Genomic DNA, 71,003 nt, shown 5'->3' with positions numbered 1-71,003 from the left:
GCTAGAAAAAATAATTAATTAAAAATAAACACCTAAATCATAACACCTGCACGCTCTCAGCAAAACACTAATCTATTCCAGTAGATTTTGGTTGTCTTTATAAACAAGTTTGCAAACAGAAAAACATTTGTCATTTGTCTACACCAGAAGTCAGTGAGGGTGCTTAGTTTGTAACACCACGCATGAAAACCAGCTGGAGGCGCTTCCTTCTACCTTTGTGTACAGAATGTTTCTTTCTTCATTTTTATCCCTAATTCCTCACTTATGGCAAAAGGCATGCAGATCTAAGAATCTGCCCTGCCACTATAGCCAGACCCCAGGGCAGTGCCAGTGTTCACAAGGAAGAACTTGCACAACTTTGTTTAAACAAGGTCACACTTCACCGATTTAATACTACAGAACCACGTAACTGTACTGGGCTCCACGTAGAAGGCTGAATGAAAACTCTGCATGAGTAATATGAGGTTAAATCTGTCATCTTCTGCACCAACAAATGTTCAGAGTGCAAAATAGGGATTGCATTTATGCCCATGAGAAAACGTGGGTTAAAAGTGGCATCCTCCCCACTTTCGCTACCTCCAGTGATATATTACCAGGCAAAACTACATTGCTTTCACAAGTGCTTTGTAAAAACCCTGGCCTTCTCCTTTCTGCCTGCTAACACGTTTTCCTCTGCCTGTGCAAACTTCCAACTGCAGTTCGCACAGGGCCAGGCACTGACTGCTGAAAATGCTCATCCACTAGGAAAGTACTTAATTTTTCTCTGTCTGCAGCTTTTGCATTACAGCAAAGTTACAGCAGTTAAAAATACATGATTAACCTTCTGAAGAAAGCCTCTAGACTATGGCATAGCAGCATATACAGAAACCAGAGCAACAAAGGAACTTGTATCCAACTTCTCAATTTAAATCATGTTACTTTGGTTACTTTAACTCATATTAGTACAACAGTCCAGTTATTAAAATTGATCTATTATCGTATAGAAGCCAATAAATAGCAAGACTTCTAACTTCCTCTGTCCAAAAATGTGAAGAAGATAAATCCGAGAAGTATACAAACAGCAATGTTTTTATTCAAAGTGAGTATTAACAGTATCTAACCAAGCATTCATTAGAAATCAAACTGGAAGATGCTACTGGCAGAAATCTGTTAGTAAAAATTAGCATGTCTGTCATAAGCAATGACCTATGGATGCATTTAAAAAATGTGTCTTAGGCTTGTTTTGATGAGATTTCATTGTGCTCTTAAAATGTTACCACTAGAATATATCTTTTTAATACGGATAATAGTTACCTTACTGAAGAGGCTCAGGGAACCAGAGGCCAGTAGCGCAGTGCTGGGGACAAGCCATAGATGTTGCCAAGGGAAGGAAAAGGACTCAGTGGCAACAGGAGCATTTCCCATTATTGTGCTTTAAATATGCTCAGCATTCACTCCCCTGCTATTGTTTTTCACATTCACCTTTGGAAGCAAGGTCAGCCAGGGCTACTTAAAAAAAAGTAAAAAAAAAAATCATTGTAGGTTTGAGCTATCTGCACGGAAAACTGTAATAATGGTCATGTCTGACACAGAAAAATGTAAGAGTTCTCCCTCTTTGTCTTTTGCATGATAATTTCCCTTAAATCTAGATTTGTTTAGACAAGATCAAGAATGGAATACTACCCTCAGTTAAAAATTCTTTCAAAAGGAAAGGGTGAATGCAATCAGGTATTCAGGAAGTAAATCTTAACCACAATATTCACAGCAATACTTCAATCGTATGTTAGACCTCTGTTAATATATATCTATTTTGCTTCATATACGTATGGGGATATGTTCTGTTCACGAACATGTTATAGATCTGAAGCCTACAAAACAGAAGATTATAGTGTCAGACTCTTAAACTGGCAGCAAATCATATAATCTCAGAGGCTGAAACAAATACTGCAGCATGTTGTAATAATGCCTAATAACACTGGTATCAGGTAAAATAAAACTTCACAAAGTTGGATGTATTTTTTCTTAAAAAAAAATTTAAAAAAAATTAGCAAAACCATCCTAAACATACTTTCATGTTGTAACCCAAACTGCAGATCTCACACTGTGTTACGCACACAGTGTTAACTGCTTCAGTACAGACAGCCTGACATTAAAAAACAACTCCCCCCAAAAAGGAAAATGGCAGTTTTGTTTTCCAACAGAAAATGTCAATTTTGCATCTGTAAAATATAAAATATTAATCCAGTTTCTGCCATAAATTGCATTTTCTTAAAGTCTTGGGAGGGTATCAAGCCCAAATCCCTGACATTTCATTTTGATTTAGTGAATAATTTCCCAGATCACATTGTATTCCTGGGCAGAAGCAGCTTAGCTAATGAGATGTATTTTGCTGGTGATAACAGTGCAGGAAAGGTGGTCACCAGCTGAAAAATAATGTCTTCTACAAATTATGGGAGAAAGGTGGTGACTGCTGAATGCCATTATGTCTGGATCTAGATATGCAAAAAGAAAAGCAAACTCAAAAACCAGATCCCTGGTTTGTGCTGCAGCTGGGCATAAACATCTCCTGATCTATACTAATATGTCAATCATTTCTAGGGAAGAGTTTAGTATCACATTCCCCATCAGTATAATATCAGTAAAAAGCTATAAAATTCTTAGGTCTTGACCTACCAATCTGCTGATGTCCAAAATTAGAGACCATGGTGCAGTTTTTTTAAAAAATTGAAGATTTGAATATACCAAAGGCTTCTTTTCCCAGATCAGAGCTACTGTTTAAGACTATACATGACATTAAAAATTTCTGGTTTTCATTTGCTCTATTTTATCATAGAAACGTGTAATATAAAAGACAAATGCTAAACATTAATGTCCATTACAGTGTTTTCACCCAAACACAAACCCCCCATTTTTACCACAGCATGTAGTGAGAGGTGACGGCACAAACGGTCAGGTCACTCTCTGCTGTAGCATGGTGCAGTTGTGCAGCGTTTAGCTCATGGCAGTGGAGCTTTGCCAGATTACACAAACTCACATTTAACAGCAATGAAAGTTGAAGAACTTTCTCTTTGTAGTCTCTCCAACTGGAATTAATGTCACTGAAAATTACTGTTTAGGGCTCCTCTACTGTTCTTTACAAACTCTTTTTTTCCTTGAGCTTTAAACGGCTGAAAGTCTTTTAGTCAGTCTTATTACAGGATCAAAGCTGCCGCCAAGCTCATAGCTTTCGGTTGTCACATAGATTTTTTTTCCAGTATATACAGTGTTTCGGTGACTGTAATGGTCATGAAAAGTACCACATTGGCCACACTGAAGTCTGTGCTTTGTGGGCAAGGCCGTTTCTCCATATTTTCTTTAATCCTTAAACCTCACAGAGAGATTTGCATTTTGACTCCACAATCACGCTGCTGATTAAGCCCAACTACGCAATGTGAAGAAATAACCACAATAGTTCTTATACGTTTACATGAGGAAACAAGTAGGTATTTGTTAAAACAGTATGACTAATCGAGAAAGAAAAGATCATTTTCTCTGAAGTTCTGGGAACATACAGTGATGCAGAAAAGGACAAAGGAGGATTTATTCCTAATCAGAACGAAAAAAAAGAGATTATCATGAGATAGAGCAATGATAAGAAAACTGCCATTGACTAATGAAAGTCATGTTGAGAAATCAAACTGTTCATTAGGATGTAAAGGAGATAATACCTAGATATGTGAATTAAAGAACAGGAGTCGGTTGTTCTGGTGATTTTATTTTGTTTTTATTTAATGCTCAGAGTAAAAATCTAGTTCCAGTTTATTTTTAAGACACATATGTAGTATCTACAATAGCCAAATATGAACCTCACAATCAAAAAACCCCACCATAGTATGGATTTTGGTTGGTTCTGTGACATGGTTTTAGAAGCTACTGAAGAGTAACCTGCCTTTATTGCTACCAGGGTGATCAATCTCCTTCAGGACTGTGTTTCCTGGGTGTAGAGTAAACCCTGCAGAACAGTAAAATTAGTGTCCTGCAAATTGTCATCACACCATTTTATAGGTGTGAGCTGGAAACTGGGTAATATATCTACTAACACAAATACAGATGACAGTATTTAACTTGAAGCAAATTGTCAAGGACAGTGAGTACAAAATTCAGTATTTGAAGAGAAAATGCCACATATAAATCAGTTAATTTCCAAAATGCCTCCTTGCAACAAAACTTCTTACTAGAGAATTAACAATACTTATTTTCCAGCCTAAATAACATCCCTAGATAATCAAGGGAACCCTCCTCCAATGGCGAATATGTTTTTGTCTGTGTTTCATCTTTTGTCTGAGAGACATCAGAAATTATGAAAAAAAAAACCAAACCAAACCAAAAACTCAGGATCACCTTATAGGTCTGTCTGCCCAGAAGGTTTTGTTCAGGAGTGACAGGGCAGAGCTGTCTCCAGCTGTGCTTCCACCAGTGTTTCTCCCATTTTGGCTTTCAGTTATACAAGCCAGGGACCTTAGAGCTCAGCATCCACAGCTGCTAGGGAGAGCAGACCCTGGAAACAACCACTGCAAAGGGCAGAGAGAACAGCATTTCATAAAGGAGAGGACAAATGGGAGGAGATAGCGAGCAAAACGTAAAAAATGTGTTTTCTTTCAGTTGTTACTTCCGCTGGATCCTTTAAAACACGTCACCTTGCAAGAAAGACGGTTTGTGATACAGAGTTGTGGAATTTAGTGTAAGAATTCACTCGTTTGTCCTTACCTTATTTAAAACACTGAGCCATCATTCCCTAGTTATTGTGCAAATATTTAATGCCTTGTTTAAACATTGTGCAACTAAACACTTCAAAAATTATTGTTCTGTTGCAATAGTCATTCAGCAGCGACATACATTGAATCTTTATAAAACCAGTGTCAAAAAAGCCAGTATTTCAGGGGGATTTTTGTTGCTATCAGCTATAAGTAAACGTTAGGCTCAAATGAATTAAAATAGTTATTGTGTGGGGCGAAGGGTTGTGACTTAGCATCCATCTGTATGTGCTGGGAGATTTAACTTAATCCAAACAGTGCATTAGGGGCTTTATTTTAGACCCCATTGTTTGTTGATCTGAAACACTGCCCAAACATCTCTGGAGAAGCAGTACAACTGAAAGAGCAGTATGAAGGAATGAGAGACTCTAACCAAACATCACAGCTCTACCTGACCTTACAGCTGTGACAGCCTTTGTGACAACCACCAGTGGTATAAAACACTCAAATAGGCATGTAAACCTATCAGCATTTCATCTTTAATGGCTACTTTAATTTCTATCAATTTTTAAACAGGCCTGAGCATGTGTCCAAGATCTATTTGTTACAGTTTTACAAGGCAGATTTGTGATTTCAGTTTATTAATAGGTAGTTTTTATTGCTTGTGTTTATTCTTGGCTCTGTGTGACTTTCTCTCACTGGGCATGTATGGGATTTGTTTGCTGGGGCCAGTCTATAAACTAAGATGTCTTTGTTCCATACCTGCTCCATAATCAAGAGAAAATTATCCAAATAGGTTACCAAAATGTTCTGCATCTCCTTTTAATGTTAGAATAACAGTGATAACAATCTGTAATGACTTACTCCCACTGGTTATAAAATATGGCTTTTCACTTTTCTTGGCTTTAGGTAATTTTGCATATATTTTTATTTTCTAGCAAAATATCATTTCTGATTTCATTATTTAGCTCTTAAATTTTGCCATCTGCTATAAGCCCATCTCATTTTTCCAGCCCAGCAACTCCCAAGCAAAGTCTGTCCCAAGAAATACCCTCCAAACTTGTCATACTGACACGCTGAGCAGCTTTTCTGACACACAGACTCCAGAAATGCAGCACCCATCTTGTATCCTTAATAAAGGTTAAGAAACTAAAAATAGCTGTGAACGTGGTAAATCTGAGCTTTGTGACTATTCCCCAATGTAGGTGACTTTAAATGTGGTCCTATTATGAAAAAACAGCCTCAAGAAAACCCTGAGGAATCAGTGATGTGTATTACATTAGTGGCTTGAAACAGCTGAAGATTCAGCACAGTGACACACTGTTTCGTGCTGACTTCTCCAGGGGCACACAATACCATCAGTAAAGAGAGATCCACACTGTGTGTACTTTGTGCTACTAAAATTGCTGCTAGCACATCTATACTGCAACCACTGTTGATTTTTGGGGAAGTACTATAAAAGAGGACCCTGTAAATGCTTACGTGCTTGAGAATTTCTGTGCTTCTCTGTTTCACTGGGTTCACAGAGGTTTTCCCTGCACATAAATAGTTGATGCTGTAAAATATATTGATTTGACACACTAAGGCTATGATAGATTGAATCCCATCAGGCTTCAAACACCTTAGCAAAGAGAGTGCAATTGGAGATTAACGGTGATCATCAAACATTCCTTTCGAACCTGAGGAGCCTCCAAGCAGCAAAACCAAAAGTCCTAACAGACAGTTCACGGGAAAAGTCTGCTAACAGCACAGGGGCAGTCAAAAGAGATCTCAGAAGCTTACTCGTGACTGAATTTTATAGGATGTCAGTATGCATTAGAAAAGCAATATAAAAACATACAAAATAATGGAAACAGGTAGCATCAATAATTCTGCAGGGTTTTGGCTGGAAGGGGTTACTAGACCTTCTGGACTTACATAGGTAACACAGTCCCTTATATGCCAAGTGTTATTCCTGTATTGACCCAACCAAGTTGCACTTAAGTGATGGCTTTCACATCCTTTCACTTTTCTTCATTTCCTGGCTCTAACAATTCTGGTCAAAAACAATCCTGTAAGTTTAATAACAGACCAAGTCAAAGGCCTTGAAGGTAATTCATGTCATAGTGAGTATTTACTGGCTTCAACTGCTTTCTCCCTTCTTGTTTATTTTAATGTCAGCTCCCGATGGAACTATTGCAGCTACACAGCAAACCTCCCTAGAGGCCAATTGACACACAACACACAGGTTTTTATATAACTTGTCTACTGTACACTCACTTGGACCATAAGAGACTTCATTTTGGCTTTAGCATAACCTGCCCGTTTGTCAAAACACAGCACATCATTTTGGGCGATAGCACCTGCAGGAAACAGTCTATGTTGAGTCACATATACAAAACCCACTGGGAAAATTCTGATACCTGGGTGTGCAAGAATGGCATCTGCCACTGCTAACACCAAACATACATGTCTATCTTTATTAAAAAAAAAAATTCATTCATAACCAGAAAGATTTAAAAATAGCCAGAAGCTTTCAAAACCAAGTTTCTCTGAAAAAATGAGCCACACTAAAATAACATGTATTTTTATGCCTATGCTTAACCATAGGCAAAGTCAGCCCAGCAATATATGAGATGATCACTTATTCAAAGCTTGATTTATCCAGCAAAAAATCTGGATACTAATTAGACAGAAAATAAGCTCCTGTGATTAATTATTGGAAATAAAATAAAACCATATATATTGGGGGATAGGAGGAAGCCATAAACAATTCACTTAAAATCAAGTAAGAGAACTTACTTTTAACTACAGCATGATGCTGAAGCTAGAACTGGAAAAGTTGCAAAACAAAATAAACTGAAGTTTGTCCAAATTCATTGTATTCATATGTATTACAGTCATCTGTCAGTGATTACAAGCCAGCGGAGTCTGTTGTATGCAAAGGATGTAGAAACAGTCTTCAAATGTGAAACAAATTAGGAAGAAACAGCCACTAAGTAAGCATTTGATGTATGAAAAAAGATAGTAGGAAAACTAAAACCTCAGAATGCTTTTTAGACCAGCTGCCTGAAACAACCCTCCTTTCCATTTCCAAAGGGTCTGAGTCAAATGTGAGTTAAGCATGATGCAAACTGCCATACAGTGTTAATACTAGGACATTTGCTATCATGCAGTTAGCTAAAGAACAGAAAAAGGAGTGAGAGAGGCTTATTGATGGGTAACTTAGAACACTGCCATCCTTTGAATCTGGATCAAGTTAACAGGGATGAGAGGTAAAAAGATTTTTCTAGAAGCACAAAACCTACACGCCCTACTTACTAACTTAACTAGAATATGTACGTCACTTCGAGTTAGATCTTTCGCCCCGGTTTCTTTTGTTCAGCTGTTACATGCTGTAGAGCTCCTTTTTTAGTCACCAAAGAGTCTGAAGCAAATGAGCAGGGCCTAGCTTGAGGTCTGGCTGGTAGAGGATGCACTTTCAGCTTTTAAACGCCCCATAAAATCAGGGCTTAAAATAAATAAATATTCTAAACATTATGAAAGCATAAAATGTCTGTGTTTGCACATACTTAGGAATATCCCTCTAGCCCTGACCTGGCCATGCTCAGCATTTGAACTTTTATTTCCCAAGTTGAAATGTTTTGCAAATTCAGACTTACATTTTATCAACAGCAAATTAAAGCAACATAATCTCTGCAGTATTTTAGGTAACTGTCATGGAATTGTCCCTGCTTTGTGATAGAGGTTCTCTCTCCTTGTCAAACTGACCCTCAGGTCTTGGTTACTCACAACCTCTTTGTTGCACTCAGGAGGAAGGAAACAACTGTATTACTGACAGCAATGCTGACTGAGACAGCAGGAAAAGGAGAACATAAGAGGGAAAAGGAAGCACACAGAAAGTCATAGGTGGGTTGGAGCCTCACAGCTCAGCACTGAGACACCAGAGGTTTGCAGGCTTTTACAGCAAAAGTGGCGGAAAGCCGGATTTACAAGCTTTTACCTTTTTAAGCTCTTACCTCTTATTTAAGACCCTGAACTTCCACAAAACCCAAGGCATCAAAAACATGAGCATGAAACATCTGTGCAGGGTGGGTTTAACTTCTTTCCTTGACCAGGGACAGCTGCAGTGTGCAACTATATTATTGTCATGAGCTGGAGAACTGGCCCCTTGCGGTCCTCACCTCCTCCCTGCCCACCCTGTTTCACATCCTGCACCAAAGTTTTTCTTACCAGTCACCCCTACTTGACCTTGCTGCTTGCCCTTCATGGCCTCTGCTTCCTCTGCTCCCATGATGTCCTCAGCCACTTGTCCTACCTTTGGAGAGCCACTGTGAGAAATGTAGTGCACAAAGTGAACTGGTAGCATCAGGAGACCATTGACACTGATCAAACCCCTCCAGTGTCAGCTAAGGAGAATCATACTTTAATTTTAAAAGTAACATCAGAGCTGTCATCACAGCAGGGATAAATGAGAAAAGACTAGATCACAGCTTCTTCCAGCTAAACAGAAAACACTGGAGAAAAACATGGCATGTATCCCAATAAGGAAAAAGTTAACCTGCTCCCTTTGCAAAATTTTAAAAACACTTTCCCCCTAAAATATATAAAAATGCCATTATCCTCTCATAAGCAGCTGTGTGATGTCAAGACAAGCAGTGCAAGTGCATTGTAAAGCTGGGAGAGGTGCCAAATTAATCTAAAGTTAACCTTTCTATATGGGATATAACTCAGATGCAGATGAGAGAGTTGGCTCCTAATTGGATAAAAGAAACTTAATTTGCTGCTTAAGTTAGTGGCGGTGTCAGTTAAGACTGAAGGCAAAAGAAATTTCCCAAACTGCAGTTGCACACTTTCTCTTGGATGCCAAACTTACTGAAATAGAATTTACCAAAACTTCACCGTCTTCTAGGATGATTCGTATCAGAAAACAATTCTTTTCTTTTTCTGTAGTAGAAGTCCTGGGGGAAACTGCTACACAGATTCTGAGGATGAAGACAGAAAGCTAAATAATATCAAAGAAAGAGATGGGAAAAGCTAAACAATGTCAAAGAGAGAAATGGTTCCATACTTTTGTCTGGAAGCAAGCATAGTGTATGACAGAAAAAGCAACCATTAGGGTAGGAGTACAGTCAGATTAAAAAAAAAAGATGGAGTAGTGTTCAGAGCCTTGCCTGCACCTGACACAGGCTCAAGGGGCAACTGGACTACTCTGCAGAAGAGAAATCTACTGAAGGTTACTAACCACCCAGAAAATACCCCTACCACCTCAGGAAAGCAAAGAGCTGTAAGTGGCAGGAAACCGGGAGTATTCCTGGGAAGCATGAATTATTCTTGCTTTGTTCTTCTGGTCCTTGCAAAGAAAAAGCTCTGTCCAAGGGTACTGGGTGAGATGAGCTCTTGGCTGGAGTCCATATGGTTGTGTTCATCCTACATTTTCACTCAAAACACGACCCATTTTTCTTAGGGTGCTTCAGAAATTGTAATAAAGAATTTTCTAACAAGCAACAAGCAGAAATAAAGCAAGCTATAGAACAGACAACATAGAAACAGCACAGGTTTCTAGGAAGGAAAGTTAAAAAAGAGAGGAACTACATTTGCATCTGTTACCCCAGTGGAAAGAAACCAAGCAGCATGCCAGAGGATGTGAAGATACACAATATTATTTATTGACAATATCTCAGGAAGCAAAATCATAATCACTAACAAAGTGAGGGCAGTTAAATGTGTGAGGTGGCGCACAAAACAGTGTAATGAGGATTTTTCTTGTGCCTCTATTCTACTAATTATTTCCCTCACATAGGAAAGCCTCAAAAATACTGAATTTTAAGTTCTATGAAAAAGCATTACAGTAATAAGAGCAACTTAATGCTCTATGAGAGACAGTTTGAGTCTTTAACCAGTGCTCTGATTTACTACTTTGATGCCCCAATGCAGAAGCATGCCACATATGCAGAAGCGTAAAAACAAGTTCCCAGCTGCACTCAATACAACCATCCATCTGCTCAAATGGTAATGGAGCAGACCATTAAATCCTCAGCATTTTTAACTCAGGAAAAAAAAACGTATATAAAATATGTTATACCCTATTCAGTCTCTCCAGAAGAGATGCTTCCAGAAGCAATGCTTCTAGCAGTAGCACACAGCAAGCTCATTTGTGTCCTAAAAATCATCTTAAGGGAATCTGGCTGCCAGTCTGCTGTCTCAGTTCATTTTCTTCACACAACAAGAGAGATGACCATTCTGGTTCCAAAAAAAACTTAACTTACTGAGAGCTATTTCAGGGAGGAATGCTTCATCTGCATCTTGTGCAGTTTTTGGAATATTTAGCTGCATCTCAGGGAAAATCTGTCTATGTGTAAGTGAGCCTCTTTAGTTTTGGGTAGTGTTGAGTTCTCATAACTCTGAGGAGGAGATAACTTTTTCTCCTAATAATTACCTGTATTTGTTCATATACGCATTATATGATTGCTCATCTGTCTCCAAGTGGCAGTTTCTCACTTCAACACTGGCACCTCTTCCAGCTGAGGGGACAGCGGTTTGTCTCGAGGGAGCCGAGGCACTCAGACTCTCCCCCATCCCCCTGAAGCCCCCATTCGGGCTGCAGCAGGTGGGAGGGCTGAGGGGAGTAGCCGAAGAGACAGGAGTTTCCCCAGGCACTGACAGCAGGCGGAGGGCAGGGCGGGAGGTAGCGGGCCGGGCCCCCGCTATTAGTACCGGCCCTCGGCGGAGCCCGCCTCAGTGCGGAGCCGTCCCGGCCTCTCAGCACCATGCAGGGGCTCAGCGCAGCGCCGCCCGCCGCCTTCCTCCTCCTCGTCTGCCTCAGCGAGCTGCTGCCGCTGCCGGCGGCCGCTGCTCCGGACGCCGAGCGGGAGCTGAGCCCCAGCAGCCGGCTGGCAGCGGGAGCGGCGCGGGTGGCCCTGCACTACCTCAACTTCCAAACGGCGTCCCCGGGGAAGCTGCAGGCACTGGGGCAGGTCCGCAAGGCTACGCTGAAGGTAGGGTGGAAGCCAGCGGCGCAGGGCGGGGGGTAGCTGGGCGGCTGCCGGTCCGGAGGAGCGCGGGGCGGGCGGGCGTGGTCTTTAAAGCAACTCTGGGAAAGATCTAATTAACAATAATTACTGTCATAAAAGAGAGCGGCCCTCAGCGCGCCCCTTTCCTCAGGGCGTTCGAGCCACCGGGTGCCCTCAGGAGGCGGCAGTCCCACTGCCTCCTTCCCTCAGTGGGCACCTCAGAGGGGATCCACCGCTAAAGGTCACGATTTAAATAACCCCCAAATCCAAGCCGAGCGCCCCATATGGTGGTTGAAGGTGCCCCAGGTGTCCTGTCCTGGAATCAAAAGCAGCATAGCATGGAAACGGAGGAACAGCGCAGGCACGTGAAAGAAAGAGAACAGGTTGATAAGGAGATCTTTCCAGCAGAATCACTTCTGGAGTGACCATCTGTTGTGTGAGAGCAGGGACAGAAAGGACTTGGCTTTCTACCTCTGGAGACTGAGAGCTGCAACTAAAGGCAGCACAGGTCCCATCAGAAAACATGTCTTTAGTTTCACATGACAGAAGGGGATGAGAGGCCAGGATAGAAGCAGCTACAGGGGCAGAGCTTTGTCATGGAGAGCTAGTCAGGGATGCTTGAGGCACCCTTGTCATGCTCCATTCTCATCTTCTGGCCACAGGTTTTTGGGGTTTTTGCATCCTTCTCAGTTTCTGAAAGTAAGAGAACAGCCAAAAACACCTGGGAAACACTTAAAAAAAGGAGATCTCACAACATTTGTCCTTCAGCATCTGCACGGCATGTTCAGTTCAGGCCCTCACTCCTCAAATTGAGAATAAGATGGTGTGTGAAATCTTCCCTTTCAAGAAAGATGTTCCAAGCCAGCCTAAAACATTTAGGATGAGCCTCAGTCATTCACATGTATCCCAGCTGGAAGCTGCACTAAACCAATTTGAAGCCTGTTTGAGTTGCACACAGTATTTAAGACCAGAATAATTTCCAACTAAATTTGACAAAACACAAACTAACTCATGAAAATTCAGAATGTGTGTGTTCTTTTAGCCTTGCACTATATAAAGTAAGTATAGTGCTAGCCATGCTACCTGTCAGGAATGTAAAGACCACGTCCTGCTATGGATTTATCTGAGACACCACCCTTTAGGTAACCCTGTTCTTGCCACCATTCCCAAACATGTCATTAAGCATATAGTTTAAAAGGTGCTGAGCATGGATGTGCTGGAATGACATTTCATTCTTAGGAAATTGCTGCAGACACCTATGACAGAAATTTACTGTGATACTTGACACTTCTCTGTCGAAACTTACAAGTGCTCCTTCTGTATTTACTGAGCACTTTACTGGGTAGTGTGCATAGGTATATATGTATATATTTACATATACAAATGCTTGTGCCTCTTTTAAGAACAACAGTATGTGCTTCTGGAAACAGTACACTTGCCTAGTAAAGAGACATATCAGAAGTAAATGCCTCAGAAATGCCTCATTACTTCCTTACAGTACTGGATGTTGTAGGAGCTTTCTATAACCACTTTCTATAACGCTTTCTATAGTTTATTTCCCCTCTTTCTTTGCACACTGTGAAAACAAAAGGAGAAATGTACTAGACATGGTCACTTCCTTCTTTTCTGTCCTCCACTGTAAACAATGAAAAGCATTTCCTGGAAGGAATGTGCTATATTATGTAAATAGAAGAGACAGAAATGCTGGGGTTTGGGGGTTTTTTTTGTTTTTAAAGAAGGTTAGCTTTATATTGGTTGGTATATTACTGTATCTAGTAAAATTAGGATAATTTTATAATGGGATAATAGGATAATTATATCATGGGATTTAATAATGAGCATCATATTTTAAAACTAAAATTACTAGCCCACTAGTCAGTGAAACTGTGGTAATTGGAAACAGGACTGGAGACAAGTCACCAGTACGATAACTCTCTTAGATGTAAAGACATTTTCAAGTTCAGGTGAAATGAGACATCAGTAATTTTTTTGTCCTAGCAACAAATAGTAGAGATATGCCAAATACATAACAAATCCTACCTTGCCATTGGCTGCAGTTTTCTTTTTGTTGTCCCTTCTCATTCATGTGGGTTTTTAATTGAGTATCTTCCAGGAAACAGCAGCATGCACCACATGGAATAGTTGATAGAGGGGCTTTAAAATACATGTTTTTAAAAGAGAAGCATTAGTGTGTGCCAGCTGAAGATCCTACAATTCAAGAGAGAAACTTTCAGAACACTGATGTAGTAGCAGCCTCCTATACCAAGCTAACCTGGAAATAAATCACAGCTGAGCATGAGGTAGGTGGACTAGGAGGTGAGGTGCAGAGGTAAAGCTAGGTTATCTCTTGGCTGAACTGCTACACTTGCTTAAATTGGACTACAAAATATAATTTTACAGAAGAATATTTCTCTTCACAAGCTCACCTTGACACAAAACAGCATAACACCATAACCATGATCCTAATATTAGAAGTCAATTAAAAGATTTCTACTTATTTTGAACAGTCAGTAGAATCCGTGGCAGGGCAGGTAAATTGTCTAGGGAAAGCTACGTACAGAGAGGTTGAGAAATTATCCATCTCTGCTGGGTTTTGCTGCTTGCTTGGGGTGACCTGGCTGCTTGTGGATCCATCTCCAGAACATCCTGAAGCTGCAAGCCACCAGAGTGGACTTGCAGGGGCAGTGCCAGGGCTGCGAGGTAGGAATCTCCATGGGTGACACTTCTCTCACTCCTCTCTGCAGTGCTAGCTCCTCTACACTTGATAAGCAGGTCAGCCCTCTGATCTGGCAACTCAAAACTGGTCCCATGGGAGAAATGCTAGTGGGGAAATACACAGAAGAAGAGATGGAAACATACAGCAAGGGGTGAGAGATGGATCACCTCTTTTTGTGCCAGTGGGGAGTTACAGCAGTGTACACCAATTGTGAAACCATCTTCTTTGGGACTCGGAATGAAACTGCTCTTAAATTGCTATGTTGGCCTTTGCAGTACTAAAAATCTGTCATGAAAATTGCATTAATTTTGAGCCCGGAAATAAAAGAATCCCGTGACCCAGATATTCAGTGGAAAATTGTATTACTCACTTGTTTTCTTCTCTTTTGGACACATTGGCTTCTTTCAGCCAGAAATCATTGCATGATGTCGAATATTCCTGAGCTCAGATTTAACTCACACTATGTGATGATTTAGAGCAATGCATTTTGAAATTATAGGGGAAATACTTTTATAAAAGTTAAAATTGTTTCATGCCACATATACCTTCTACCTCTCTCTGGTAGGATCAAAGTCCTGTGGGATGCATACCCAGACTGAACATGTATTTTTGCTCTGTAGCACAACTTTAAAGCTTGAATCTAATTACTATTTTCAAAGTTATCACAGCTATAAAAATAATACTCTCTTCAGCAGAGAGACCAGGTAACACCAGTGTGAGAACAAGTAATATGGGAAGAGCTGAACATATTTGAAATGACTGAATATACTGGACAGAAAAGATCCAGTTTACAAAAGTTTTGTTGCAGACTTTAAGACCCTGATGTTGTAACTGTGTTTAGGCAGCCTGTGGCACTATGCCCTTCAGGAAAAGTTTCAGCAGGAACCATCCTATCCCATCCATTATCATCAATTAAATCAGAGCTAAGTTTATCCTCCTGCTTCAGAGGTGTTGTAGTCCACCTGTTTCAGGTTCTCTCATCTGTGGTACTGATGTCAAGAAAAGGAGTAAGCCTAGGTCACTGTTTTTAAAAACATACCCATGCTTCATCAAATGAACATTAGAAACAACAGCGGTAACACAGCTCTTGGGTAGCTTTACAATAAACAGAAACTTAGGACTTAACTGTAGTGATTAGTGAGAGATTAGACCTTTCTTTCAGCTCCACAAATTCCTGATTCTTTTGTCAGCCTGCATTTCAGAAAGATAGCTTTTACTATTTTGCTGTATCTCTTCATGTCACATTCTCTGTCATTTCAAGGACAGCATTTTAGCTGACACACAAAACAAGGGCAGAAGGAAAAAATGGAGAGGCAGGGAAGAAAGAGATAATCTGAATTCATCCATTTCCTTCATTCCCTTCATGGTGTGATCAGGGTCCAGCTACAGGCTTGCCTCATTTTAAAGTTCAAGAGGGTGTTTTACAGAAGTAGAGTAAGCAACTGAATTGATTTGTCCTCTTACCCGCAGCACGTAACTCCATGTGTGTACTAAAGGCAAGTGCTGGGCTGATGGCCTTGCCCTGGGAATGAAATTTTGCTAATGTTATGCTATTAATGGCTTCCAGGAAGAAAGTATGATGGTAACACAGAGGCCCAAGTTTAGATAAATAAACCATGTCCATTTGCTTTGGGTTCTAAGCTTCAAAATTATGCAAAAAGCCAGAATTCCCTTCCTGTTTATCTGAGGAGTATTGTATTTAAAAACCAAGTAAGACTAACAAATCAGCGCTGTTGCTGGAATAGTCACTTGATTTAAACATATGCTTGAGAAGGCAGCTTGCTGCTCTGTTAAGATGCATTTTTCTACATTTTGCCTCATGTGCCACACAAAGAAAAGCCTGTGTAAAGATATATTCCCCACCAGCAGCAAACAGAACCAAGAAGAGGTTTATGACAAGGGAGAATGCCTCTTATTAAGCCAAGCAATATATGCAAAAGCAATAAACTTTCACACACAAAAGTTACCTTGTATATCAGAAAGCTTGTCTAAGAAATCACAGTATAGCACACAAAAAGACTTGCTTTCATTTACTTCTAGCTGATTTAATCAAAAGAAAGGATTGGGAATCTGCCAAAATGTTAGATAACACATCATGTTATTTTATAAGGAAGTAGTTGAAGAAATAAACTTTCCCACACTATTTGTTACTCAGACTCCCCACTCAAAAATACAGGAATTTCTAAAGTTAATATAAAAGTTGGTAGGAAAACAAGAGACTGACTAATGAATTATAGAGCAGATAATGCAGATACTTTTTATAAGCTCTGCTCTTTCATTATGGAATGAGACACTGATCCTGTTTTAGCATAATTAATATTTTTTATTGCCAACATTAAAAGCTAGTTTCTGTTTCAGCATGTTTTGGCTCGGGAGAGTCTCATATCCCACACCAAAAATATAATTTGTTAACTGAACCATTTCTGTCAGCAACAGCAAAGAAAAACCCCACCCAAATAAACAAACAGAAAAACCCAATATCCAAGAAAATGGCATATCTCAAAGTTTACTCTTTTAAGGCTTTTCTGATGAATTATGCTATAAGAGGTACTACTGGCTGCTTTCCATAAGCAAGGAGTATTCTTTTATTTCTTCCTTAACAAGCAGAATCTTGGATAGTTGATTGAGCAAGTTAGTGACTGGTATTTCCAGGGCAAAAAGAGCAGACCAGACTCATGCTCTGCCAAGCTGTGTAACGAAATCAGTCTCTTTTGTGAGGTGGGCTGATGCCAACCTCATGAAGTTTAACCATGCCAAGTGCAAGGTCCTACACCTGGGTCGGAGCAATCCCAGGCACAGCTACAGGTTGGGCAAAAAGGAAATTCATGGTAGTCCTGCAGAGAAGGACTTGGGGGTGTTAGTCAATGAGAAAATGAACATGAGCCAGCAGTGTGCACTTACAGCCCAGAAAGCCAACCGTATCCTGGGCTGCATCAAGAGGAGCGTGACCAGCAGGTCAAAGGAGGTGATCCTGCCCCTCTACTCTGCTCTTGTGAGACCTCACCTGGAGTATTGTGTGCAGTTCTGGTGCCCTCAACATAAAAAGGACATGGAACTGTTAGAACATGTCCAGAGGAGGACCACGAGGATGATCAGGGGACTGGAGCACCTCCCATACGAAGACAGGCTGAGAAAGTTGGGGCTGTTCAGCCTGGAGAAGAGAAGGCTGCGTGGAGACCTCATGGCAGCCTTCCAGTATCTGAAGGGGGCCTACAGGGATGCTGGGGAGGGACTATTCATTAGGGACTGTAGTGACAGGACAAGGGGTAAAGGGTTAAAACTTAAACAAGAGAGGTTCAGATTGGATATAAGGAAGAAATTCTTTACTGTTAGGGTGGTGAGGCACTGGAATGGGTTGCCCAGGGAGGTTGTGAATGCTCCATCCCTGGCAGTGTTCAAGACCAGGTGGGATGAAGCCTTGGGTGGCATGGTTTAGTGTGAGGTGTCCCTGCCCATGGCAGGGGGGTTGGAACTAGATGATCTTGAGGTCCTTTCCAATCCTAACTATTCTATGATTCTATGATTCTTTCCAGTTGCTGTAGAAAAAAAAAAAAAAACTAGAAAGGTCAGCATCCCTAAGGCTAAATTAGTGTAAAGCCTTAATGTAATTCCTGTTCAGCTGTGAATCAGTCAGCAAGATTTGATTCATTTATATATTCATGGGCACTCTGATGGCCTGTGCAAAAAAGAAACATCCTTGGAGGCTAAACACGGAGTATCAATCCATCCCATGAAGGACTAAAAGCTGCATTTTTCTACTTGTGTATCTCTCTGAGGAAAGGGTTTAAACCATCCCTTAATGTAAGGGCTATTTAATGGCAGTATTGATATCCTTTGCAGTTTGCTGCTTAGGACCGTCTCAGTGCATCTCATCTGACCCATTTCCTTGAGGTAGCCATGATGCCCTTGTTTCCATTATTCAGTGCTTATGACAAGTTACAGTACATAAGGCTATAGTTATGCCAATTGCTGAATCCTTCTCTCTTCCAGACCATCCCAGATTCTGGTCACAAGTACTACCTGCAGTTCACTACTGAAGACTACAAAAGTGGGGTGAGTTTATAGTCCTCCATGCTTCTTCTGATAGTGTGTTAAATGAGCTTCAGTATCTTCATAATAGGTTATGTTTAAGTGCTGTCATAAATGGGTCTTTCACAATGGAAAGACTTACCATTATGATTCTACCTGTCTGCCCAGCATGGGTTATGGCTTGTGCTTGGGATCACTCGAATATTTCATCTCCTCAGCCCTCAGTCTCTCCCTGGGCCCAAGTTGTCAGAGCACTGTAGTCACCCACTTTGCTCAGTGTCTGAAGAGCCTGTTGTGTTTCAAATCGCATTAGTCACATGTAAGCACCTGAGTGAAGTCCTGCAATGGCCCAAACTCAGCATGACAGTATGGTCCTCATTATCCAGCTGTAGCTCCTGTTGTGCACACCAAAATTAGAATAAAGAGTTGACAAGCTGTGTGGGTTTTTTTTTTTTCCATTAGAACCCCCCCTCCATTCATTCTGTCAGACAGTTGTCATTAGCAACTTTACTGTAAGCATCTGCTTTTCCATTGCACACACATTTTATGAAATTCTAATTATTTTCAGAACTTACTATGAAGCATTATTTTTGTTTCAAGGCTAAAGTATACAAGAAGAGTCCCTGTTATCAATTGAGGTTATTTTTTGAGAACTCAAATGCATTTCCAAGATGACGTAGTGCTTTTCTGACACACTTTGATCAAAAAGTTCTGTTAAATCACTTTAGCCTTGTGGGTTTAACATACTTACTTTTCTGGGAAACAAAAACAAACAACAAAACAAAATCCCTACCAAGAAAGAAAATTATAGCCTTCTGAAGACTTACTTGACCCTGCAGAGTTTTATACAAAATATCTCACAAAGACATACGCATATTCCATATGTATACTTCACATCATGTACCATTTTTAAGAATGTGTTGCTGGTAAATAGAACTTTGATTAAAGACAACACATTTAAATTCTGTCTTTCCAGGAAAATGCTGGGAGCTGCCTTGCTACTGTGTTGTATCCAAACACAAAGTCTCCACCTGTTGTCAGTATCAAGTGCATGCAGAGCAAAGACCAGGAGCAAATCCAGGAAGAGGACAACAGACTTTACCAAAAACTCAGGCACCAAAAAAAACCAATAACTGGAAACAATATTCCAGGTATAGTCCTCCAAATAATTATCTGTATTTCATTTTATCTTAAAGAGCCTGGGTGCTTTTAAGAACAGAAGCAATTGTACATGCATTTTAAAAAGGAGACACATGCATTTGCAGTAGCACCCTAATACCATAGAACTATCAGAACAAGTCTACCTTGCCAACAGTTCTTGGGGAGAAAAAAAAAACAACCCAACACCTGTTGTGAAGATGGTTTGGATTTAAAAACAAAGCCTGTGCAGTAAATGCAAAATGTCCTCATGTGTTAACAGCTGCCTTAACCCACACTCCTTCCCCTGCTGAGGGGGGAATTCACAAGGGATGACTAACAGAATTTTTCCATCCTCGAAACAGAGCACCCTGGTCCCTCTTTTCCTCCCTGCTGGGTAGGGGCTTCCACTGTCATGGATACTGGGCTTCTCCCCTCCCTGCAGGGACCCAATGAGTAGAGCCTCTTGGCAATTTCAGTTCTCTCACGCTTTCATACTCTGACTGCAGGCTCAGCATCACTTTCCTCCCTGTTCAAGACTAAAACATCAAAAGTAAATGTTGCTTCCCAGGAGTACTGCTGCACCAGACAGAAGTGCTACAGGTTTATAATTTTCCCACTGGACAGTATCAGTCATTTTATATTACTCTTTCTCTCCCTTGCAGACAGCCATGGCAATATTGAACCTGCTCTGGAATCAGTGTGGGCTTTGGCTGTTGCTGGCAGCAGCTACATAATGTGGGAAAAGTCGAGAGAAAATATGGGCTACTTCATGGCACAAGTGAAGTCTGTGAAACAGTGGGTAAGTGTAGTAAGTGAAACAGGTTAAGTGAAGTGAAGCCTAGCCAGGCTGAAAGACAGCATCAGCCAGTGCCCAACCTGCATTCTCAGGGAACACACCTTACACCTGCAGCATAATGAACAGGAGTTCCCAAAGCTTTGTTTCCCCCCCATCGCCTCTGATCAATAGACAGCTTTCAATTTTTAATCCCTAGTTATTTAGAATGAGATCTGAGTTATTTTGAATGAGAATCTCTCTGAAGGAAAAATTAAAAAGCAGGGAGGATTCTCAAAGTTATTTGAAGATTAGTCAATTAATTAGGACCAGAGTCAGCTGAGTTTCTGGTCAGAAAACAGACTGCACAGCCACACCACAGTTAGTGCCTTCAACTTTTTATAGGCAGGATATGCTCCTAATTCCCTGTCTCTCCACACGCAAAACCTGCCTCACTGACCACAGCCATCTCAAGGCCTGTTCACCTCACCTCGCTTTCTAAGCAAGCTAAATACAGTCAAATCTGAGTAGCCTCTAAACTTCAACAGTGTAAGTTGTGTCTTTGGTAATTCTTTTCTTTTTGAAACATGCCCAGATAAGGAAAGATGATTTTACTGAGTTTGACTACACCATCCTGCTTCATGAAATTCCAACACAGGTAAGAAAGTGCAGCCACATGCTACCTCCTTTCATTAACTGAGGGACAGCATCAGAATTATATGAGATGTGTATTTTTAATTCTCTTCTCCAGGACATTATCTCATGTCACATGCGCCTCACTTGGCTTCCTGGTCATCCTCTGAAAGTAAAATACTTCTGTGCTTCAGTAAACCATGGGCTGGAAGATGGATCTGGAATGGAATCTGGATCAGCTGCTGGCGTTCTACATGAAAAGGGACCCAATTTTTAAAAGCAATTGTCAGTTTTACATACCTATAGTAAATGAGAAATCCTTGTATTAATAGACCCAGAGCTGCAATTTTTCTATACAAGTTGAACTGTGAATGAGTGCTTTCGCTAGTCTGTCTTGTTCCAAAATTAATTCCCATAGTTTCTTAAACTGCTGCAACTCGTAGAGTTCTACATAAGAAACTTTGCTACTACATATATACACAGAGAAACATACACAAGTTCATTTTATGTCACTGACTTACTGTAGCTTTGAATATCATAGTTTGTAAACAAAGTTAATATATTGGGATAAAACACTTGAGAAATGTATTAATCTGTTGCTGAGAAATATTTGTCTACGGATTTTTATTCTTTTTTTTTTGGGGGGGGGGGGAAGGGAGGGTGGAGGGCTGTGCTAGATCCATGCTGATTTTTAACTTACAATTCCAATAAACCCAATACTGTTCCACAGAATGGAGGTTGGGTTTCCTTCTGCCACTGCTGTCTGACCCCAGCTGTCCATCTCCTCCTGCTGTCCAGCCTCTAGAAGGACTTGGATGAGCACATGCAGCAATACATCTCCCCAGGAGGCCCCGGTAACCACCTTTGCACAGCCTCATCCTGCTGAGGCACTGCTGTGCCCTGCAGCACCAGTGACAGAGTTTCTTCTCTCCTACTTGTGAAGGCAACTCAGAAAATACTGATATTAGGAAAACATGTTTTGGGGGCTGCCTGTGCTTGTCCCCATCCCAGAGCCCTGCATGGCAGTGCTGCTCAGGCAGAAACCGAGGGCACTAGCATTGTGTGTTTGCAGTTCTTTCTATTGCCCTGAACAAAAAGAGAACTGCCAACAGGACAGTTCTTATGGATGAATTTCCACACTGGGGTTTGGGGTGCAGAACACCCCATCAAATAGCTCGTGGATTAAAACCTGCTACATCTTGTGCCTATCCTAAACACAGCAAAGTCCTCTGATAATGATGTGGTTTTATCCTGTCATGCCCGAATCTCCATTTGCATTTAAGCTGCTGCTGCCTTGGCTCAGATAGTGCCAAACTGTCTCCAGTTTGCTTTTTCTTCCCCCCATGAGCAAGATTTCTCCCAGGTTAAATTAACTCATTATCAGTAAGTACCTCTTCCTTCAGGAAACACGGCCTCTATTTCTGGGATGATTTTGTTCTCTATAATTTGTGCTAAATTGCGCTATCATTGATCTGTAACTGGAAACCATGATTTAAGATACTTAACATGACAGTTTTAACTATTTTGGCAGGTGATCTGTTAACCCCCACAAATTCAGGCATTTTACACAAGTGTATTACAGTCCAATGTAGTTTTACTGACTGAAGCTTTTTATAGCAGCATGTAACAGGCATTACAATAAATTCCATGAAGCAGCATTTCACATACTCCTGGTGCTTTCCTTCATGCTGTTAAAACATTCTCCATCATCTAAAGCATGAAATCAGAGCTTGTAATGGCAACATTTCTTAAACTGGTGATGAAAATATTTTTTAGAATTAAAAGAACAGCACAGATTTTACACTTTTGGGCTCTACTTTAGCACGCACCTAACTGCAAGTTCAGTTCCCTTACCTTGTGAGGCTCTCCAGACACAAAGGAGAGGACTGGGCACTTCCAACTTGCCAGACTGGTGTAACTGATTACTAATAAGCAACACAAACTCATGTCAGATGAGAAGCTGCACCATAACTTCTGGACAAGTAGCAAACCTGTTGGAACGCAAAGGCAAAATTTCCACCAGCTTCTTTAGGTCCAAGATTTCAGTTAGTGGGCCAGAACCCAGTATCATACAGCAAAATTCTTGGTTACATCAATTCAGATGTGGTCTGAGGTAAGGCCTGGGCAGGTTCACAGTGAATTCTCTATGCTACAAAACCTAATCAGAGCCTGTTTGAAACAGGTGGAGACAAGAGAAGAGGAATCACTTTTTTCCCTCTTTGCTGCTAGGAAGAGTTCACCTAACTCAGATATAATGTGAGCACTACCTAAAATTTGACTAAATAGAAGTCCCATCCTGCTCAAAGAAACAAAGGCCAGGGTGTCCCAAGGCTCTTGCTCTCCACCCTACCTCCAGTGGCCCCTGTTTCCCGTGAGCCTTCCCTCACCCACAGATTCCCTTCCCGGTGTTTGAGCTGGGCCAACCACACCGTGCAAGGTCTGTAGAGAACCAGCACTCCCCTGGTTTCACCCATGAGCAAGAAATTCACTGCACAACTGGCCTCAACCAAGCACAACATAAAAGCCATACATATAAATAAAATAATAACTACCTCATTTCTTCCTTGCATTGATTCTGCTTTTATAGGCCATCTTTGACTTTTGGTAAACGTGCTGTATTTGCTTTAAAAAAATCTCCAAATGTCACGAGAACCTGCAGGGCTTTTTGTGAAACAAGTCCCAGCTGAGTATTCTCACAAAACCAAAGCTATGAGTGTAAGGGTATCAAGGAGGTTTTGGCCCAAAGCAGTATCATACTCATACACATTTTGCCTGTGTTTAGACAGCGTTTAACCACTTATGACCAATCTCTCACTGTCCTTGAGGTTAAAGTAATTTTCACTATCTGCCTGCAAAGGCTGAAAAGATGCCCAGCTGCTACAGTTCTGTCTGTGTCTGGTGACCATCAACCCTGATCCTGTGCCAGGAATGTGGCTGGTTTTGAACTGGAAATTCATTCTCTGTTTACTGGAAGTCTGCACAAATACTGTTAAGCTGAGCAGGACAAGAAGAGAAATCACGTAAAGAAATACAAGTGTGGATCCTCTGGTAGCAATTAACAAAAAAGTAAATAATGATAACTACTCTTTCTCACCTAACTATAGTACCCTTGTCTCAGCTCTCTTCTCAGTGACAAAGAACCATTCAAGTGATTCCCAAGCTAGCATCAGCAGTAACATGTCCTCTTGATTGTAAGTTTCTGAGAAAAGTAAACTTTGGTTTAGTTTTCTAACAAGAAAACAAAGCCATAAAATAAATCCATGTCACTCACAGTGTCAGAAAGAGTTAACTTCTACATACATTCTCCTACTGTCATCAACAGGCAGATTTGGTGACAAGAAAGATTCTGGAGGCTTCTGGCACGGTTTCTGAAGGATGTGGAGGGAAAAGTGGCATTCTCTGGAAGGGATGCTGGAAATGCCAAAGGATCTGTGCTTGGAGGACGTGTGAGAACGCTGAGCATGGGATTGTGGCTCATCCCCCCATGCCTGCCCAGCAGGGTCAGCGTTTGCCAAGTCTCCTGAATAAAAACTTTTATACTTTCAAAACCAGGGAAACAGGAACTGGCCTAATTACAAAATAATGATGTATCAAGTAAAAAACTAAAATTATTTTACTACAAATGGATTAAGACAAATTAACATCTGTGTTTGAACATTTATATATTTTGTTAATGAGTAGCATTTACATGTGAACAATTCTGTAATCTCCTGGTGGCTTCTAAGAACACCACAAAGGAAGGATACTACGATGAAATGACAAGTCCAAGTCCTTCTGCAGCTTGCACTTATCCAGCCAGCCTTGACTGCTGCCATGGCTTGGGCAATGGAGCTTTGGGAGAATATTGTGAAAAAACATTCAATGTATACGAGAGGAAAAGAGTCAGTTTTTGACTTTGCCCTTTTTTGCAGGGAGTCGCCCTGTTGCTTCAAGGTATTTATTAATTACTTCTTCTTGAGTGCTGGGCGAACACTGTTGGTATTTACAGTATTCCATTGTATATTCACCCTTTCCCTGTAGAGTTGGAGAAAGAACAGTCAAAGTAAGGACACAAACAGTGTAAACTTATTTAGCAGGCCACACCCTCATCTGTGAAATATATGCAGTAAGTGTGCATGATGAACCATACATCATGTACTGAGGCACACACATATGTGATACAAACCCACACAGAAGCTGGACATGGTTCCTGTGAACAAGACTTTAAGACCACTTGTGGTTCCTACCACATGAGTGTGATAATTCTGCTTCAAACCTAAAAGTGACTGCAGTATTCATACCAACCCATTTGAGTGCCTACAGAAAACCAACACTTTTGTGTCCTCAGATGTGGAACAGTGGATTTTATGTCACACACACAGACTCACCCAATTCAAATGCATTCAAGAGCATATAACCACAGGCATATAGATATAACTTTCTGGCACTGCTGCAAAAAAATCTCTTCTACCTGCAGACATCCATAATTCAAGGCATATGCCTAAACTTTTACAGCCTGTGAATTTAATACCTGTACTGATACCGACCACTTAGTATCGCTTACAACTCTGAATCTCTTCTATCCTCAAGCACAAAAGAATTTTCTGGTCAGAAATGACACAGCTAACAATAGCTATGCTACTTAGAAAGCTACAGTTAATGTAATAGCAAAACCTCTAAGCTTATTTTCTGATTCTGCATTTGATTCTTATTGCTTTTACTGTTGCATACATTGTGTACAATGATGCAAATCAGCATACTTGATTTACAGAAATTAACATGTTTTAGCAAAAAGTCCAGTGAGTACATACCTCTGTGCAAGACCTCAACTCAGTAGCATATCCAAACATATCATTCAGTGGCACCTAAAATCCAAAAACACTCTTCTTGTAAAAACATGTTTTTACATCAACCTTGGTTATCATCCAATTAATCTCAATTACAATTGCAGAGTCAGCAAAATCTGGTGCTCTTTTTAAACAGTAGTGATCTAATTATCTATTTTTGTAAAATACCTCTTGTTTCAACTAATTTGCATTCACAACATTTTTCTAGCAGGAAACCCCCAAAATTCCACCAGAGTCTGAATGCCCCACATATTGAAATACCCCAGACTCAGTAATCTGTGACACCGAGCATGAGATTAAGCTTGATATAACTCAAGACTGCAGCTCTAAACAATTTATGAAGCAGAAGCAATGCAGTGTGTAGCCTGCCCTTAGCTAAGGCAAACAATGATTTATCTCACCAGCCCCTGAGAACACACCTTTTTTGGGGAAAAAAAAAGGAGGATTGAAGACAAGTAATTTGCATTTATCTGCAATTATTACATTAATGCAGGCAACAGCTAAAGGAAGACAGCAGACAAAAAGATCTTCTCCTGAGCTCTATGTGCCTGTGTTGCTGCCTAGATTTGTTTTGGGTAGCACAGCCGGCCCATCTCAAGCTGGAGAGTGCTATTTCTTTCTCTGCCATCATCTGACTTTAGGTCATTAAGCTGGCTTCTCTGGAGCAAGATAAATCTACAATAGGTTTACTAAGACTGCACAGTACATTGTTGTGCTTAGCTGCTGAAAAACTAATGTCATGTTTATCCACTGAAAAACACAGCTACAAGTTTACATACATTAGACAGGAAGTAAAACAGTAAAGGGAGTTGAAAGGCAGCACAAGAAAAGGAAAGGTCAGGAACCAGTAAACAACACAAACCTCAGCATAAAGAGTAAAGTAATCCTCTGCACCATCTTGTCCTGTGATCACGCCATGGCGGCGATTAATTCCAGCTATCACTGCTCCTTGGAATTCCGTGGGTGCCATCACCTCCACCGCCATAACAGGTTCAAGTATACGCACAGTGGCATTCTCCATAGCTGGAGTGGGAAAAAAATAATTAAATAATCAAACATTAGACAACAAGCCTGATGTAATTCGAGGTACCCCTGTGTATACCAAAGAGGTGTTTTATGGTTAATGCTAAGTGCTTTTCACATCAGTGGGGGAAAACAATTATCAACTATGTGGAATTCCAGCTCCCCTGCCTTTCATTCCTGAGACTGCAATGCCAGAGGGCACACGGTTTGATAAAATGTTCTTTTTGTAAACTGCCTAAAAATGAAGCTGTTGGTATTTCTGTACTATAAACAGGATTTATCCAAATAACCAAAAGAACTATTGTGCCTCCTTTAAAATGTCTATAAACTCTTGCAGATATTCTGCTCTACACAACTGGTCAAACTTTGAGTGTATCCATAGGGTACACCAGACAAACAATGAACCTATAGAAATGAGTACATTAGATTCAGCTCCAACAATCAGGAAGCGAGCAGGACCACAGATCCAAATGACCAGATTTATACCTTGCTTCATGGCTCCTTCTCCTGCTCTGATGAAAGCGATTTCATTGGAGTCCACCATGTGATGTGCACCATCTTCTAGGACAAACCGCACTCCAGAGATCCTGTGTCCTGACACTAGACCTTTTTCACATGCTTCTCGGAATCCCTGTGAAATAACATCTCCCAAGTTAGCAGCCTGTAAACCAAAACAAAGCCTAAAAAACCAAGCAGCATTAACAACAGCCTGCAAAAAACATTAAACTTAAAAACGAAAGCAGTAGTAACAAAAAAACCGCCACCAAACCACACCAAAATCTTCCATGTCTAACAGCAATCCTGCATCTACCCAATGGACCTTCTTTCTTGGTAAGATAATAGTAGAAAAAACAGCAGGAAAAACTTCCTATTCCCAAGCATTTGGAAACTTTGTACTATCATTCTTTGGCACCTCAGTTCAATATTGCTCTTTTCAAAAAACAGAAATCATGTAACAAGCTAAGGACAAGAAAAGGAAATGCCTCAACTCAAAACTTTGCTTTGGTAAGGGACTGTACGATCAAAACCTAAAAGAATGCTCTTTGTGGAAAGAACTACTCTAACCACTTAACGAAAGAACAAAAGTCTTTTAAGACTGCAGGCTTTTTCCAGGATTTGGCAAAAATCTTTAAGTGTTGCATCATGTAGCAATGAAGGAATTATTTTGGGTGAATCCATTACTGTAAGAATTCAAGGATCATGGTAGGTACTAAATTAGGACGTGGTAAATTATACAGTTTCAGACAGACAGAGAGGAAGGCTGCATAACAGAGAAAAAATAAAGAACATTTGGTAATTCATGCAGGAAATCCAGCTTAATTACAGTTTCCTACATAGCTGGCCTCAGAGAAGTCACAAAAAAAAGTTACATATTTCAGGGTTAGAGATGAGAATCGTGTGGCCACGATCAAAAGGAGAAGGGAGCCGTTAAAACGCAGATTCAACAGGAGGCTTGTTTGATTGTGAGACAGGAAAGCCTACCTTCTGTATGGAGACACTGCTGTGGAAACAGAGCAAGCACACACTACCAAAGAAAACAAACAGCAGCTTCTAAATTAAGTGGAAAACCTAGGAATGTCAGAAATGAAAGAAAACCACACAAATGTGATTCTGCTTCCACTGAAGTAATAGGAAAAGCTGCCTTGCCTTGGGCAAGGCAGTCACAGTAAATGTGAACTGTATAGCAGGAAAACAACCAGTATTTTTTACATGATATACACACACAGAAATAGTTTGTACCTTTTCAATAGCAGGCACGAATTGTTTTGGAATATTTGTCCCAATGGTTCTGTCTTCAAACTCTACTTTTGTGTAGTCCTCTGGATTCAGGGGCTCAAGCACACCTATAACTTTGCCATACTGGCCTGCTCCACCAGTCTGTTTCTTGTGCGTATACTCAAACCTAAGAACAAAACCATGTTACTCATTACACAAACCACAGTTTTCTACAAAAAGGAAAAAAAAAGTTCCCATTCTTCATTTTGCTTTATTCTGTTCGGTTCTGTGTAGACAAAATGGCTAAACACTGTATAACAGCAGATGAAACAACAGCTTGAGGCCATTTAACGCCCAAAGAGGGCGCACCAGGACCCACCTTGCTGAGAGATTTCGGTGAGTTAAATCTCACAGAACACAGCCTCGGCAAGCAACGCTAATAAAGCCTGATTACCTTTAGGCGTGTGCTTTTTATTGACTTGAGTAACAAGATTCTTATTGCTGTTTCTGCGCATACCTACAGTTTCCACCCACAAAGTACTTTGATGTTAAGCACAGATGCTGAACAAGGGGATAAGCAGGGAAAAAACTTGTGAACACGAAGTGGTAAACGATTTTTAAGCTAACCTGGAGGGATGTGAATCCTCTCCAGAACATCTGCCCGCGGTCCCACCGGCTGGGCTGCCACCGGTTCCACCGTGAGCACTCGCTCCGGTGCCTGGGGGTGGAACAACCCCCGTGTGTCAGGGCTCCTCCCCGCAGCCACCAGGGCCAGAGGGGAGAGGCCAGACCAGGGCAATCCCAGCCCGGCCCCTCTCCCCACCGAAGCACCGCGGGGGCGGGAGCCGCAGCCGGCGGCGCGCCCCGCTCCGCCCCGGTCGCTTCCTGCGGGAGAAGGAAGCGGTTACCTTTCGCCATGGAGCTGCCGCCGAGCCACCACTCCGCCACCCGGGCGGCGGCGCTGGCCGCCTGCTATGTCAGCTACCGGCGGGGGAGCCCCGGGCGCGGCCTGGCGCTGCGGACCGTTCGCAGCGGCCGCAGGCAGGTGAGGGCCGGGCGGGGAGACGGGGCAGGCTGCGGCGCCGGGCCGGAGCTCGAAGAGGGCGGCTGGCAGGTTATCTGCCTCCCGAAGGCGGGCAGCGGCATCGCTTATCGCCTCGGAGGGGCTGACTGGCAGGCTGCGAGCAGGGCAAGGCTGCCTCGGGAAGGCAACAGCACACACAGGCTTAGTATAAGGAATCCAGTTAAAACTTACTTCAGTATTAAGCCAAGCTGCACATTATGGGACAGAAAGACACAGCGAGCCCAAATACTGGACAAATACGTAGTATACAAGACTAGAGATTAAGAGGTACTAATCAGGTGCACATTAAACAAGTGATCTTAACATGGCAGGAAAAACTAGAAGAATATCCTGTCTCTGTATGGGTCCTGTAGAGAATCACACTATGCAGAGCTTCCCTTCACAGTAGCTAGAATATTTTACACAATGCAAAGTCATTTCACAAAATAAATGATCTTAATGTTTTTCTTATTTAGGACATCGATGGTGTTGGGCGTAAGTACTGTCTGGAATTGGTGTTAGAAGATGTCCTTGACAAAGTGAGTTCACATTTATTTAGTTAACACACTCTGTGGGCAGAAGTTGGCACTACTGGCACGTAATAAAAATGCTTCGGTTTATGCTGCTGAGGCCAGTGGACACACCAGTTAATAATACTTGACCTCACGCTTCAGATTTTTCTATACTTCAAATCAGGGGAAAAAAAAGGCTAAATTTTACCATAATGGAACCCCCACTTCTTTCACCATAAAAGCCCTAACATCTGGTACCTACCACTGTAACACAAGAAAATGCTTGAGGGATCACAGGGACATTTCAGCATCATTCAGTTGAAAATTGCAGTTATTTGAACCCACTACTCCACCTGAAGAGCCCAAGTAACATTCTTTTGCACCACAACCATTGCCCTTTCTGTCACTGCAGAAAGAAAACTACCCTTATAGTATATTCATAGAAATACTATGAATTTAACTTTTTCTTAGATAATCAACAAATCTATATAGGCCAGACTTACAGAAAAACAGCAACTACATACAGAAAACAAAAATCTTAGAACTACAAATTACCAATATTAAACATGTATTTAATCAAGTATTAATACACATAATTACTCCATAACAGGACAGTCCTGTTAACTGCACTGCTGAGGTTCTTCATCATCTGGGCAACAAAAACATTGCTCCAGATGTGCAATTCACAATTGAAGGAGAACTTAAGAACACAGATGAAGCAGATAACATATTCTACAATCGAATCAAGAGCCTGGAAAAAGAGCTTGTGGCAGAAAATATACCAGGTACAAAGAAGGGGCTTGGGCAAGAAGGAAGTTTTTGAGGCAACATCTCCATGACCAGAAGCAAACGTGAGCTCAGCTGGTAGTGGTTCATGATCCCTATGGGACCCCTACTGTAAAAGCCAGAGCTGAGGGGGATCGGGCCATTAGCCCTACTCTGAATACGTGCTGACTCACTTTCTCTTATTCACAGTGGTGTGTCAATCACAATAATAGTAGCTTTATTCATCATTTATGAAATCCACAACCTCTATATGATTTACGTGTGACTTCTCTTGAAAACCACCTGCTACTGTCACCTCTTCCTTTACCAGCGTACTCCTTACTACTTGTCCCTGTCCTTGGCCTTCAGACCATCAGACACCCCCACTGTAGTACTAGGGTCTGCTCTTACTTTAGAGCAACCACTGTCTTGAAGACTTTATAGAATGTATATTAAGAGAAGGAAGTGGGAGAAAAACACAGCAGTGATGCAGCAGTTCTTCCACAATTATAAGGAAGATGTGTGACACCCAGTGAGGACCCTAACTGACTTGAGCACCAAACCTTACTATTAGGTGATAAGGTTCTGTTAGTGGCTGCAACTATGTGAACTTTGCTTTGTTATTTTGTTTGCCAGACAACCACGGCAACACATCCCCAGAAATGGAGCCCATCCGGCTGCTAGCATGGGTTGCCTCTGGCTATGTGATATGGCAGAACTCTACTGAGAACACCAAGTTCCAACTTGCCCAAATTAAACATGTGAAGCAAGTGGTAAGTTATCATCAACGCCCTGCAAGAAAAATACCATCTATGAGCTAAGGAGTTGTGGCATATACTGGATTACAGCTGTTAAGCAAGAAACCTCAGATATAACTTAACTTCTCAGTCTGGTTCATTTTTAAGCCAGTGTTCAGTTTTTGTTTGACCTAATCCTTCCTTCTAACAAATCATAAGTTCTTCAGGGTTTATTTAGATCATTCCTCTTCATAATTTTGCTTATAGAGACCATGTTTTCTTGGCAAGAGCAGCATTTTACACTTACTCAGTTAAGAAAATTAACTCTCCACTTTAAGGTCATCACATTGATTACAGTTTTATATTACTTTCCTGCCTTCCATCTTTAGTGTAGGCCAAGCTGACAGTGTTCTTGCATCTGCATAAGATGCATTGGAATACTGTCCTTTATAACTTGATCTACACCATGATCTAGCAATCAGTCACAGTGATACTGCTTGATGTCTGCAATAGCTGTGTCCAGACAAACAGCAATGGGCTGCACCTCAGATTCAATAAAACAATCTACAGTGCTTCTGTTTGCATTTGCTAGTTTACCACAAAATGCTAATCAAGAAAGTATTGATGTAATTCCACTCTCATTATTACCTGGTTTACTTCATCCTCTCCAGACTTACTAATTTTTAAGGGGGGGGGGGAAACCTAAAATTAATTTGTTGATGACTTATATCAACATGATGAACATTGATTAAAGTTATGATAAAATCTTAATTCAGGAAGATGTGTCACAAGACAGAAAGGGAAAAGGATACTTCAGAACAAAGTATTTGCTGTTTTCATTTATTTCTGAGCAGTTACAAGTGAAGTGTTTATCTTGTGCAGATCTGGATCTGCCCTAAGCTAAGCAATAACTGGAAAATCTCACTGTAGCTGTTCAAATTACGTCAAGTCACTAGCTGCCACTATCAACAGGCCATGGAAATGCCTTGCCTGGAACAGGCTTAAGTAATAAAGCAACTTGCTTTCAGAAAAGCTATTGTTAGAGCAGGTTAGGGGTTTGTTTTTAAAGTATTAGAATTTAATGGTAGATTCTCCCCATTCTTCTCTATTTGGAGAACATATATCATAAGTTAAGAATAACTCCTAAAGGGATGGTCAACCTGAAATTAAAGGAAATTTAGTATGCGAGCTAGGGTAAAGAAAAAGGGTTTCATATTTAGAAAACCCAGTAGATCAGAATTCTTCAGAACAGACATTTAGAGCCCAAATGTTCTGCCACTCGGAACAGACAGTGAGTTCACAGGAAATTCTAAGGATGAAAGAAATGGGGAAACTCCTTCCGGGAGCACTGTTTGTTAAGGTTTTGCTCCCTCTGATGGCTGTCTTAAAGCAATTCACAGATGCTGCAGGGCTGTGCATGAGCAAGATTAAAAAAACCTTCTTTAACAAACCAGATGAATTTAAGGATAAGGCAGATGCAATAATATTAAAGTAAACCAGCTGCCATTTCTCTTCAATAATTTTGTTCCTTTTTTTCCCCTGAACAATAGATACATAAAGAGTATGTTCCAGTGGCCAGTGTATGCACTGTTGCTCACACAGTCACTGGTAACTTGTAGACCATCTGGAGTGTTTTCCAAGTCCTATACTACTGACAATTTTATTTAGTATTATTTGGGTTAAATTGACGTCTTGTAGAATCAGGTGTTGCCTTCCCAAATGAGTTCCTGAAGCTGAGTTAAATCTAGCTTCTTTAAGGGAGGAATTAGCACAGGTTTAACATTCAGTCTCTCCAGTGCAATTTTTGAGATCACAGAAAGAGAAAACAGTATCTTTTTGTTTTGTTATAGTGACTAAGCTCCATTTGCTTTGTTTCATTTGGTTATCATAAAAATTCTCTGATGTATTTCAAAGAGAACTGAGTCACTTTTTTTAAGGCAAGGGAAAGCTCCCCATTCAGCCCTTTTCATCTTGTCTTTCCAGAAAAGAAGTGATGAGTATCTTGAATTTGACTACATGATTCTACTTCACGAAATGGTGTCACAGGTAAAGTCTTCATTTCTAAAAAGACCTTTTTAGAGCGGACAGTAATTTTCAGCTCTTTCTGGGCCTTCTTGGGAATGCCAGAAGTTCAATATATTGTTCATTCACAGCTCTCTCCTCCTGGGAGGTACTATTGCCAAACTGGCCAGAGATGAAGGGAAGCAGCAGCTGCCTGCATCCAGGACTGCTTAGCTGCATTCCAGCTGGAGATACAGAGCGCTTCTATGCTAAAGGACAGCAGTGCTGGACCAGTATAGAGAGGCACCATCTAACCCAGCAGTTCATGGAAGAAAGCAGCAGAAACTTTGGTTCCCAAACCAGCATTTACATTGTATACTATTCTCCATCACAATTTTGAGATCTGAGCAAGTGTTTTCATAAGAAAAATACAGAAAACTTGAAAGAGAAGTTCCTGATTGTGCAACCTCCTGTAATAAATCATCCACTGATAATAATCAGAGATCTCACTCCCACTTACAGCTCCACTGCTTCCTATCCCACTACATTCTCAGTCGAGGCACCTATAGTGCTTTTAGTTCCTAAATTTTCTATTAAGAAAAATTCCAGAGAAGCAGTAGCTAACTCACTGCAGAACAAGTGCACCAGTTTTTCATTGTGCTCTGTTCAGTGAAGGGCAAGTGTCCCAAAATAGCAGTAAGAGGGGAAATCCAACATAGACAAGCTCGAGCTGCAAAACTTGCTGAGATAAGAGGAAAAATGTAGTTGCAACAGCATGGAGCACAACACAGGCTGAAAGAAAACTTGCAGGAGACCTTCAGATATTTGGACAGGTCACAGAACTGTGTGTTACATTGCCTACCCTGTGCTGTTGCTAGATCAGCTACTTATACTCAGCCCAGATATGGCTGTATTGCAGCAGTCAATTCCTGTTTGGTAGCACCCAAAGAAAAAATCTACAGTGTTATTTTCTACCTACAGGAGATCATTCCCTGGCAAATGACAGTTCTTTGGCACCCACAGCATGGTGTTCAAGTGACACAGGAGAGCCGTCAGCCAAAACACGCATCAGAATAATGAACCACCTGATACAGCAATTGAAGAAGCTCAAATGCTACAATAAGCATCTGAAGGGAGGCCAGAGAAGTTGATGATGGTGGATACACAACCAAGGTACGAAGAAGTTAAGGACTTTGACTTCTTCCTCAGCTAAACTTTTCCTGTACATTGTGCTTTGATCTGATAATTCAAAGGGCAATTTCCCTGCTATATAATCAAAGTCTGCATCAATATATGTATAAAAAAGCTGTGTTACCAGAAAGAATACTTACGGCACAGGGGCAGAGATGTTCTCCCTAAAGGCAACTTTTGGCTTTCCCATCGTGCAGGGGCAGCCGTATTCTCTTTCCATTCGCTGCAGGAGAAAATTAAATAAATAACTGTTCAGTTGGAACAATTTATTGGAAATCATTTTCCTGACAGATCTTTCTGACAGGAGAAACTTAATCAAGGGTAACCAGGTTTTTAGGTTTGAGGTTGGAATGATTTTTGGTGTCTTGGTATTTTGTATTTTTTGTCTTTTTTTAACATCACAAATTGTTGTCATTTTGCAGTCAACCTTGTTTACGGCCTATAGCTTTAGATACAGGAAAAGGGAACAGCAGTAGTTATTCTACTCAAATTTAAGTTTTTAAAGACAAAATCCATTTTTAATTAATTCTGTCAACATTTCAGATACATCTATTTTGTTAGACTACAATACAGAAATCAACTTGAAAGAGACAAATAAACCACTAACTATTCCCTCCTGCCTGCATAATTTCTTATTATAGAATGATACATTTAAAACCACAGAAACATAGTATTTCTCCTGTAGGAAACTGCCAACAATAAAATGAATTATAAGCAAAGGCTGCCTAAGCAAAGCATAGTGCTTAATACGTTTTTATGGACTTGAACCAAAGAGTTAAAATATTCCAGGCATAAGTTTCACTGAAATACTTTACAAGCCTTCAAAATAGAACCACTGGAGAGGAAGAATCTTCAAAAGCTGACTAAGAAGTTAAGCTCTTCCCTAAGCAGCTAGCATTCACATTAATTAGTGCTTTCTGCTGGGAAGATCTCAAAACAGCTGTCCCATGACAACCCTGATTACACTAAAGCAAATGGAGCTGTACATCTCCAAACATCTTGTAAACTTGATGTGCGCTTAAACACCCAATTACAAAATCAGGCATAAAGACTGGCATCAGTTAGGCCATCTGCAGATAGATTCTGGTCGCAGACAAAAAGGAAGGAGAATTCTTGATGGAAAACCAGCAAAAGTAGAATCCACAGAATCTGCTTTCCATTATTACCTGGGCATAGATTTCCAAGTGCAGTTCCCCCATTCCAGAAACAATGGTCTCTTTGCTCTCATCATCAAAATGGGTTCTGAACGTGGGATCTTCCTTTGTAAAGCGGCTCAGGCCTTTTGCAAATTTATCAAAGTCATTCTGAGAAACAGTTACACAAACAAGAAAACGTTAGCTCAATAACCAGAAGTTGCACAACAGAAAGGCCTGAATTTCTTCCTATTAACTGCTTAGCACTCTGACTCTCATGAGGTTATTTTCTGAAACACAGCCACACATTTATAACTGTATTTATCCTTCCAGCTACTTTGAGTCCATGTTTACACAGGTCAAAGACATGCATCTTCTTTATGGCTAAGAGATACCATCTAACGCAGTCACATAAGAATATATCATTCAGATAATGCAGTAAGTACTTCAGATAAAACATTTGAGAACACTGCTCATTTTAGTCTGCAGTTCCATATTTAACTGCTAACCTGCATAAAATTATAAAAGCAGCAAAGGAAGGTAAACTCAGTCAGAAGAAGGCTGATTCATAGGCTCTTCCTACCTTGTTGGAAGGTTTCATAGCTATTGAAATGACAGGATCAGGGACGTGGATTGATTCCTGCAATAGCCATAAACAAGAGATCATACAACTGAGTTCCACTACAGTTGCTGATGTCATTTCTCCAGAACAGTTTGGTCACAAGAACCCAGGCTTACAAACGGGTGGATGACTGTTTTACTTATCATCTACTCTGTATCTAATAGTGTAACAAAATAATGTAACTCCCCTGAGGATTACTACAAGGCTATAACATAATGCATGCTATACTGCCAGCCACAGTATTTCCAACCTAGATGTACTGGATTTCACACTAGTGAGAAGTCTGCTTCCTTGAGATTTTGTAAGTATATATATAAAAAAAAAGACCCCAACCCAAACTGATGTATTTAAATACATATACAAATACATAGCTTAATCCTTTTGAATAACAGCATCCACTTCTAACAGTTTGCTAACACTGAAATAATATTTGATTTCAAGCATAGTAAATGGGTGTGTATCTCTCTTGCCCATACCATACTTCCATATACTCAGGCTTCATGAGGTATAACAAATAGTCATAAGAAGTATTTGTGGTTGTATATACATCAGAAAATATTTAAACTGAACAAATGGACGAAGCGTTGCCTGGCATGCTTTAGTGTGAGGTGTCCCTGCCCATGGCAGCGGGGTTGGAACTAGATGATCTTAAGGTTCTTTCCAACCCTAACTATTCTATGATTCTATGATTAAATTATTACAAACATACGACAAAATCCTGGCAGATTTCAATGCGTGAGGCATACAGAAGAAAAAGCGTACTTACCATGGAAATGTCAGTACTGGTTTTATCAGTGAATGTATCCCCACTAGCGCAGTCTATTCCAAACAGCGCACATATGTCTCCTGCATAAACTTCATTTACATCCTTAAGAAGATAAGTTTACTATTTAGATAACACTGAAAGGCATCTTAAAACCTACGCCTGGTTTTAAGAAGATACATAAATAATGTGTTAAAAAGCCTGAAGTTAAGCTCCTTTGAAAACTGAAGGTTTGATAAAATGCTCTGTAAATCTCTCTCTTTATTCAAAGCACAAAAAGGAAACCTCAGCTTGGATGCTAACTTACTCTAGTTTAAGGATGTGAAGCAAGCAACATACTATGTTTCATCAGGCAGTTCTGACCCACCTATAGAGTTCAGGAATCCTAAACAGGAAAGACTGGTATTTGCAGCTGTTTTAGTTTCAGAATTGTATTCAGTAATCATGTGGAAGAAAATTTTTGTGCGTATTTTGCCAATCCTACTTCCCCTCTCCCAAAAATATGGAGTGTGAGAATAATACCACAGCTGGCTTTCTTTACCTATCACCTCAAAGCCATTTGATAATGCTTCTTGGGCAAAGATTCTTCCACTTCAGTGGAAGTAATACACTAGAGATCATTTCAGTTTCTTGAAGAGCACTATTAAGTGCTAGAGGCAAGTATGAATTAACAACAAAAGCAGAACTCTCACATATCACATCGTTCAGAAATAGCTGAAAGGCAAGCAGCTCGTTTGGTGAGAGCAGCTCAAAAGGCAACCCATGTAGATTGCACCTTTCACTCTCACCTCCATGTTGTCTGAATGCATACGGACAAGTCTCTGTACACGCACTCTCTTCCCAGTCCTAGTATTATATATATAATCGGATTTCTTCAGCATCCCCTGATAAACTCGAATATAGGTTAACTGCCCAAAACGTCCAGCCTGGAATAAAAATTCATTAGAAGTCAGATATAATCATTCTGGGAGACAAAACTACTACTATTCAAAGCATTCAAAGTGGTGACTGACTAAATGCTTCTGATTTGAATTTACATACTAGATATGTAAATGAAACTGGTTTTGAGATAGTCTTAGCTTTCCCTTAGCTCTGTAATGGAACTTGGCAAGTCCTGGCAATTTTCTTTACTTCACCAACTTTACCACTCCTAGACGTTCCCAGCAGAGGCATATACTACCTACCAATCTAGCCAGCCCTGTCCATATGAAATCTGAACTGCTACTCACTAGGTAGAAAACAACTTATTTGGTTAAAACTGTGTACTTTTTCACCTCTGACTCTCTTGCATTCCATTGTTTTCAACTTCAAACAAAACTAGGAATTTTCTTTGAAAGTATCTGAAATAAACCCACAAAACCCCCAAATTTTCAGGTTTTAACCAAGAAAATCATTCAATATTTGAGGGACATAACCCATTTAAAAATTTCTAAATTGGCAGTGTTCGACACATTAGTGGAATTTATGCTTGAAAGCAGTTTTTAAAAAGAAATAAAATTTAATTTAAATAGAAGCTGATTTTTTTTGTTTGTTGTTTACACAAGTTTTGGTAGTACCATCTTTTTGGACTCATTCTGTTTTCTACTGAAATCACCAATAATGAATCTGAATACCTTCCTTTCTCCTTCAAGATTAGCACAATGAGATTACAACTTCTGCTCCACAGAGCTCAGATCCTGGTAGCATGGAAAATTTGCAAGCAACTGAATAAATCAGCTAGGTAATGCTCTGGACATCCATTCTCCAGAAACTTTCAGTTTAGCTCTACTATATACACAGCAGCCAAGTGAAAAAGCCATCACATGCAGAAACAGACATACTCAAAATACAAATCTTTAAATGTGTGCTTTTCCCCTAAAATGAAAGGCACTTCCCAGGCATTAACGACAAGCCATCAGCAGCCTGCTGCAAGTAGAACTTGTGTAAATTAACTCTTGCAGGAAATGCTTTGCTTCTCTACTGGGTTTGCTGCATTAGGAAGGAAAATGGTAACAGCTTACCTCCAGTTTAAAAGCAAGGCCTATAAAAGGTTGGGAATCATCTCGAGCAGAGTTCAAGAGGAACTTGGTTTTGTGCTCAGAACCCCTTAAAAACAGGGATGAAGAGGGGGTTTACATTATGAAGCAAACATAGCAGTGTCCTCTAAACATAAGCCATACCCCAGCAAGTCCCAAGGGCCTTCAGTTCCACAGGTTTATAACAGAGGCCTAAAGATGCTGACATATGTAGCTTCCATATGCAGCTCCCATATGCTCAGAAAGCATCTTAGAGAAACTGTAGCAGATCCCTAAAAGAAGGACAAAACTATGACAAGTTTCACTAGTCCTTCGTATCATCCAACTATTTTGCCCTGAAAGCAACTGATCATACACTCAGACACAACTCATTAGCAAGTATGGTTTTAGAGCGAAGAGACACTGCAGTATCTCTCCTGACAATGCACCACACGTGAAGTTTAGTCTATTTTAGCAGGCAGACATTAGGGGCAGTGAGAGGCATAGCAGCAGAGAGGAGTCATAAACTGTATTTATAGCACCGTTTCTGTTCAGCTATGATTATACTGTCTGAACAATTTGAGCACGTTATGAAGACCTGATGGCCGCCTCTAAGCTAAGACTGAAATGTTAAAGGCAATTTACTGCCTCAGATGTTGGGTTCCATGCTATTTAATTGTGAAGGTACATCTACTTCAACTAACACATCCAAAGAATAAAACGTTCTTTACACATTTCACATGTGCTCTCTCCTCTACTCTAAGTGTGGGTTTAAGGGTTGCCATTAATTTCTAACTAACTAATCAGATAATAATTTTTCAAATTTAATAACTAATGTATTAAAAATACCACCATAAACCCTCAAATGAGAGATGAGCTTCCTTAGTTTTGGCAGTTTGTGCAAAATTACGGTGGCATTACTTAATACAAATGGGAAATGATCATGGATTTTGTTAATATTGCCTGCTACATATTACACTGCTTTGAAGCCCGACTGCAAGACCCCACCAGATGCTCGCCACTATACTTACTGCTTGTTAAGGATAGCGTAGTTCTCAACCTCTGAGGGATTGGGGAGGTACTCCAGGACAGCATCCAGCAATGGCTGTACTCCTTTGTTCTTTAAAGCACTTCCCACAAGTACTGGGGTAAAGGATTTCTTCAGTGTTGCTCTTCTGATTGCAAGCTGGAAAATACCAGTGCTTTACTCTCCTCCTGCAGCAACTTCAGAAGTCTGATGCAGTACCAACCAAGCAGCAGTCAGATGGTCTTTTTGCTGGTCATCTCTACTCCTGGAGTAAGGCGCCCACTTATACAGTCTCCTGTACAACCCCTACACAGTGCTTCCCATAAAACTTGCTCACCAGCATTCTTTATTCTTCATCTTAAATCCAACTTAAAAATGAAAATGCCTAAGATAAATACCAGGATAACCTCCAAATACTCAGAAAGAGTTTCTTGATTCTCTGCTGGTAAAGTCAGGGTTCCTTATTTCTGTTTTGGATGCCTCATTCCCCGTTTAGCTAATGTCAGGAAACAATACATGTTTAAATTTGTGAAAGTAAAAAGAGATGCTTCAGTATCTCCATAGTTCTTTAAACTATGGAAAACTCTTCTGAAAGAGGCAATTAGGTAGGGAAGGGATATTTGGGTAAGTGCCATACTGAATGAATTATCACTTTTTTATGAAGGATGTTTTGAAAGCATAACTGAAGAACGTCTTCACATTCATCTACAGACCTGCTGAAGTTGCACCAAGTGTCTTGGGAATCTTTCCAGGACATCCTGGCAAACTGAGCAAGATAAACTGCATGGTTATCTCATGGTTATTCAGCATCTCTCACCAAAGCACTACACAATGTTACAAAGTATAACTGAGAACCAACAGCTTCCTTAACAGTGATCGTAGATGTCTTCCATAAAGGTGGACAGAAGCTATCTGCCCCAAGGAGTTAATTACTGAAACGGAGATTGCCACTTCTGTCCCACCTCTCCCTGCCACTAGAGGATGCCATCTCCCTGTGCTTACCGAGGCCCCCACTCCAACCAAGAGCAGCTCCTATCATTGATAAGCTAAAAGAAATGAATTCTCCTTGATAGAGCAAGTTAACCACATCGTCTAACCCAGGAGTTATTTAAGGTACCCAAAGACAGATGGCTAAGCTATCTTCTTAATTAACAGAGAGAACAGTGGTTCCTTAAATTTGTTGAGGTAATGACTTCACCAAAATAATACAAGGTAAAAATCCTACATCATCAATTCTGCTCATCTTGCCCATGTCTGTTCTCTAGAGCATTGGAAATATGGCTGTGCCGAGGCCTGGTGTTTTTATTAGGCCACGTGTTTTCAAACAAAGCAACATGACTGCAATTTGTCCTCATCAACAATTACCTCAGGGGAAAAAGTAATTTTATTTTCATATAAAGATTATAGTCACTGAGTGCCGCAATGAATACCTGGGACACATCAGTTCCTTAAGTGCAGCATTATGGAGAGCAGCAAATTAGGCGATGCTTAAGCAAACATCATATGCTATGACTGTGGCATCCAGGAGTGATGCTTAGCATCATTTCCACAAAAAGATATTTTCAGTGGAAACTTGGCTGCTGGCCACTGAAAGAAAATCCATCTTCAGGGACATATTAGTACAAATTAACCTGCATCTGCAGTACTACAGCCATTAGACCTATAATTAATTGGCTTTCAGAACTGGGAAGCAGAGGCATGCTGAATAGACAAATTCATCTTGGTAACAGATTTCCTCTCCAGCAGGAGCTATTAAAAACAGCTTCTTGCTAAAACCTCTCACCTCTTACAGCAATACAGTATATTCACACTAGTACCACTCCTCTGCCAGGGAAAGGACAGATCCTTACAGGTATCTCAAACTGCTATTACGTTTCTGTATTTATCAAAGTAGAGAAGAACTGCTTCATAACAGGAATAGCTCAGGCTTCATAAAGTAACATTTAATTAATGGAATAACCAAATGTCTGGTTATCAATAAGAGAAATGTTTTCTTGGTACTTTTAAAAAAAACCTTGTGCTTCTGTCTCAAGCCAAGTTGGGATACACAGATTCCTGTAAATTCTTCTGGAGACTTTGATCACCAGTAGGTCAGCTAAACCAATTAAAAAATAATCCCAACCAAAACACCTCCAAACCCAAGGTCTGTAGCAAAGTTACAACGAAATCAAAACTCAGAGGTCAGGAAGACTCAGATAACCAAACCTTAGAGGACTTGCAACACCCATTAGCTTTGAGGGTCTGCCAGTCCTCTATATACCAAGAGAGAGCGGGCAACTTCCAGGCAAGCAAGCACTGCAAACCCAACAGGGAAAGGACAACCATAGAGGCAATCAGGCACTGCTAACAAGCCAGATATTTAGAAGAGGACTTACTTTTCAAAGTTATTTTTTAAAGTCGCAACCTCAGTGATCACATCTGACTCAAACTCAGCTGGCCTAGCAAGCTCCACTCTGAGAAATAGCCTATGCTTATAATGTTTATGTCTCAATTCAGCTTGTCTTCTTTACCTCCCAGCTGCAGGCAAAAAAAAGCAAAAGGAGGTGGAAAGCGGCATGTCACGCAAGCTCCAGGCCCCAGGGAGACTCCGTGCAACATCACTGCTCAAATACAAGCTGTTCTATCTCCAACAACAGTTCTCTTAGAAAAAGCCATCTGCCTGCAAGGCTCTTCACACCTCACTTTTTCATTTAATCACATCAGCAACTGCTTTCCTGCAGCAGTTTCAATTTTTTACTAATAACTATTAACAGCAAGCACTGTAAGATTACTGCTTAAGTTAACTTTTGACACTAGCAAGAGGTGGTGGCAAACAGCAAGCTGCATCACAAAAATCTCTGCACTGACCGTGTATTAAAGAGAAAAAAAAAGCCATGTTTAGATCCAGCCCTTGCTGTGGTTCCCCTGCACTACCGTATGCCAAGGCACAAAGCCCAGCAGACTGCTGCATGTCAACAGCCACAGGTCATTGTCTTGAGTTACATATCCACCCCGTGGGGCTGAGCAATGAATGCAAACCAGCTTAACACTTCTTCTGCAAGGGTACATGTCCTCAGGTTAACTTTATGCTCACAGCTCAGCAGAAGCAGGTCCACATGCAGCACAGGCTCTCTTACGCTCATGCTGGGATAGTCAAGCTTTGCACCTGTCCTGCCTAAAAAGCTAATACTACAGTAGCTCAAGGGGCATAATTAGTCAACGATAATCCCTGAAGAAGAGGCTGCCATCACATGTAATGATCTGCAACAGTATGTGCAGATTGCCAAGTCTGACACAGAACAGCCTAAGCAAAGGAACACAGGTTAGCCTGCTGTTCAGCCTCTCTGGAACTGCACAACAGATCTCATCCTGGACTGAACAGACTTCCACAAAGACTGTAACCACAGCTGACATTCCTAGGCCTCCCTGACACCTTTTACTACATGGACATGGTCTTGAGGAAACAGTGACATCAAACTGTCACAAGAACAAGTAACTTTCAGTCTATAGCCATCTGATACTCGGAAAATGATATTATTCATTACCTCTGTGAGTATCCCTTTTTGTTGGCATGTCTGCCACTTCACATCTGAAGTATTTTAAAATTAATCATGTCCCAATTTCCCCCCACTTTCAAGAAATGTAACTCTCCTTTTTTTGAAAACTGTATTTTGTCCTAGATTCATTTCCTCCAGCATTTCCAACTCAAATCATTCAAGTTTCCTTCTAATGTACTGCTCTCTTCACTTCAGAGGAACGTAATCAATGCAAATACAAAACAAGGCAGGATTTCCTAGGCACAAAGACAACTTACAGCATCTCAACAACTGACTTGGTGTGGGACACGAAGTAAGTCAAAACCATCAAGCTGTAACACAGGAAGGCAACAGGATGACAAAATTACTAGCTGTATCTTTGAGTCATTTTCTGGTCCCTGAAGGGCACACACCAGCTCAGACTTCCCAGTGAAAAAAATCAAGAAATAAATCTGAAATGGGCCCTCAACAAGGAGTGAAGTGGGTGTCCACCTGTGGGAGGTGACACACCAGAGAACTTAAGCAAAAATAATTTCTTCAAGACCTCAAGAACTCTTTTATTAGGAGATGAGAAAGGGAGGAAGATAGGGACAGAAAACAGTGAGGTAACAGTGCTATAGGAAGAACCACCACAATAAAGTTACCTTTAACTCAGCAGGTGTAGGAATCTTCTCTTCCAAAAACAGCTCCCCAAGTTGATCATCTGAGTTAGCAACGCATTCAATCAATTCCCGACGTCTCTCTGCAGCCTCAGCTCTAAATTCAGCTGGAATTTCATCATACCGAAGATTCTGGCTATACACACATAAATAACATAACCGCTTTAAAGGAATACTGCATGAAACAACCTTTCAATCACTAATCATTGGGATGACCTGCCTCACCAAGAAAATTCATTCGTGACATGGATATTGGGGGAGGGGTAAGAAATCACATAAGAATATCAACATGTTATCTTCGATGATTTAGTAGGTTTCTTTCCACTCATAGTAGGAGCTTGCAAGGATGCAGGGTAACCTGTTCAACAACCTCACCCACATCTTAATCTTCATCCCAGAAAGTTCAGGCCAAATCCATGTTATCAGTTCCCGTTAGAAAGCAATTCTATTTCTCAGGCTGGCAAGTGTGGTTACCACCCCTTCACCCTACTTCAGTTAGCACACAATTCATGCTGCCACTGCCCATCACTAAACCTGACTCTGCAGAATCATTTTGCTGTAACCTGAAGAGCTGAAAGGCAGTATCTCAGCACTACCACAAGCCATATCCCTAACTTCCCAAAGAGTAGGCTTTTTCATCTCTGAAGAGAAACTGCAGGAAGTTGCAAAAAATGCCAGCTCTAGCTAAGAAATATGCAAGTTTAAAAACTTACCCAAGCTCACCATCAAAATATATAGCTTTTTCTTCAATGAGATCAATAATTCCTTTAAAGTTTCCCTCCAGCCCAATTGGAATCTGAACAAAAGCTGCATTGTGTTTTAACTTGGATCTGAAAAAGTGAACAAAAAAAACTAATTTCTATATATGTGCTCCAGATAGTCTTCGAACAGCATATCACTCCTACAAAATCACTCTTTTTCTCCTTTAGACAGTGCCAAAAATCTACCAATACTGATGAAAAATGCCCAGTTCCATTTTAACCTGAGTGATAGCGAGCCGTCTATATCTCAACAGATATACTGAGTGACTTTCATGGGAAAGAAGGCCGTGCAAACTGTTTTCAGAAAAATTACTTGATTTATGGGAGTTGCTTCTCCCTTAATACATATTAATGCACCTATCTTATTTCATCACTTGATCTCACATATCAAATTAGGCACAGAGACTGCAGGTAAGGAGCAAGCAGGACTTCTGTTATCCGAACTAGAAACCATCCAACCCTATGTCATCTCCCTACTGAAAGCTGCAGTACATTTGCTACCAGGATCTAGGAAAAAAATTAAAAAGGAATTTTCAAAGTGGCTCCAAATATAGTTCCATCAAAATAATAAATACCAACCCCCCAAATTTTGATCTCTGCAAGCTCAAGCTGACACTAACATTTGTTTTTCTCGAGAAAATTAACGTATTTCACAGGTCAGATTAAGATTTCATCTCAAGTCAGGTATTACCCTCTAGTTGGCAACTACAGATCTAAAAAAACCCTTTTCAGTATTTTTCCTTAACCTGCTATGTGAATACTTCAGGTTTCACAAATAATTTTAAATGATAAATACCTCAACTGTTGTACTGCTCTGGCTGGACTAGAGCCCTGTCTGTCCAGTTTGTTGATAAATGTTAAAAATGGCACATTGTAACGTTTCATTTGCCTGTTCACTGTTATTGTCTGGCACTGAACTCCTCCAACAGCGCAGAGAACCAGAATAGCTCCATCAAGAACTCGCAAAGATCTCTCCACTTCAATTGTGAAGTCCACATGCCCTGAATAATAAAAAACCCATTATTCACAGATGAGAAAAGATAATAGAAACTGTTTTCTCATACAAGCAGAAAAGAGCAACAGCCAACAGAATCATTTTGCAGCTGTACAGAAAGAGTCACATTAGCTCAGCTTGAACGACTACTGACCCCAAAGACAGCACCATGTTCTATGCATACATGAACTTCGACAACGCTTGTGAGGCAGACTGATGAAGTTTAACCATGACAAGTGCAAGGTCCTACACCTGGGTTGGAGCAATCCTAGGCACAGCTGCAGATTGGGCACAGAAGAAATTCAGAGCAGCCCTGTGGAGAAGGACTTTGGGGGTGTTGGTCAATGAGAAAATGAACATGAGCCAGCAGTGTGTGCTTGTAGCCCAGAAAGCCAATCATATCCTGGGCTGCATCAAAAGGAGTGTGACCAGCAGGTCGAAGGAGGTGATCCTGCCCCTCTACTCTGCTCCCGTGAGACCTCACTTGGAGTACTGTGTGCAGTTCTGGTGTCCTCAACATAAAAAGGACATGGTACTGTTAGAACATGTCCAGAGGAAGACCACGAGGATGATCAGGGGACTGGAGCACCTCCCATATGAAGACAGGCTGAGAAAGTTGGGGCTGTTCAGCCTGGAGAAGAGAAAGCTGCATGGAGACCTCATAGCAGCCTTCCAGTATCTGAAGGGGGCCTATAGGGATGCTGGGGAGGGACTCTTCATTAGGGACTGTAGTGATAGGACAAGGGGTAAAGGGTTAAAACTTAAACAGGAGAGGTTTAGATTGGATATAAGGAAGAAATTCTTTACTGTTAGGGTGGTGAGGCACTGGAATGGGTTGCCCAGGGAGGTTGTGAATGCTCCATCCCTGGTGGTGTTCAAGGTCAGGTTGGATGAAGCCTTGGGTGATACAGTGTGAGGTGTCCCTGCCCATGGCAGGGGGGTTGGAACTAGATGATCTTAAGGTCCTTTCCAACCCTAACTATTCTATGATTCTATGAAGGAACAGCAATCCCAACATGTTCAGAACTGCCCTTACCTGGTGTGTCTATGATGTTGATGTTGATGTCTTTCCACATGGTGTATGTTGCTGCAGATTGAATTGTGATTCCACGCTGTCGCTCTAGCTCCATTGAGTCCATGACGGCTCCAACTCCATCTTTACCTTTCACCTTAAGGAATAATAATAAAGTGCTAAAAAAAAGGGTGGGGGAAATTCAGTCCAAGAGTTTACCAATAATTTTGCACATGCAAGAGTGGTGCTTTCTACACTAAGTATCATCTTTCACGCAGTGAAGAAAAGCAGATATGCCAGCAGTTCTTGAACTACAAGCAAGTCTTTTTTTTCAGCTTCATCTGCAGCTTTATTATACTTTACTGTGAATTTAACACAGTAACATCCTGAAGCTAAGAATTGCCTCACTGTGCACTGTTTCTCACAGTCATCTTTGGCTATATCAAAAGAAACACATACCTTCAATCATTTCATTACCATGGAGATGGTAAAGAAGTCTTGAAATAAGATTTGAAGTATTCTGAAAGAGGGAGGACACTGCAGTAAAGGAGAGATTTCTTTTTATCCCCTTGCCTTCCCGTTATTTTTAAAAGAGTATCAGGAAAACCAGCAGAGCTTTAGGATTCATTCTCAGCTTGGCCAGAAAAGCCTTGAAGGGCCCACCAAGCACAGCTCCCTCACACCGTGCTGACAAATAAGTCAGAGCAACACCACAACAGCATCCAGCACAATCAGCCCATGCAGGGTGTTTCCGGAGTCCTCTGAAAACCAACCTCATGCATCTGTGCAATCCTGCCCGTATAGAAAAGAATTCTCTCCGTTAATGTTGTCTTCCCTGAGTCGATGTGGGCTGAGATCCCAATGTTCCGGATCCTCTCATTGGGAAGGAATCCTGAAGAACAGTGCCTACAGGAGCTCAGGAGAAACTGAAAGGCAAGAGAATATTGCTGGTTTTGCTAGGAGCAGATCGAACGCAGACCACTGCATCAACAAATGAACTTCAGTCAACCGCCTTTCTATGGCTTCTGGCCAGTCTACGATCAATGGGTCATCTGGAGCAAAACAACCTTTCCAAGCTCTCACAGGGCCACCTCTAAGCTCTACACCACACTCGAAGAAGCCAGGTGACCCCTCCACGCCAAGTCCCGTGTTTCAATCCCACGCTATTCTCGACTCCTCTGTTCCTCCTCCTGTTCCTCTGACCGATCCTCTGCACCTTTCCCTGCAGCTGATACGGTGCTTCCGGACAGGTCTGTCCTCTCCCCGCCACCATCCCTTCACCCCAGCTCCTCTCCCGCCGCCGCAGTAACCAGGGCTGCTGGCGCGCCCGGCCACCGGCATCTGCGTCCGGCCTCTCACAGTCCCCTCCTCCTCAAGCCTCAGGTGAACTCGGCCCTGCAGGCTTCGCCAGGCGCCGAAGCGCCGTGCCCCCTGGCCTCCTCCGCAGGGCGCCCGTACTGTCCTGCCCCAGGCCGGCCCGCGCCCCTGCAGCCCCTCACGAAATGGCCGAGGCCGTACCTGCTGCCGCCGGCGCCGCTGCTGCTTCTTCAGATGCCCCCGCGCCAAGCCCGTCCCCAGAGCCCGCAGCATGGCTCCCGTCCGCCGCCGAAGTCGGCCCGCAGTGCTTCCGGGGCTCCACGCATGCGGAGCGGGCCCGGCAGCAGCAGGGGGTGAGAGACTCGGGGAAGCGGCAGCCGAGACCGGATGTCGTCAGAGAGACTGCCGTTGTGGGGGAAAGGGTGGAGGAGGCTGTTGCTAGGCCAGGCCGTGATCATTTCTTGTGACTGATTCCAGTCACTACTTTAATTAACGACTTGGACACAGGGATTAGAGTTTAAGCTACTGAAGCTCACGAAGACGATATTTGAAGACACAGAGTCATCAGAGCAGTGCTGTAACTGCAGATTAAGGTTAGCTGACTCCACCAAACCAAATCAACATGATGCAGGCAAGTATTGAGCACAGGGCTACGCTTCACAGGCGTCACTAATTAGAGACACCTCAAGAGCTGGACTCCTCATCAGAACAGCTGTGTGGCAGCACTGCACGAGAAGGGAAAATACACTCATGACAGGTAGGAGGATGGAGGTTGGAGTCCAGGTACCAGCTGTGACCGTTGCATTACAATAGGCAAACTTCAGTTAAGTCAGCATTACACATACAGCAAGTGTCCTCTGCACGGCCTCTCTCTATAAATACTATAATAATAGAGAATTTAGAATCAGGTAAGAGCATGTCGATGGTGGCTGTTACAATGGGTGGCATGCTGAGATTCATGCACCTGTATTCTCAACTACAAAAAAGTAAATGCCCAGTGCTGAGGATTACACCAGGCACAGCTGGTCTTTCACACCAGAGACCACTCCAGGAGCAGGTATGAAGCAGATACAGCTGGGCCACCCCACATACAAATTCTCCCCACATCCGTTTCCTCCTGGCATGGTGCTTTTTGTGTGGTAAATGCACCTTTTCCCTCTGCAAAGAGAGCAGCACACTTTTCCTCATTGCGTTGTTACTGGTGTCACACACAAGAATGCTCTTAAGCAGGCCAAAATAAAAAAGGCACTAGTCAGTGGTGTGGTATAAACAAAACCATAACCAGAAATAAATAATTTTATTAAAGAATTTCAGTTTCCAATGTTTCTATATAGAACAGCTTCTTTTGCATTATATTTTAGAAGACTGGCTTGTATAACAAAGTAACCTGTAATGAGTATCAGCCTCCTTCCACTATAATTTTAAAACTGAGGTATGTACTTGTTTTGTTGATTATGTATATGTGGCATAGGTTTGGCTTTTTTTACTCTCAGTAAAGCATAGGAAAGAAAAGTAACTTGCAAGATGAATACTCTTTCTGTTAAATAGCAGCAGCTCCCAAGCTGATGATTTCTTCTGAAGTTGCAACAGTAACAAGGTTTTGACTGTTTTTCACTGGGAAGTTTAAGTTACATACCTGGAAAAATGCCTCCATGGCCTTACATTCTCAATGACATTAATTGCAAAAATCGATGTTGTCTTCAGTGTACAGAAGATCAGGCCATAGAGGTGTACTCTTACTTTTGAAGGAGAGTGAAAGATTCAGTGTTCTGGCAGGTGCGACTTCGTTATACACAGTTCCAGTTCATCCTTCCATCAGGAGTAGCTACTATCTCCTTACCACCCTCTTACCTTGTCCGCATGTGGAGTGGTTCAACAGCATAGATTTATTGTCACTAGTGTTTGCTCTAATAATAGGAAGAGACTACTGCATTAAACAAGCAAATAACTGTCTTGCCCTCAGCAGAGTTCAATAGAAGTATTTTTGATTATTTGCACATTAATAAGCATAGAATTAAATAATCCACAGAATCTGAAGAAAGATTAAGTATGATTTAGAGGCCATTTGCTTTTTGGCCAAAGAAAGATTAACTTACAAAACCTATTTTATCATACAAGTAGTGCCTTTTTAAGGCTATAATGTTTTAGCCCTGAAATATATGCTGATGCTATAACGTTATAGTCTACAGAAATTATTTGTGATACAGCATGTGTGGTAGAACAGCATATGAACTCAACATTTGTGATGCAAAGACCTGTCCTCAGTCACACAGTTGGCTTTTCTCTGGAATATTAGACTCCTTAACCAAAAAATACCAGCATGAGATGAAGTGTTAGATTTAAAATCATCCTCCATTTGCTAAAACAGGACACACAAGAATACAAACATGTTTCATCTCAGCTGAAGGGAAATGGTTTCCAGTATTCAGGGCTCTTTTAGCTTTTCAGGAGAGAAGAAATAGTGTAATAATCCATTATCCAGTTAAACTTACTGCCAGCTCAACCAGTTTCTCACACATATTTTTCTGGTCAATAACTAGTAGTTACAGCTGTGTTTTAGGCCACAGCAGTATTATTACAGGATAATTAAAGCTACTACAGAGAATCTTCAAGAATTAAAAATAATGGGCCACCTCCAAAAAAAATATACAAAGAATCAGAAATACAAAACGAACAGTCTAGGCACAGAAGAGATGCAAGCACAGCTTATAAACATAAGAATGCTGATAAAACTAAAACTGATAAAATTTAAGTGTTTGCTAATTTACTATTTCACTTCATGCTAAAGCAGCGTAAATCTGGGGATTCCATAAAAGATTACAGTATGATTTTAAAGATAGATACGTAGATAGGTAGATATAGTGGCTATAGTGCATTCCAATTGCTATTAATTGCTATATCACCTAGAAAAAAAATCAGTAATTATTTCAGCCACACAAAATAAAAAGAGAATTTCTTTCTGTGTAAGTTAAGAGTGGGGGGGGGGGGGATACTTGCATTACTTAATAGTTGCAGGCTTAATAAGAAGCCTGAGACTGTTACAGATGTAGCAGAAAAATTCTATAAATCAAAGCATTTTTTTTTCTTTTTAAAACAGAATTAGTTATAACCCATTAAAGTGCTTTTAAGTGGAAAATTGTTGTTTTTAATTTACTGAAACTGGATGGTTTTACCAAGGATCTGAAGTTTTAAAGAACATTCAATTGTCAGAAGATCGGAGTAGTAAGGCACGCTAATACTTACTAAAACAAAAAACAGAGATTGGTCATATATATATGTATACTTATACAAACATAAGCAATGCAGCACCATTATCTTCTCTGAAGAAACTCCATTCAAATGGAGAATGGAAGCAATTTATTTTTTGCTGCTTCTGATGGGGACATTTGTTCCTTTCACACTGAGATTCTCCAAATAATCTCGGGGCTCCCTGGATCCCGCAACTGCCCGTGGTTTCTCTCTGAAACAAAAGTCAACAAAAATCACAACCACCATAAAATAAGGGGATGGGAGAATGTATATTTTGTTAGCTACTTAAGTGGAGGTATAGTTATTTTAGTTGTAACACAGATTTGATTCTTTCTCAAAAACTCCTTCCATTGTTACCACCATAGGGTTGGACTGATTCCTCATCTTGCACACTCTGATGGCAAGAAAGACCCAGCTTAGTCTGAAAACTGAAACCAAAGGTAAAGTAGCCTCTGTAATAAACCTCTAGAATTGGAGGGGTGCCACAGGGAAAGTGCTCTGTGTAGTTTACCGAAAAGGACCATCTTCCTTCTGTAGCATTCTCTACCAAACATGCAGCTGATGAAGGCAAGACAACTTGCACTGACACTATTTGTCAGTAGCAGAGGGGTAAAAACTGAAGCTTGGCAGATAGCAGTTTATGCAGGGGAGCTCCTGCATTTACTGATAAAGACCCCATTTCTACACATACTCCCTGATTTTAAGATTAGGAGAGGTCTCATTTGAAATCTAACTCTGCAAAGAGGGGTGTGTCTGTCTCCAACTATATGGAAAACATCTTCCCTTTTACCCAAGAGAAGAGGTCAGCCTAGCCCTCAATAAGAATTATAGCTTAAAGCAGCTCACCTAGTTTAATGACTGTATGGACAGCTACAACATTTGTACATGGTTGAGCTAAGAGCATTGGCCTGTTCTCTAGAGCAGACACCATTTTAGCCTATCTGTTCATTAAGATGTTTTCCAAGTCAAATATACTAAATTTCTTCAGAATTTAGCAAAAAAATACTGCCTTATACTGTTTGTTGTGGCACCATGAAGAGGAATAAAACACACTTTTTCGTCAGATTGCCAGCAACATTGTTTGCATGTGAACATATTGCTTCAGAATTTCAATTTTCATTCTGCTGCTAGTATTTCTTCTGGTAGGAAACTCTTTCTACCTTCTTAATCCATCTCCCTTAGGTACGTGATGAGTACTTCTGTATTTTGGAGCTTCTAAAGTGCATCTAGTTCTAGATGGCTTGAACTTCATAATCTCATTCTGCCACTCTTCATCAAAGGTCTGGGCCTCATCTGAAAAAACAATTAAAGTTCACTTTTTAATAAATGCTAACAAGGTAGGGGAAAAATAAAATGTATTGAAAATTAGGGGGTTCGAACAGTGTTTTTTAAACTTGTGAGCCGTGATTCTCCAAATGGCCTTCAAACTATTTCTAGGGGATCTGTGAAAGACTACTAAAAGCTTACTGCCAGTAGGCTTATGTTTGGAAGATAGAAATTAAAAAAAAAAAAAAACAAAACCCCAAAACACCCCAAGAAACCAAAATACTGCCATAAAAATACAGGCACATTTTAACCACACATCTCAAATATGTATTAGCCACCAACACACAGCAAACAGCAAAATTCCATTAAAAGTTTGTTTGAAACCATAAAATATTATGAACAGTACTTTCAAACACAAGCAGCCGTTGTACAAATAAACAATACCAATTGCATTACAACACATTTTCAATTATAAATGGCCACTGTAACCGCAATTGTCCAAATTTATATCAGCTAAGCAAACCTGATTTGCAGACTCTCAGACTGTCTGAAAAACAGTCCCTTTTAAGATGTCTCAAGCTGGAACTTCAAAATTGGTATGTGAAACAACAGTGTAAAGCCCATTAGGGAACTGCATAAAAGAGACATACTTTCATCCAAGTTGATGAATTCTTGGGTCATTTCTTCATCACCAGTCTTGCTGTTCTTAGATTTTGTAATGACATGAGCACGATCATTAATGTGATGACCAATAGCCATTTTTTGCAGCCCACTTTCAGAATCCTTAAGTGCTTTTCTTGTCTCCTTAACCTGTACAAAAAAGGGAAGTAAATATCCTTCCAGCCAAAAAATAGGTTAAAAAAATCTTTTTTTTTCCTAAAGGATTTTTATCTTTCTTTTGAAAAAGTTAGGTTTTACAGGCTTTTCCAATTTACTGTATTAGCTGAAAATACACCAACACCCAGATCAAGTCTGTACCTCTTGCCAACGGACAGGAAGATTAAACAAGAACTCCTAGAGCTCCTTGAGAAACATACATACGGGATATTAATTGCTGGGGAAAAAAAAGCCTAATCTAAATATACTATGTGCAGACAAGTCTTCAACGTTCTCCTTGGCAACAGAAGCAATAATAATCAATGCCAATATTCTCAGCATGAAGGGACAACTAATTACTAGGTTGTCATGTTGTCTGGCCTGAAACCCAGGTGACCGCTTATCACTGTGTTCATGGGTGTATTATTAGAACCTTTTTGATAACTGAGTGTCTGCTTGAGCTTGAACATATCCCACAGCCAGTCATGCTCAACGGTCTTTACTGCTCACATATAGTCTTTCGTGAACCTTGCTTCAGGGTTCAAATTCAAATTTCTTAGCAGAATTAGATGCAACAGCTGCAAGGAAGTCAATGAAAGGGCATCTTCATCCAAAGCATTACATAAGCATTTAAAAGAGTAACGGGGATGACTTGAAACCATATTTTGCATAAATAGGCTGCTTCTTGTATCTTACATTTTGGACAGAAATTTAATGTACAAGAAAAGAATTAACTGTAGTAAAGAGAAAGACATTGAAGACTGCCTTGAAGAATTAGCTGTTCTGGCACTCAATTTTTTCAGTCTGACAGACATACAATTTATTTAGATGCATACTTACAAGCATACAAATTACAAGGAAGAAAATTGCACTTCAGCTTCAGAAGCCTTTAATATAGAGCAGTGTTTGAAAAGACATATGTTTTTCTAAATTACAAGAGTAACTGTCTCCAGGAAAAAGAACCTTAAGGAAGCTGCAGGTTGGCATAGATGAAATTTTGGTAATTACATACCACTTTTTTTGCTGGATCTCAGGAATACTTACACCTCCTGGAGCTGTGTGTGTCTGAGATAAAGCCTGGAAAACTTTTGGTGGTTCATTTCCTACTTTGGAGTATGTCATCACAGAGAAGGAGCTAAATGGGTGTGCATCTGGATGGATGGACAGGTCATCCTACAAGCAGTATAGACTTCTTATTAATAAAAAAAAAGAAACTTGTGGATAATAGGTACTTCTTACATTCTAACACTACCTCATTGTGAAAAGAACACCCCTCTGAAATATTAAGCCTCACTCCTGGCACCACAGATGCAGCCTGTTGGGAAGAGACCTCTGCATTTGATATGCCCTCACTCTTGTCCTAGCCTTATCTGGCCACAGGTCTCCCATGTTAGGGAACACGGTAACAAAGCCTGGGCAGCAACAAGCAACTGCTCGAATGTTTGCCCTGACATAGTTTAGTAATGAAGATACATAACCTGTAACATAAGTCTTGCCACATACAGAATATAATGTGTGTAAAGAGTTCAGGTGAAATAGGACTTGAGCAACAATGGTTACAAGCCATTTTACAAGGCCAATAAAACATAGTAAATTTACTGAGCAACACTTTAAATACATATCAGTGTTACCTTCAAAGACTGTGGAGAAAGAAGAAGCAGCACTGCAAACAAAAATCAGAGAAAAGCCTATACAGAGGGTGACATTTAGGCTTTGTGGTTTTTGTTTTTAAATGTCCAGTAAAACTTTAAATTGCTCCTTCACTTAAGGTGTCAGCTCTGGCAACAGGCAGAGACCAGATAACTTATAGCAGTTCTAACCCCTAGAAAAAATCAGGCATACACTTAAAGTACTGCTGTTAGGAAATAATGAATGACAGCATAAAGAATTATAACCACAATATAGTGTGGGGGGGAAATTTTAAATTCCTCCTGTTTAAGACTAATAACCTTTATTTTGTCAGGACTTTGAATAATATTTTAAACAGCTGTTGGTCTCCAAGACAATTTTAGAACAAATTTTAATTACAAAAAAAAAAACCACACAAAATCAAATTCAAAAACCAACAAACAACAAACTTACAAATTTTCTTTGCATTTCCAGCATACTGTTTCTCATATTTGACACCATCCTGTCCATTGCAAAAAAAGGTTCCCCAAAATTTGCATCCTAATAAAAGACATTAAAATTAATACATAGTCTAGAACTCCTCAAATTCTGAAGCTGTTTCCACATGCATTTTCTAATGCAAGTAAGACCATCAAAAAGGTTCTCAAAGGCTGCAATTCATAGACACAGACAGGCCAAAATGCATCTTTTCAAATAAAAAAATTGTAAGCTAACATGGGGAGCTTGGTTGTGAAGTTGGGAGATACTGGTAAGATAGAAGTCAAAGATTTGACACCTGAATGTGAAAATAAGCTCATAACGTGGCCAGTTTACAAGAACTATTTTCAAATACCTTCTAACCTAACTAGCTTCTGCTGTAAAAAGGACTATATGACGCTCCATGCCTTATAATCTACTGAAGATCAAATTATCTCTATTATGTAAATCCCTTAATGCATATGGAGTCACGCTGAAAATGCATCCCAGCAGACACAGCTGTTCCTTTGCAGAAGTACTGTACATTACTCATAAAAGGGCAGTGGGGAAAAAAACAGAGAATCATAACTTGGTATTTTAATGGCAGCTTAACTACTTGATGCTATAGATGTAATCAACAAAACATTTGTTTGTTATTTTTACATGAAAGCATAAAATCCAGTGTTGCACAAATGACAGATACTAAGACAGATTTACATGCACAGAATTTTATTAATAGGACATGTAGCTGATGGCATATACTGATGAAAGCTGCCTTTTGAAGAAAATGAAACAAAAAAAACCCAAACAAACAAAAAAAACAAAACCCACAGGGAGACAGAAAGCAGTGAAAGGGTGAACGCTCCTAAGTGACCATCTGGGAGGACAGCAATACTATCCCAAAGGAGCAGCCTCCTCTGGGCTCCTCTCCAGTGCAGCAGGTGGTGATAAATATTTTCATCATGCCTTTCCATTCCTACTAAAAGCTTTTCCTCAGAACCAGTTCAAACTCCCTACTGGGCTGCCGGATTGGAGCACACTACTTAAGAGCAAACACCACACACTGATGGGTTGGTGAGTTTAGGCACATGTGCACATAGCTGCTTCCCAGGACAGCTGCTGTGCCACCACCACGCTCTGGTCCACAGGTATGAGACTGTGATAAGAGCAGGGAAAACTGCTCCCATGAGCTCCCCAAAACCCAGCAGCTTTGTCAAGAGGCTGGTTGCTGGGCTACATGTGGCAGCCCTTTGCACTACTGAGGTGCTTCAAAACACCAGGATGCTAATTACAATAGCAAACACCCCACATTCCTCTGACTACTGGAAACACATAAATTGAATTTTGAAGTTTAAAAATAAAACCTGCAGCTTAAGCATAAAATTAAGTAAAGCTCAGATACAGAAAATAATTTTTTTCTTGAGTAGGAAGAAATATCCTTAAAGGGCTATCAAAACCTCTGGCAATACAGATAGACAATTTAGGGCATCAAATCATAGCAGGTGTCAGTAACTCCAGAAAACTGCCTTCTACAGTTAGAAATCCGGGTGTTCACCAATGCCATTGCCTAGTAATCAGCTGTACTTACGGAATTACATGCCGTAGATTGCAGCAAGAGGGTAAAACCATAATTGTGCAGTTAGTAGCAAAAGAATTTTGATTAGCTTTTTGCATACAGCAAGATGCAAATTTGTGCCTTTGTAATGTCATATTTATATCTTTAGATCTTTGAAGTCAAAGACCCATGATTGTTTTTGTCTGCTCTGCAAGTGAGAGACACTCTCTTAACCAATGGATTTCAATCTGAGGACTCTTTAAAACCTTCCAAAGGCAGTAGTCAGAGTTTGGAGTCTCCAGAGATTATTTCATTCACATCCATCAGAGATTAAGTACAATCAGATACATCACTGAGTAGAAAAGCCAGCTGCTAAGCGATAACTTTTCCAGTCTTGGTATCAGCCTATTTAATCTACCCCAGCATTTTCATTTAATAAGAATAAAAAAAAAAAACAAACTTTCTTGAATTATACTGTTCCATATATGGAAATAACAACAAATGCAGTTTGTAAGCACGCCAAGACTCGCCTTTGTCCATGCTTTAGTTATGCATACAGTATACATGTACTAGCAAGACCTAAAAAGATTATTGGTTCTGGGATACTAACCACTCTACCAAAGCCTGCAAAGGGCATGAGGGCACAGCTTGTTGCCTGGAAGAAAAAGGACCAGCATCTTTCAGTTATACCTGTTATCGGACAGCAGAAGTAACTTTCGTATACATCACGTAATATTAAACATTTTCAATCAAACAAAAATAGTCACTCAAAAGGACCTTGGTAATTTATAGTGTGCTATGACAATATAATATGAAGTAGTCTCCAGGTATACAGAAGTTAATATACTTACACTATTGATATTGGAAAGCAATAGCTGTCACCACACTTAATAAGTCCTATTCACATGTATGTACTAGAAGAACCTACAGCTAGAATCTGAGAAACGTTTACCACAGTAACCTCTGTGCCAAAATTATTTAAAACATGGCACAGTGCTTCAGACATCATCCACTTCTCTGACACTTCGTTCTAGTAATGCAATAGAACCCCATTGCTGATAGTTGGTGAAAATCAACAGATCAATAGTCCCCTTAATGTAACATAATTAAATTTTAGGAGGTTGGCATACAATTTTAGAGCTTAAAAAAATTAAGTGGTACAGCTGGCCTGTTAACAAGCACTCTTTATATATAAAAACTGATCAATGCAAATAGAAAGATATTTATTTAAAATATCTATACATTCCTTACAATAAAATGAAGTCTAACTTCAGCAGTTAAGTCAGCAGTTTCTGAGATCATTGCAAAGAAATTCCAGGTAAATTTATCATCATATACAGAACCCCCTGAAGACAAATCCCCACAAGCAAATTATATTCTTCTGCAGTTGTATAAATAGATGTAGCTATAAACACCAACAAATATAGTTCCTGTTTGACCAACTGATACTGAATATCCCTATATGACAGGGCAATGAGATGCTGGACAACATATTGATGTTTCCAAGAAGCTAAGATTTGAGGGTTACATAAAAGCCACCTAAATAAAGTACCAAGCACTTTACAGTAACTTCTAAGTACAAAAGGATTTGACCAGTTCTTGGAGTACCTTTAAGAACTCTTCCAGATTGCAGGTCTGTCTAATATGTATTAAAAGAATAACATATATATTTATATGTTACATATATCAAGTGCAAAAGGCTATCCTCAGAAATAATAAAGTTTATAAACTTTGTTTTATAATACATGCAAAAAGCTGCTAAATAGTTGGCTAATATATAGGACCATCAGATACCATAACAAAATGAACGACAGTATCTTTTAAGATGTTTTACCCCATTCATTGTGCTAAAAACTGACACTGCAAACCTGCTTGAAAAAGGAAAAGCATGTTCAAATTTAAATATTATCTTGACACACATTGTGTTGTTCCAACAAGTTCTTTTCCTCATAAAGCAGTTTTAGACATGCTACAGTTTACTTAAAACATAGAGTGGCAATATCGGTAATCAATATGGGTAATTTTAACAAAATGGTTTTTACATGGTAATAAAGATATCCATTTTTTTCCTACACAAACCTAATAAAGTATCTGAGTCACTTCTGGAGGGAAACCAGTAAAAGTGGTTTGCAACTACTACAATGCTCAAGTAATCAGTGCCAAGCCTTCTGTGACATCTGACAGCTCTGAGGTGAAACATGAGGAACATAAAAAGATACTGAAAAGACTTCAGCAGGTGTGTAATTCTTCTGTGCTTATCAAAATAACACAGTGCTTTTGTGCCTTTAACTTCTTTCTGTAACCATAGATAAAGGTTTTCTGTGTCTCACATCTGTCCCTCACCACCAAGTACAAGAGACACAGACTTCTGAACTATTAGGATAAGGTTTAATGTATCCTTTTTCTGAAGGAAAATGAAGGCCAATCTGGTTTTAGGCATCTACTGAACCAAGGCCTAAGAATCTGCTTCAGTAGATGAAAGATCATGCCCTAATTAGATCCAGCAGCATCTATATTTGAAATTAACTGGCAATGTATGAGCAGAGAGGAAAGAATCTGACAGTTACCCTTTTGACTTGCAGGTGATAGTCTGTGTTTCAGCAGTGTTTATTAAGCTCTAACTATCTAGGTTTGAACAGCCACCACCAAATCTGGCCAAGTTCCACAAGCTCTTGTAATGAGTCTTGTCTTCCAACTCTTTTTTTTTTTTTTTTTGGGGTGGGGTGCAGGGAGAGTTGTGGGTTTTTGAATGGTTTGGGTTTTTTTTTAACTGAATATGATTCACTAAAGTAAGAGATCATTCAGCTGCAAAATATTTATCCTGGTGGAGGGGAAGGAACCAACTACCAACGTGTATCCTTTCTAAATACAGCAATTACACAAGGTTTAGCTACAGAAGCATAAGACACAATTGTCCTGCATGCCAGAAAAAAAAAACCTACTTTATGCAGAACACAGATCACTGCCAACTTCTCAGTTTCAGCTAGTATTTTATAGAAATACAAGATTTCATATCAGTTTCTCTGACCCCAAGTGGCTGAAACAAAGGTTTTTGTTAAATTAACATGAGTAACTACACACAAAGATACTAAGTCACAGAGTGAAGGCATAAGTATCAAGGTACCTTTTTAAGAAAGTTAGAATAAAAATAGTTCAGAGAAGGCTCTGTTTATGGACATTTAATGCCTTTCTGTAACAGACATTTCATACATAATATTTATTAAACCAAACATTTCATAAGATTGTTTAGTTTGTTTCGTTAAATACTGTATGCTCAATGTTCAATAATACACAGACTTGTCATTAGTCCTAACAGAAGCTTGTCACTGTGAAGTAACAGGCCATTAAAGAACCAAGAGAGATTATTCACATATTACTCAGCAATGAAACAATCTGAACAAGGTTGTAACACTGGACCAAATTTAACAGAAACGGAAATGTGAAGCCAACTATATTACCAGTAAATGTAACTTCCATGTAGCAATCCTTAGAGATTAAGAAAATACTTACTCTGTGATTTCCTCTTAGAGCAACCTGAGAGTCCTGGCGTGCTCTTCGATCTACTGTTCTCTCCCCATCATCTGTTATACTGAGAAATGGATCTCGTCCAAAAGGATCAGAAAAGCTTCTCATCATCTGCCGCATATGTTCATGGTGTGCAGCAAAAGGATCCCTGAAAAAAGATATATTTTGCACAGAAAGTCATAAGGTTTTATTCCAGGCTACTGAAAATTGCTCCAGAATTGTTAAAATGCAATTTTATTCATCATACCATATGGTTCTTTATTCAAATTATTACTTTAACAGGACCCAACTGGGCAATCTCCTATTTCTTACAAACTCTCACTTTTTTCACTTTGCTTCCCATCTCTCATGTTGGTTGGATGTTCTAGTTCTTTTGTCTTAGCTGCCTTCATGGCTCTCCTACACTCTTATGTGTCCATATTGCTTTTTCTCTTTCCTCACCTTTTCCAAAAAATATTCCAGCCTTTGCTGCCATCTTTCACTCCAGCCCATGTTTACCATCTGCCACAAACTATAAAACTGACCCATGTTTTATCACTACTTCTACCTCCAACCCCTGATAGTAAAAGAATTTTTTTTCCTCCCCTCTCCTTTTTTGACTTTAATCTGTCAAAGCTTAGTATGGTACTACTCACTGAACTCATTATGTCCCACTAGATTTCATCACCATCACCTCTCAAATTTATTTTGCTGGCCACTTCCATTCTACTTCTCATCCTCCTTGACCCACATACTTAAAAATGTATACAATCCTCTCTCCATCCCCATCTCCTTTATTTTAGTCACCCACTACTGTATCCCTTTTTACCCCCTCCATAAATCATGTTCTCATACTCCTTTTCTCTGCTTAGGAAGAAATATTCTTACTGGTTTTTTGCTTTCCTATTAGTTTTCTCTCTCTTCTCTCTAAACATTCAGCCTCTGTTTCCGAAAAACTGTAGGTTTTTAGAACCTCCCGAGTAATCCCAAAGGTTGGCTTGCAGGTAGAACACTGCTCAAGTTGCCCTCCGTTACTCCTTACTTCATTCTTTGCATTCTCTAATTTGGGCACATACTAAATATTTCTAACTGAGGCCAAAAGAGGATCAAAATACGATTTTGCCAGAAGCACAATACATGATTGGTACTGCTGCCTGTGATCCAAGGCTACAAATTATTACTTCATACAAAAAATACATGTGATTTCCTCCCTTCACCTCCAGTCTAATTTCCCCCTTTGCTATTCTGCTGAAAGCCATTCTATTAACAATGATTTCCCAGGTATGTTTACTTAGACTTAATAGCACCTCGTCTTCCTTCCTATCAATTTCCTGGTACTCCCCAGACAGCTCACATCCTCATTCTCTCCAGGACACCACAGCCTTTCCTGTAAAATGCCTCTGTGAAGAAAAGCTTCAGGTTGTTCCTCTGACTTTAACAGCCAATCATCTCTTGCAAGTCTCTTGAACAGCTTTTCTATTCTCCCTTATCTTCAGTCCTGTGAAAATTAATTTCCACGCCACATGGCCACTTTGATCTCTCCACTATATACTCTCTTGTGCCAGAGTTGCACTAAAAGGTGCAAAGAAATAGGGCTACAAATGTATGCTGGATTAATTTTCAAACAAGATTTTTTAACACAATACCCCTTTAAGCTATGCCCATACTTAACTCACTCCAATGCAAGGGGACCTGTACAGAAGTAGTTTTACCACTGTATAAGCAGACCCTAATCTACCCCACTCACATGACAACCAGCTTTAACTTCAGCCCTAGCGTGATAAGCAGCTTGCACACAGCAAGTGTCCCCTCACGTTTCACAGGATGAAGAACAGATGGAAAAAGTCTCTGCATGAGCCAAGATGAGGGAAGCACACAAGCACTACACTGCAGTAGATGTGTACCTCCAGCAAATCTCTTCTGACACCACAAACTTCAGACAGGTTTGGTTATCAAAACTCAAACTGTATTCTATCAGTAAAATATAGATAACAAAATTTCTCTCCAATCTCGTCCAGTTCAAAAGGACACTCAAGTTATCTGTAACACATCATAAGCAAAATAAGATTTCATGGATTGAATGTAGATAAGAAAACTTGGTTTAATTTAATGTGTATAACATACTGTAATACATCTCATCTGACAAAATAATGCTTCATACCTTGTGAAATTGTCTCTTTTGCATTATTTCAGTTTCTATGGTAACTTCTCTTGGCCATTTACCCTCCACTACATCTAATTGATACATTTACACCTGCATCTAAAACTGGGGTTTTATGTTGTTGGGGGTTGTTTTAAATGAAGGTCTGTGAAGCAATTTAGAAATATAGCTTCTTACTATCAGAGACAGGGAAGTAAGATATATACTGTGACAGATTCAGGAACAGAATTGAAGTCTCCCAGTTCCCCAGGAACATTTTAGGGAGCTATTCATAAAAAGATCTAGTGTTGTCAAGCTTTGAAACAAATGCTGTAATTTTGGTATGCTCTAGAGTAGGACAAAACCAATGGGAAGTCAACAGAGAATCTGCCTGGAAAATGTACGTCCTGGTACAGTGTAAGTCAGCATGTGTTTCTGGTCAGTTTAAAAATCAGTGTCCTAGAACAATAAATTCAATTTATTATTTTTGAAAACTGTACTTTGTATTAGACACATTTTATTTGTTTGTTTATTTAGGAACTTATGTAAGCCCAAAGCTGCAGAGTCACAGTGGAGATAACATCTGGACAATAAAACAAGAGCTGTGTGTTGGTAAACTAAAAGCAGATGCCAACTGCACTTGGCAGAGAAGATGCAACTCCTGCACCTGTCCAGGCTATCAGGGATGAAACTCGGGGGGGGGGGGGGGGGGGGGGAGGAGGGGCTGGGCAGCATTTTGACTGACTGGTGCTTCCCCAGGACAGCTGCTCACAGACAGAGCTATTTCTTTTAACCCAGGCACTTTTTTTCAGTTCAGCAGTTAAAATCTCTCCTTAAGAGGCAACAGAAGTCTATTATCACTCTATTTTGGAAGCCAACCTTATCTGAAGCAATAAGCTAATTCCCTTAACTACATGCAAAACAGATTTAAGAGGGCAGTGCCAAGAACATTAATCTCAAAATTAATCTCTTATCTCTTTCACACACACTCCCATTATCTTTTGCAGTCATCTTTTCTCCCTAGTTTTAAACTGCAACAGTGACTGCAATAAAATAAGAGGAAAACAACTAATACTTCAAAAGCATGATACAAAATACTACAATCAAGACTTAATTTCTATTATTATTTTCGTTTTGTGCAGAGGATTTGCATAGTGACATTTTCTGCACATAACTGATGAGTTGTTATAATAGTGCACATATTCCTAGAAACCAAGTGTACTAATCAATCGTGCAGCTTTAGAAACTATCCCACTGCTAGAAACATGTTTTTGCAACTAAGCAGTAGATTCTCCTTTAAGAGGTATAAACGCAACCTCGGCTAGAATATCCTGTAGCTAAGAGATACAGTCAACAAATGCACATCACAAGGCCCGAAGTGTTACCCTGCCTTGTCCACGCACCAGCACTATCCCTCATCTTTGCTTGTAATTAAGTTCCACATAGTTTTTCCTAAAGACACATCTTTATTCGTACTTACTAAAATCAGTAAGTCACTTACTAAAATAAAGTCAGGATCCTTCGAGCTGTCCAATCCCATTCTTAGCCACTACAGATCAGTTTCTGACGAAGGATATAAAACAGGGCCAGACTACATTCTTCAGCAGCTTTGACTATCCTAACATAGGATAGGGGAACATTTGCATGACATACTGCTTGGATTTGGGTTCCCATGGGAAAAGAAGATTCCCATGAGAAATAACGTGGTTTCAGAGTTCAGTACATAGACATGATCTATGCCAAGCACTATCATTGTGCTTGCAGTATGGAGATCAAAAAAAAGCACATCTGCTGAGCTGAAGCATCAGGAAATCGGCACAAGGAAACGCCTATATTGATCTCATATAGACACTGGCAAAGTTCTAATGCAAGGACACCTAGTGTAACCTTTAGTGTGTGCATTGACAAGAGTTAAGAAAGTCTGTGGCAAAAAGAAAGAAAAAAAAAAGGCAACAGAAAAGTGAGAACATACAGCACCTGTCCACTTCCTAAGAAACTTTAGAAAAAAGCAACCCAAAAACAAAAGCAAGAAACTCAGACCAAGGTGAGTTTCACCAAGGAGGTGAAGACTTCTTTTCCGTAGATGCCACTATAAAATTACGACCAAGTTCCCTACTGCACAGTAAGGATTACCAGCGCTGCTGAAGAGGGGCCACTAGCAAGAGTTTAACCCCCTCCCTGTAGTTCTAAGAGGCACTCCGCATCCTCGTTTGTTTCAGGAGGGAGCACGGCTAGGAACAGTATCAGTGGCTTAACCCCGCACAGACACTAGTCCTCCAGAGCGAGGGGCACCCCGAAACGCTCTTTCGGGATACGGCCACCTCACACCCACTCCGACCGGCCACTCTCAACCCCCATAACCCCAGCACCGGGGCTCCAGAGGCCGCCCACCACCTCCCAACCCGGCGCCCCGGGGCCGCAGCGGGCCCCTCACCGGAAGAAGGGGTCCTCTTCGAAGCAGCGCCCCAAACCCCCGAACATGGCTGCGGCTCCCGACTGTGTGAACGCCACCGGCTCCGCGGCCCCTCACGGCGGCGCCCCTCCCCCACGTGACGCCTCCCCGCGCCGCCACTGGCCTCCGCAGCCGTGGCGAACAGGGCGGGGCGGGGCTCACCGGGAGCCGCTGTTGCCGTGGCAACGGGCGCCGCCGTGCGGCCCCGCGCCCGCACGTTGGTGCCAGGCCCACAGCAGGGCCCGGCTGGGAGCGCAACCGCGATCGGGGTGCAGCCCGACGCGTGTGCCCAAGCTGACCTCTGGGCTGCCACTCCTGAAGGCCCCTTTTTCCCAGCGAGGCCCTGCCCGGCTTGCAAGGGTGCAGGCCCCGGCGTGATGTACTGCCGGCCTCGCCACAGTGTCTGACGGCCGTTTGCGGACCGATGCTGTCTGCGCTGCTCAGGCCGCTGCCCCGTCCTCAGCCATGGTAAAAGTAATGGTGTTTTTTCCAGTAGGTGGCAGTAAAATAAAGCAGCCGTTTTGGGAGGCGGGCCGCGTCCTGTTTCCTGCGGCCATGGTCAGGGGCAGCCCTGGGGCGCGCAGGGACACCCCAAGGGAACGCACCAAGGGCCGCGCTACAGCAGCGCTAAACAGCTGTTCCAGCAAAATAGAGCCATGAGGAAAAACTGGGGCCGGGGTGGAGTGGGGATATTTGGCCGCAGTTGCTGCGGTGGCCATCGCAGCCATGGTCAGGATTACATCAAAATGTACCAGCATGACCAGCAGCATGGCCAGTTTGTTGAGGGAGGTAATTCTGCCCCTCTAATCCACTCTCATAAGACCCCACCTGCAGTGCTGCATCTAGCTCTGGGGCCTGCAAAATAACAGGGATGTGGACCTGCAGGAGCAAGTCCAGAGAAGACCACCAAGATGCTCAGGGTCTGGAGCACCTCCTATGGAGACAGGCTGAGAGAGCTGGGCTTATTCAGCCTGGGGAAGACTCTGGGACACCTTAGAGCAGCTCCTGGTGCCTAAATGGGCCGACAAGAAGCCTAGAGAGGGTCTTTTTTACAAGGGGATGTAGGGTCAGGACAAGGGGGGAATGGCTTTAAACTGGCAGAGGGCAGATTTAGATATTAGCTATGGCTGCCTCATCACTGGCAGTGTCCAAGGCCAGGTTGGATGGGGCTTGGAGCAACCTGCTGTAATGGAAGGTGTCTCTGCCTGTGGCAGGGGGTTAGAACTGGGTGAGCTTTAAGGTCCCTTCCAACCCAAACCACTCTATGATTCTGTTATTACCTTTCAATCCACACCAGATGAGCAATGACAAGGCATATCTAGTTCCTGAAGCTTTTCAGAGTTGCTGGCTGGATATCAGTTCTTTGTGCATTGCTTAACTGTGCCTCCTTTTGGAGTGAGAATGGTTAGGGTTACTGGTTAAATAGAGAGGAAAAAAGAGCTCTTTGTCTCCTTAGCAGGAAGAAGCAGTCCCACAGCCGACTGTAAAGGAAAAACTTCTCAGCAAACCCTGTCACTAGGCAGGTTTGGCACAGGAAGATTGCAGTAAAAGAATGGAATAAATAACATGGGGGTGTTAGTGAGGTTTCCTGAAGAGTGGAGTGGTTGTGACCATGTAGCGGTGTGTATAAGAACTGTGGTTACATACAAACTTTGTTTTGAGGGAGTACAGTTTGAAAGAACCGGAGGTACCAGAGGAGAATCGTGGAGAAAAACGTGTGTGTTTTGAAAAATTATTCTTGACTAGACAGCAAAGTTTCTTGGAGCTGTGAGCCTGGGGGTTGTTTCCTCTCTTGCATCTCCTGTCAAGCGGCAGGTGAAGGCTCTTCTCACATCTATTTCAATATTCCAGTGTCTAGGGGAAAGATAGAAAATGTGCCCCAGACAATCAGGTGGGATTAGAGAGCATCAGGATATTTATATGGCAGTGATGAAAGTAACTTCTTTGTTCCACTAAGATCCATCATGCTGCAGAAACAGCTCTGCTGGTATTTGGCCCAAAGTGGAAAAACGACATAAAAGATGAATGAACTGAGCCTGCAATATTTTTGAAAAATATCTGTAATTGGGTGAGCATTGATTTTGCTGTCTACTGATGTAGACTTCTCTTTAGATCCTAGCAAGTGGCGATATTGCAGCCTTACAATGCACTCCAAGGTGGAGCAGTTGTTACAGTGAAAACGTTTATGCTGACTGACTGGTGGGCAGGGAAGCGTGACAGGAAAAGGGTTACCCATTGATTACCCAGGTGAAGCCTGTGAATTGTTTGTACATTTCTGATGAAAGATTAGCAAATAAAACAAATTAGGCATTAGTCATGGAAGTGAACTCTGCCGCTTTGGGGCTTTCTATAACGAAATCTTGTGCCAGTTATGATGTTATCAAAGAACTTTTTTATTGCTCAGAGACAGAATTCCAGCTTTGTGTCAAACTACACACAAAAATATTACAAGTGTAGTAATGTCATCCTCTGCACTGTAGTTAGTGTTTCAGTACTAAAAGTTCTTTAAAACTCCTCTGAAGCTAGAGCAAGTTCAAACTAGAGGTGCAATAAGCAGTAGCTTTACCTTAGTGATTAGGTCACATTAGTCATTTATTAATTATTTGTCATTATATTTTGATTAATAGAAGATGCCCTGGATCAAGTTGTTTCTGCTGTTGTAGTAGTTCATTAATATCATTGCATGGTATGCTAGAATATTCACTTATTACTCACTACAAACCAGCAAGGTGAATTTTCTTTAATATAGTTAATGTGTCAAATACAAAATCCTGCAAATTCATATCCTCCTGGAGCTTTATCTTCTCAAAATATTTGTTTTGGTGTGGTCATTTGCAGTCTTCTACCAAAACATACCTAGGTTTTTGCCAGTATGTATTTACAGTTTCTGAACACAGATACCAAACAGACTACAACTTCAGTTAGTACTACATACCCTTTGTATGAATTCAGCCTTGTAAAAAGAAACCTCTTCTGTACTATGATGAAACAGAAATGTGGAGCATTCCCATGGCTGTTCAGAGTACATCATATCATCTACAGTTTGCTATTTAATTTTATGCAGACTCCAGCTCCAAAAGAGATTTCTTTCCAAGTCAGAGCAGATCCAGAGTTGGATTACTGTGCAGATAACTAAGCAATATGAGTTCCAGTTAGTGTTAATTTTTCAGCTGCTAGTGGGAAGATGGGCCCTGTTAGAAGTGAGCTCATTATGAGAGGCTTACTAACACGATAAAGTCAGTACTCTATTTGCACAGTGATATCTCTAATTGCTCAGGCCTTCTTATGGTTTGTGTCTGCTTGAGTTAGATTTCTTTTGTGTAGATAAAAAGACTTCTGTAAGAAATCACCTTGGTCCTACAGCACTGTCAGTCTGGAGGGCATCTCCAATGAGATTAATGATGTCTGCCTTAATATAAGAAAACTTTGCATAAATGAGATTATGGTTTCTGCTGAAACCTGCCAACTCTTATTCATTTGCAGTAAATATTATCTTTAATTAAAAGTTTTAAGGTATCTTGTTCCTGAACTAATGAGATCTACAGTGATTTCCCTTAGGAATTAATTTACCTTCTTAATTCTTATTCATTTTGGTGATATGACTATTTAAATCTGATTCAGACTTCAGAGCTTTGTTGAACATACTCATCTAGCACAAAAGGTCATTTTGCCATATTGACGTTTTGTTGGTATTTATAATTCTCTGTTCTCCCTCGATTCTAAAGATACGTCTTTTGGTTCCTGCCCCAAACATTTTCTACTAACACTTCTGTTCATCTTAATTCTTTATGCTGAGAGCTCTTTTCCTCAGCTATTTCACTTTTGCTTGTGTTTTCTGTTCCATCCAGAGTACAAAACAATTATAGTAACCCTGAAGAAAAGATCCTGATTGTGATCAACTTATTTAGAATAGCACAGCTTCATAAAATACACTTAAATATGTGGAAAACATTGAGTGCAATTGCTGAGAAATACAGGAATATTTCTGCCTTAATATCTGGTCAGTCATTAGCTCTGCTTTCTCTACAAGGATTATTTTTAACCAGTAGGGGTGCTTAACGCTCAGAGGTGAAAATTGCATTCCTGCATACGTGTTTAAATAGGCAAAGTGCCAGCCAGCAACTGGTTTGTGAGAATGAGAGCCAGACCCCATTTTAAGATTGTCCATCAAAGGATGACATTGCTAGCTGGATTTAAAAGTACATAATTCTTATAACTAAATTACAGGGTTCTCTTGTTTTAAAAATAAATGCATATCAAAAAGTAACAAAAAGAAATACCTGGTTTGCATAAAGAAAGAAGATACCAAGAAAAAAGAAAGAATCAATACTCCTTATTTCATTATCAGGAGACTTTTCTATTGATACCTCATCTGAATCATGAGACATGCTGTTAGTCTCTTCACTGGTGCTTGAAGATGCCAGGTCTGCCACTATAATGAGATGTCAGATGGTTTAAAACTGAGGTAATAACTTAATTTACCTAATGAAATAAATGGAGCAAGACAGAAGTAAACCTGTCTCTCAGAGTTGACCAGAGGTGATTTTGTTCTTGCCTCTTCAGAAATACATTGTCAGCCTTGAATAGACAAACTGAACCATATTTTATGTAAGATGCAAACTGGGGAAGATTGCTTGTAGGGGAAGAGATTTCTGTCTTCTACTGTTACTCTAACATTTTCTATTTCCCCATCCAAGAATCTGTGAAAGGAAACATTTCAGTGTTCACCCCTGAGACTCTCTTTGGGCTCTGTATATAATTAGGAAATACCTTTCAAATCTATTGTTCTGTCTTTGAAATTGAAGAAAAAAAAAAACCAAAAAACCCACCAAAAAAACCCCAACCCAAAGTGGAAAAAAAAATTAATCATAGACTGGAGTAGAAATTCACGGCTGCAGGAGATTCCTTGCACCACCAGTGGGTAAGAAATGTGTTTTATGGCATCAGCAGAGCGAGCACTGGCACTAGCTATATATAGAATTGTCACCGACTTACACAAGTTGTTGATAATCTTCCATTTATAACTTACTAGCAGACCAACTTCCTCCCATCACACACAAATTAGAGGATTATCAATAATGCATGAACTAATAAATAATGCTTGCACGCCGTTGTCAGGGCAACAAATATCACTTAGACTGCAACAGAAATCCTCATGTTGTGATTTGAAGCTTTCTGTATCTGTAAGGCTTCAGTGAAGTAAAATAATGAGGTTTGTGTCTGTTTCTTTGAGTCAGCTGAAAGAATCAGTGAAGTATATCCTGTTAGATGTGCAGAAATGCGAGAGATCCCTTTAAAAAAAATCTGCATT

The 71,003-nt window shown here is 40.7% G+C and overlaps 4 protein-coding genes across 6 annotated transcripts; 2 read left to right on the top strand and 2 right to left on the bottom strand.

The window, feature by feature from the left end:
- The first annotated feature begins 11,389 nt into the window (after positions 1-11,389).
- Positions 11,390-21,601, top strand: RARRES1 (retinoic acid receptor responder 1). The gene is made up of 6 exons (XM_005141990.4): positions 11,390-11,689; positions 18,411-18,473; positions 19,426-19,600; positions 20,252-20,388; positions 20,957-21,019; positions 21,113-21,601. The coding sequence occupies exons 1-6, from the start codon at positions 11,462-11,464 to the stop codon at positions 21,269-21,271; spliced, it is 825 nt and encodes a 274-aa protein (XP_005142047.3). The 5' UTR covers positions 11,390-11,461; the 3' UTR covers positions 21,272-21,601.
- Positions 21,602-22,574: 973 nt separating this feature from the next.
- Positions 22,575-48,974, bottom strand: GFM1 (G elongation factor mitochondrial 1). The gene is made up of 18 exons (XM_031042683.2): positions 48,827-48,974; positions 48,082-48,234; positions 47,333-47,465; positions 46,099-46,303; positions 45,255-45,371; positions 44,527-44,677; positions 40,372-40,526; positions 39,347-39,431; positions 38,135-38,272; positions 37,350-37,451; positions 36,545-36,601; positions 35,995-36,132; positions 34,969-35,051; positions 28,584-28,746; positions 27,330-27,474; positions 26,683-26,843; positions 25,785-25,838; positions 22,575-25,008 (listed from the first exon to the last, which is right to left on the bottom strand). Exons 1-18 carry the CDS (start codon positions 48,896-48,898, stop codon positions 24,877-24,879), a joined length of 2,244 nt encoding a protein of 747 aa, XP_030898543.1. The 5' UTR covers positions 48,899-48,974; the 3' UTR covers positions 22,575-24,876.
- Positions 29,381-35,440, top strand: LXN (latexin). 2 transcript variants are annotated; one of them, XM_031042684.2, is made up of 6 exons: positions 29,381-29,604; positions 30,099-30,161; positions 30,745-30,919; positions 31,536-31,672; positions 33,620-33,682; positions 33,790-34,018. In XM_031042684.2, the coding sequence occupies exons 1-6, from the start codon at positions 29,476-29,478 to the stop codon at positions 33,832-33,834; spliced, it is 612 nt and encodes a 203-aa protein (XP_030898544.2). In that variant the 5' UTR covers positions 29,381-29,475; the 3' UTR covers positions 33,835-34,018. The 2 variants fall into 2 exon arrangements, with proteins under 2 accessions (XP_030898544.2, XP_005142038.2); XM_005141981.3 differs by lacking the exon at positions 33,790-34,018 and adding an exon at positions 34,619-35,440 and having other exon boundaries at positions 29,436-29,604.
- A 910-nt stretch (positions 48,975-49,884) lies between the features above and the next one.
- MLF1 (myeloid leukemia factor 1) lies at positions 49,885-65,789 on the bottom strand. 2 transcript variants are annotated; one of them, XM_031042704.2, is made up of 7 exons: positions 65,675-65,789; positions 61,107-61,269; positions 56,039-56,125; positions 55,001-55,129; positions 53,791-53,950; positions 53,035-53,167; positions 49,885-52,085 (listed from the first exon to the last, which is right to left on the bottom strand). In XM_031042704.2, exons 1-7 carry the CDS (start codon positions 65,719-65,721, stop codon positions 51,983-51,985), a joined length of 822 nt encoding a protein of 273 aa, XP_030898564.2. In that variant the 5' UTR covers positions 65,722-65,789; the 3' UTR covers positions 49,885-51,982. The 2 variants fall into 2 exon arrangements, with proteins under 2 accessions (XP_030898564.2, XP_033919451.1); XM_034063560.1 differs by lacking the exon at positions 56,039-56,125.
- Positions 65,790-71,003: the final 5,214 nt, after the last annotated feature.

The sequence above is a fragment of the Melopsittacus undulatus genome, chromosome 6, assembly GCF_012275295.1.
Source record: "Melopsittacus undulatus isolate bMelUnd1 chromosome 6, bMelUnd1.mat.Z, whole genome shotgun sequence".
Taxonomy (NCBI): domain Eukaryota; kingdom Metazoa; phylum Chordata; class Aves; order Psittaciformes; family Psittaculidae; genus Melopsittacus; species Melopsittacus undulatus.
The sequence above is the reverse complement of the archived record's forward strand: the minus strand, read 5'-3'. Positions and strand labels throughout refer to the sequence as shown.

Excerpts from the sequence above, each read along its gene's own strand:
- GFM1 (XM_031042683.2), bottom strand. The coding sequence starts at position 48,898 with ATGCTGCGGGCTCTGGGGACGGGCTTGGCGCGGGGGCATCTGAAGAAG. Across the intron at positions 44,678-45,254 it reads TATTTTGATGGTGAGCTTGG|CCAGAATCTTCGGTATGATG; the intron begins GTAAGTTTTTAA and ends ATGTGTGTATAG. Across the intron at positions 36,133-36,544 it reads CTATGAAACCTTCCAACAAG|AATGACTTTGATAAATTTGC; the intron begins GTAGGAAGAGCC and ends ACTGTTTCTCAG.
- MLF1 (XM_031042704.2), bottom strand. The coding sequence starts at position 65,721 with ATGTTCGGGGGTTTGGGGCGCTGCTTCGAAGAGGACCCCTTCTTCCG. Across the intron at positions 56,126-61,106 it reads CTCTAAGAGGAAATCACAGA|GATGCAAATTTTGGGGAACC; the intron begins GTAAGTATTTTC and ends GTCTTTTATTAG. Across the intron at positions 55,130-56,038 it reads TGGAAATGCAAAGAAAATTT|GATGACCTGTCCATCCATCC; the intron begins GTAAGTTTGTTG and ends TACTGCTTGTAG.
- RARRES1 (XM_005141990.4), top strand. The coding sequence starts at position 11,462 with ATGCAGGGGCTCAGCGCAGCGCCGCCCGCCGCCTTCCTCCTCCTCGTC. Across the intron at positions 11,690-18,410 it reads TCCGCAAGGCTACGCTGAAG|ACCATCCCAGATTCTGGTCA; the intron begins GTAGGGTGGAAG and ends TCTCTCTTCCAG. Across the intron at positions 20,389-20,956 it reads TGAAGTCTGTGAAACAGTGG|ATAAGGAAAGATGATTTTAC; the intron begins GTAAGTGTAGTA and ends AAACATGCCCAG.
- LXN (XM_005141981.3), top strand. The coding sequence starts at position 29,476 with ATGGAGCTGCCGCCGAGCCACCACTCCGCCACCCGGGCGGCGGCGCTG. Across the intron at positions 30,920-31,535 it reads TGTGGCAGAAAATATACCAG|ACAACCACGGCAACACATCC; the intron begins GTACAAAGAAGG and ends TTTGTTTGCCAG. Across the intron at positions 31,673-33,619 it reads TTAAACATGTGAAGCAAGTG|AAAAGAAGTGATGAGTATCT; the intron begins GTAAGTTATCAT and ends TTGTCTTTCCAG.